We start from the raw sequence: 72089 nt of genomic DNA on the forward strand, positions 1-72089 counted from the left end.
TTGCGACGAGACCCTTGTGGTAGGGTCTCGTGGCCGCAAGCCCAAGAGAGCTTTCGGCTCAAACGGAGCCGAAAGCTCTCCCACTGACATGTCAGTGGGGCCGCCCCCAAACAGTAGGCGTTCTCATGGGAACGCCTCCGTCTGGGCAGCCACCCCTCCCCGGGCCGCCCACCAAAGGGGGCATGCTGTCACTCAACAACGACAGCACGCCCCCTTTGGTGTGAGACCCGGAGTGACGGATTGCCCGTCGCTATCCGGGTCTCGCGTATGCGCTAGACGGAGCCGGCTCCGTCGTGTGCGTGCGTTCTGGGCCACCATCGACCCGGTTGCGAGCGCTCAGCGCTCGCAACTGGGTCTGAATCAGGCCCTCTGTTGCAGTTGCGATCCTTAATGAATCAGGCCATAAAAGTGTTCATATAAAAGATGTGTCACCTCCAAGCCAGTAGGTGGGGCAGTTTTGTTTCTTTAGCCAGACCTCTGTAAAGGTAACCCAGGACGGGAGCGAAGGAAACTGTGATAATGAGATAGTACAGTACTGCGCAGTGTAGCCAGTCAGATGATCAATAGAACTGTAACGGCTGGTCACTGTCAGAGCTGTTCTGTGTCTGGAAGGGAGAGGACGCTGTCACTGTCTGTGATAAGGTAGTACAGTACAGTAGTGCAATCAGTAAGTGCCAGAGCTCAGATCAGCAGCTGGGTGGGAGCTGGTGTCAGAGCTGTACTGTGTCTGCAGCAGAGAAGACCCGGAGTGACCTGGAAGATGAGTTCCGCACAGGATCCAGTGGTGATTGTATCTGCTGCCCGTACTGCTATAGGTAACAGCACTTCTCCATGTATTGTATGTCTGCAATAATCCCATTATATGCATAGTGCACTATCTGTAGCATATGTTATAGGATGGAAGGACATTCACAGGTAATGTGTTTGCAGATGACTGGGAATATATTCTGCAATTAAAGGACATGAAGCTGATGGTTAGTTGATCTGCGTGGTTTAATGTTACTCATGTTAGACAGAGAGATGGTATGAGACTAGAGAGACAGGGATGAGAGATGCAGTCTGGTGCATGTAATTGCTGTGTGAACGAAAACTATGGCGAGTGCTACTTGGTGCACATGATCCAGGTGCAACAACCTGCTGCTTGGTGTGTGTGTGTGTGTGTGTGTGTGTGTGTACTGTAGTATCCGGGTTAATGAATATTCATGAGCTCCATGTGGAGTGAAGGAGGTGCCGCTGGAACAGATGTGGATCATCCTTCATGATGACTACAGCTGATTGGCTGGAAAGCGTAGAACCATATCAGCATCATCCTTCTGATTGGATGGTTATATGCCGAGTCCCTTCCTTGCCTTCTGATTGCCTGTCACTCAGTGTAGAACCATAATGTCACAGCCATGTTCTATATAGGAGGGGGAGGTAACTGGCTTCACTGACGCAACTGTAATATTATATTCACTGGCCAGTCCCTAGATAACCTTTTATTCTAGATATAGCATAGTCCAAACTACAACCTGCACAAGTTAAAATGTAGTCACATTTTGGAAAGAATCCAAAAGATAAGTATACCAAAATGCACTCTAACCATATTAAAAATAAAGGGTGTCTGTATGCAGAAAAGGTGTATAAGATCACTCACTATTGTCTGCAACAATTTGCCTAGTAATCTTTAATTTCTGTTACCAAGGTAGATGTAAATGATTTAATTAGGTCAGTGGTTCCCAAACTGTGTTCCGTGGCACCCTGGGGTGCCTTGGAACACTTACAGGGGTGCCTCAGGTTGGTGGTCCAGCACCAAATCAAATTATTTATGGTCAATGTAATGTAAATATGTGGACAAACAGAAGTGCAAACCTGTCCACCACCACATAACTGACCCTAAGGATGACAGGTAAGCACAATTTACTTAATCATTTTTTTCTCAATAAACCTTTGGCTTAGGGGTGCCGTGAAAACAATGCTGATACTCTAGGGTGCCGCGATTCAAGAAAAGTTTGGGAACCACTGTATTAGGTAAATCTTTTACTGTTCTTCCACAACATATGTTGTTAATATAGAGAAGCACCAGAACTAGATCCAAATTTTAGCCTGTTCAAAACTCCTGAAATATATGTGCCAATGACTAGTTAAATACTTGTAAAATTATTTTACATGAAAAATCAGATTATGAGAAAGTGTTCAGAATGCTTACATTTTTGTTATTATTTGTACAAACCACTGGTCCACAGCATTATACACCTAAAAATCTTATATAGCACCAAAACATAGAACACTGGGGCATATCCAATTGGCCACAAGGTTTTCCCCGTAAAAAAATTCACAGGCATCGCAACTAATTTTCTATTACCATGGGTATGCACGTTCCCAATACCTGTGGTATCCAATAGAAAAAAATCTGGCACAAAATATATATATAAATACCCACCTGAAAATTAGAAAAAAATGGAGCAATCAGCCTGTACCACCCAAAAAAAGAAACGTTTTTTTATATATAATTTAGTATGAATATGACAAAGAGGAAAAAAAACAACTACGAAAAGAAAGGTGATTTTGTGGTAATTTTAGGTCAACAAGAATAAAAAAAATAAAACTTAAAAAAAATAAGATAAACAAACTTTTTTATTAAAAAAAAATAATAATTAGTTGGGAGCAATATTAAGCCAATTTAAAAAAATATAAATCAATTTGTTATTATTTTTTTAAATACTTTAGTTACATGTGGGGTGCATAAATCAATGAAGAAGTAGAATTTGGGGTAATCTGATTCTGAAGTCATTATTGCTTTTAACAACCAATAATGACATGTAACTATTGGGCTAATTAAGTTAATCGGAAACTTCCAAATGTTTAATTAGTCATTGGGGGGGTGTTGAAATGAAATAAGTCCTGACAATTTTTACTAAAAATAATGATTTTAAAAAGTTTTAGACTTGCTCTGAAGGTGCTCCAAAAAGAAATTGCATGCCCCCCAAAAATGTAAAATCTTGCACCCAATTATACACACCAAAAATCTTGCATCTGCAGGAAAAACCACACAGCGCAAATTTTTGGAAAATTCGCTCACAATTGTATATGCCCAAAGCGCAACATTTTTTGAAAATTCACTCCCAATTATATATGCCCCTTTGTATAGTGCCAGGTTTGACCTCAACATTTTATAGCGACACTAATAATAAGTTCAAAGCCTGGCATGTTTTGCACTTAATTTTAGTGATGTTTTAAATTTTCAGGTCAAAGCCGCCGCTTCCTAATATACACATTTGTGCTAAAGAAGAGAAATGCAAGGGGCAGATTAAATTAGTGTGATGTGCCACCGAATACTGCAGTATTCAGCTGTGCATCTGCCATATACAGTACCCTGAAAATCACTAGTGTTCCTGCACACCTCTATGAGGTGTGAGGGAAAACTAGCGATGTTGCTGGCTGGAATGTGCTCATCGTGGCTATCCTGCTGAATTGATTTGCCCCCAAAGAGTTTATTGAGGCAATTTACAAATTTTTTACAGAGAATATTCGTGTTTTGTTTTTTTTGTAAACTAAAAAAGTGCTACAGCAGCATTTATTTTACATTTTCCAAGCAGGCAATGCCAAGGTGCAAAGATCCATTTCATCCACATGGTCACAGATGTAAGCTATGTAGGTGCCTGAGCTCCCACAGTATTTGTGTTTCTACTAACCATGTCTATATACAGATGTGTCCTCATACATCTAGTCTCAATACGCCACGTAGCGCGACTTGCCTGGTGTGAGTGAGCCGCTAAGTCCCGTGCTATTCTGCTACCGCTTGGTGTCTTTTTTGCCGAATATGCGTCTAAGTCGCAACTGGACGCACCCTGGGTAGTGCCTGGGAACACATCTTCCTGGCCTTGCAGGCTGACCCTGCCAGGCTGCAGCAAGCTTCAGCTACCGCAGTCTGACCAAAGGCTTGATCCCAGACTGAGACCACAGATGCAGCAAGGAGGTGTTATTGCACGACAGAATTGCAAAGCCAATGGTGTGCTGCTTTGCAAGTCTGTCCTCTCCGGAATCAGGCCCTCAGTTATGACAAACATTGAAGAACAATACTGGGGGACAGCAGCTGACAGATTGGACATGTATGAAAGCTTCTATAAAGTGGACAAATCAAAAAGTTGCCTATAGAAACCAATCAGCTGCTAACTAGCATATATCAAGTATATATATATGCTATATAAAATGATAGGTAGAAAGTAATTGGTTGCTATCAGTGGTGGATCCAGGAGGGGGGGCAGTTGCATAATAGAGAGACAGAGAGAGGAGACGGCAGCAGCCTCCCTGGAGAGCTGTTGTGTGGTGGGCTGAGGAGGGTCGAGGGAGGCTGCTCCTCTTTTTCCCTGCATGTTGTACTGCGTTTTTCCTGGGGGCACTGAGTCCCACCCCCTTCCCCTGGACCCATCCCTGGTTGCTAGGGTCAACTTGTCCACTTCCACATTCTTTAGAAGGTTTGATACATCTCCTCCACAGTCCGCACATACTACACAATCAGCTACAATTGTAAATACAATACATTCTGTATCAAGTGTACCTCACTTCATTTATGGATTGTAAACTCATTTAGGGCCCATTGATTAATAAATATTTGCGGCTTATTTCCTAAAAACACCCGATTTCGGGGGTGACCGCAAATATTTAGTATCCCCCGAATGTATGACAGAGAGACTGCAGCAGATATCTGATACCTGTTGCGATCCCTCCATTCCCAACGGCAGCTACAACCCCCATAGGTTTCTATGGGGAATGTGATGCTGCCATATTTACCAACTTCTGAAACGCAATGCATTCCGGTGATTGGCTACCGCCATCTGAATAGGCCTATGGGCTACACATCGTAAAAACTACTGGGAGAGGGTTCCATAGGAACCCTCCCCCAGCAATGGCTGCGGCGCATGCGTGGTCAGTAGACCGTCCATCCGCTGGAGTCCTGGCACAGGTGTGAAGAGATCATTGAGGCAGTCACTTCACTCCTGGCACATCGCAGGGACAGGTTCCTTTTCGGAGGCCCTGACCCTGCGTGTGCGTGTGCATGTTGTTACATCCCATCGTTATGATTGAATCCTGCAATGTGATCATGGGCGCTAATATCACGCTCGAATGCGATTATTAATTAATGGGCCCCTAAGACATTTACATTCTGTTTCCTTTTATTGTATATTATTTAGCACAATCATTATACCCTCACTGTACAGTGGTTTGAAGTATACTGGTATTTTTTAAATAAGTATAATAGTAATATACAACAAACATGAATAATGCATCTCATATGTAAAAGATCTGTTCACATTTGATGTCCCCTTCTAATTCCTAGTTCTATATTTATTAATTTTAAGTTTTGTGGGTTTTTTTTGTTTGTTTTTTTATATTAGGCTCATTCAATGGAGCGCTGTCTACTTTACCTGTTCATGCCCTGGGAACAGTGGTGATCCAGGAGGTGTTAAAGAGAGCTAACACCCAGCCAGATGAGGTCTCTGAAGTGATATTCGGCCATGTTTTGACTGCAGGTAGGCTATAGGATGTTCCAGGGACAGTGGCCCTCATTCAGAGGCGGTCGCAAGAAGCGAGCGCTCGCTCTGAATGAGGGTGGCCGCTTGCTTTTTCTAGTGCGGCCTCCCGGTCGCTAGCTAAGCTGTGGGTTACCACCCACAGCTTAGCGACCGACCAGGTTGATGGTCGCGATGGTCAAGACCATCGCGACCATCGGGGGTTGCGACGAGACCCTAAGGTTGGGTCTCGGCAACCGCAAGCCCCAGGGAGCTTCCTGCTCTGATTGAGGAGGAAGCTCCCCACTGACATCACTGCTGATGTCAGTGTGGCAGCCCAAAAAACGGTAGGCGTTCCTCAAGGAATGGCTCCGTTTGTGAAACCACCCCCCCCCCCCGCCCCGCCTACAACATGGGCCCGAGCTGTCGATCATCGATCATCAACATCGCAGTGTGATCAGCACGCGCAGTGTGGCCACTGCGCGTGCGCAGGACCAAAACATCGACCCGGGTGCGAGCGCGCAGCGCTTGCGACCGGGTCTGAATGAGGTCCATTATGCTGTAGCCAGTATGTGGCATTATCATAGTAAAGTCTAGGATGAAACATCGTTAGCCGAGAGCAACCAAAATGCACATAGTTAAGAAAAATAAAACTTCTTATGTGTTTGCATCATAGTATGTGCTTTTAAAGTGCCCCTATGATCTACACATAGTAGACACAATGTAGTCTGATCCTTACTGTATATTTACAGTGAGTCCTAAAAGAAAGATGGCAGCCAACAAAATGTAGTCACCTAAATGTGGTAATGATTTCAGATTTTCAACTGTAAAATTATCTCTAATTTGTTTATTTTCAACTGTTCTGTAGGTACTGGGCAGAACCCTGCTCGTCAAGCCAGTGTTGGCGCCGGGATTCCTTACTCTGTTCCAGCCTGGAGTTGCCAGATGATCTGTGGATCTGGCCTAAAGGCAGTAAGCCTAGGAGCCCAATCAATTCTTGCAGGAGAAGCGGACATTGTGGTAGCCGGTGGAATGGAGAACATGAGTAAGGTGAGGATGTTATGTGCATTAAAATGAACATCACAGTTTGAGTTTTGGTAAGATATAGGATAATGGGGTTGATTCTGAATTGGGAGCAAAGCAAAAAAGAGCAAGTAACTGAGCACCTCGGTAAAACCTTGTTCACTTCAGGTGGGGCAGATGTAAAACGTGCAGAGAGAGGGGTGTGTCCAAACGCTAGTCTGTCCAGTATTTTTTTCTCTACTTTCAAACTAGCCATCGCATCTCAACAATTACATAGTATAACCATTGCGATAGTTATATTACCTTGCACAAAGTGGGCGGAGTCTCACTACTTCCCGTCCATGTCACTGTGGGGGCGTGGCCAGCACTCCGAGGTGCTGGACTGCCCCAGGCTCCTCCCTACATTTTGAAAAGATGCCGACCGCATAACATTTATTCTCCCGCTGCATATTTGCTATGCGGTGTGTGCTCACCCTCCTACAGCCAGCCATCGGCTGGGCATCGGAAAGCTGCTTCCGATGGCTGGCAATCATCGAATTCCGGTATTCAATGGAAAAAGTATTTCCATGGAACCGGAAACATCGATGGTTACTAACCATCGACTTCCGATGTCCATCCCTACTCGGTTTTAGATAAGTGCCCGAGGGAGACAGGTGCTTATTAGGGCAGTCTCCAGCCTTTGTACTTTTTCTTTTATTTTGCTTTGAACTTCTATCAAGGCTACAGCAGGCAGTCTGCCTGCCCCGTGGGAGCCGCTGAGGAACCCGGCACAGCTTACTGCGTCTAATGTCCGGGTCCCCGACATGCTCATTCTTCTGACTTTGGGCGATTCGCCACATCTTACTACAACTTGTGTCCGAGTCCCTATGTGCCCGCTGCGTACGGATGGCTGAGCAGAGGTAAGTATGCCCATTCCTCTTGATTAGCAAGGGGGGTGGTTATTTGCTTTAAAAGACGCTGTTGCCCCCAGCTCTGTGCACCTCACACATAAGAGACACTAGTGGTTTAGGTCTCGCGCGCTGCTTGTGCCGCGCCTTACAGGAACACCCTATTGTAAAATATGCCACTCAATTATCAAGTTTTATGGGTGCCGGGTACAAGATTTGCGGGTGCCAGGGATGCCTCTGTCAGTACACTGACAGCGGCATCCCGAAGGTTCAAAACCCCACGCGTTTTGCTCTGTACCTGGAACTTTTTCAAGACCTAAATATTTGTTTTTATTGAGAGAAGCCTTGTTTTGGATATTCATTCACGGTCAAATAATATTATAATATATCTAGAATTATATTTATACAATTTTTCACACCAGTAACGCAGTCCAGTACATATACTATATTTGTGAGCTTTCCTGTTGTGGGGTCAGCTGGTACTGACCCATTGGACTTGCAGCAACACAGGTGGTCAAACCAAGCGCAAGGGCAATAGTTGTTCGGTTCCAACATACTAAACTTAGTTCAATTTTCCTATTGGTAACCTGCTGCATGTTTCACAGAAGGGGGAGCTACTGTTCAGTAGGTTCATTTTCTTCTTCGGGTTCCATAGGGTCCACAGAAATTACCTTGGGATGTAGCTGGAGTGATCCAGGCACCAAACAGTCAACAAGCTTTAGCTCCCAGGATGTACTGGTCCTCCTCCATACATACCCCGCCTCTGGCTACAGTAAAGCTGCATACACACATAAAGATTTTCTGTCCAACCATCCAACTAGTTGATTGGTTGGAATGAAAGTCTGGTAAGGTATGAAAGCAAATGATGATCAGCAATTTGCTCCTAAATGCCAAAAAAATGGTCGTTCAGATAAGTTTGTTAAATGTTTGATGTAAACAATTTGTTTAAACAACAGTTTTTGCCCATTTTCCGGCATTTGGGAGCAAATTGCTGATTGTCATTTGCTTTCATACGTTACCAGATTTTCATTCCAACCAATCGGAATCGGTATGATTTACCGCCGGACGCTTGCCCGGCGGTTGGAATCCCGACAGCGGCTGCCCGACATGGGTAAAAATCCTGCTCGTCCCTAAGGTAAGTATTCACTAACCTAATTCCCTCCCCTAACCCTCCTTGGGGGTGCCTAACCCTAATCCCCCCTCTAAGTGCCTAAACCTAACCCCCCCCCTTCCCCGCCGCCTAAACCTAAGTCCCCCGGAGGGGTGCCTAACCCTAAGTCCCCCCCAGGAGCCTAAACCTAACCCAACCCCCAAGGCAACCCCCCCCCTCGCGGAAACACTTTGAACGGAATGCAGGGCACCGGTCTCCCGGCGTCGGTAAAATGACAGGCGTCTAGATTTAGACGCCTGCCATTTAACCCTCGCCGGGATAAAGCAGTCGGGAAGCCGGCTGTCGGGATTAGGTCCGCCGGCTTCCCGACTGCATACCAACCAATCAACTAGTTGGATGGTTGGACAGAAAATCTTTACATGTTTATGCAGCTTTAGTCAGTTTTTTGCTGTTTGGTGCAGGAGCACCATGCGGTCAGTGGGGTCCCCACGTTTTTTTTCTTTTTTCTCCGAGTGGCAGCACGTGGCTGATGTAGGGGAGACCTGAAGCAGCTTAGCATCTATATAGACGCTCGTGCCGCTGCTCCGTCTTCCCCCGCTGGGCTACAACTCTAGCGTCAGGCTAGTACTTTCGGCGAGCCTAACCAGCCCAGGACTGCAACCGGAAAACATGGGGGACGGCAGGTAAGGGGTTTCCTGCGGTCACTGACGGGGCGACCGGGTGTGGCAGTCCATGTCTCTGGCGGTAGGAGATCCGCCGGAGGACGCTGTTGTGCAGAGCCATGTGAAAACTGTCTCCGGCACTAGACCACCGGGACATGAGGGATCCTCACAGCCAGGGGCTTGATGCTACACGGCATCTGGACTGCAGCCACACGGCCTTGTCAGTGTGCCCGTTGGATCCATATAGCATGAGGGGAGGTACGCTATCCCCTGGTGGCCCCTCCCCCGACCTTTATACTGGTTCAGTCGTGAGACTTCCCGCCTCCTGGTTTCTCCTCCCAGCCTCCCTCTATATGAGTCGGCCAGAGACCACTCTCAGGTGTTCTCGGTGGTTAGGTTCTCAGGAGGCTGCCTCAGTCTCCCTGTATGCCTCTCTCTACAGTGTTCAGGTTATACAGAGCTCAATGTACTACCAGGCCTGTGTTGGTGTCATGTATGGCTATATGGTAGTAGCTAAAAGAGCATGGTGCATATGGTTATAATATATATATCAAACTATGTATCCCCCTGGGCTTCCTTTTCCCAGATTACTGCACAGGTTGTGGAGAGATTGGCAGCCCTTGGGCCAGCTGCAATGATGGGGCCCTCTCAGCATTTGCACCCTGCTATGTTTTTCCCCACAATGCATCCGTCCAGGTTGGACATGTATGCTCATTCAAGTCAGAATGTGGCTTTGTGGTTAGCAGCCTAAACAGACGATTAGGCCGGTACAGCCAAAGTCCAGAAGGTGGTCTGCTTCACACACCATTCAGCCTTCAGATTCTGGTACATCTTCTGACGAGGGGGTGGGATACACAGGGTTCCTCTCAGGAATCACTCTCAGACGAGGAAGACCGTTTTCCAGCTGCAGATGTCCCTTATCTAATTAGAGCAGTCAAGGCCGTGCTAAACATTGACGAGGAGGAGTCACTGCAAAGAAAAACTCCAGGGTTTAAACGCCAGAGGGTTATAAAATTTTGAGTTTCCCAAGTCTGAGCACCTTTCGGATTTCATGGGGGAAGCATGGAGATTGCCAGATAGGAAGTTCCATATTACAAGGAAGGTGGAAGCCTTATACCTTTTTCCAGTGGATCAGTGCACTAAATGGGAGGTTCCTCCGTCAGTGGACGCACATGTGGCACATCTAGAGTATATACCTTCTGCTTCCTCGCTTAATTTGTCCCACAGATAGGAAACTTGAAGCATGTCTTAAAGCAATATTTTCTCTGTCAGGTGCGGTTACCCGACTGGCCGTGGCTACAGCTTGGGTCTCTTAAGCCATTGAGGAATGGATGAAGACACTGGAAATTTCTCTTCCAGAAGCTTCCAGGGAACAGCTGACAACCATCTCTTATGTTAAGGAAGCAGCGTCATACTTGGGAGAGGCAGCTTTTGATGCAGGGATATTATCCTCCAAAGCATTAGCGGTTTCAGTGGTGGCCCGGAGAGCCCTCTGGCTGAGGAATTGGAAGGCAGATACAGGGTCCAAGAGCGCTCTGGAATCCCTTCCGTTCTCAGGGGGCATTTTGTTTGGCACAGAGTTGGACAAAATTGTGGCTACAGTGGCAGCCTCTAAAACGGCTGGTCTACCTTCGGCATCCACTGTTAAACCTAAGCGGTCAGCCTTTCGGCCGCAAGGAAAAGCTAGAGGTCAGTCTTCCGCCAGAGCCAATGCTTATAGGAAGCCACATTCTAGGAAGTCCTGACCAAACAGACGTCCAGCTGTCAGGTCAGACGTCAAGCCTGCAGCTTGATGGGATGGGCCTCCCTCTAGGGGATCCCAGGGTGGGAGGCCGACTTCTTCAGTATTCAGACGCCTGGCATCTTACAAAAACGGATGCCTGGGTTTCGGGAGGTGGTCTTCCAGTGGTACGCCCTTACGTTCTGGCCTATTCTCAACCTAAAAGGTCAGAACACGTTGATCAGGGTGCCAAGGTTTCACATGAAAACTCTGTGGTCGATTGTGTTGGCCATGGAACCAGGGGATTTCATGGCATCCTTGGATATCCAAGATGCATACCTTCATGTGCCAATTGCACAATCCCACCTGCAATTCCTGCAGTTTGCAGTCTTTCAGGAGCATTTCCAATTTCAGGCACTGCCTTTTGGATTATCAACGGCCCCTCGGGTATTTACCAAAGTCATGGCAGTAATAGGGAATTAGGATTCTGCCGTATCTGGATGACCTACTGATATTGGCTCAGTCGTCACAAGAGTTGCAGCATCATCTCAGACTGACGGTAGCGTGTCTACACAGACATGGGTGGATTGTAAATTGGAAAGAGTCATCGCTTCTTCCAGTACAGCAGATGGTGCATCTAGGGGCAATTGTCGATTCTCTGGCACAAAGGATTTATCTGCCAGAAGACAAGATTGCGGCTCTTCAGCTGAAGATGCGCAAGCTGCTTCTCAGCCGATCAGTATCAATCCATGCAGCAATGCAAGTCCTAGGTTCCATGGTGTCGACTTTCGACATGGTGGAGTACGCTAAGTTCCACTCCAGACCATTGCAGAGGTTAATCCTTTCTCACTGGAGAGAGAAGTACCACCTAATAAAGGCACAGACAATCAGTCTCTCGCCAGAAGTGCGACTGTCCCTGTCTTGGTGGTTGCAGACGGGTTGTCTCAACAAGGTCGCCAATTCTGGATTCCAGATTGGGTTCTCCTCGCAACCGATGCCAGCCTTCGAGGTTGGGGTGCAGTGACAGGTCATCACACTTTTCAGGGAAAGTGGATGGCAAGAGAAAGTCTTTTGTCCTGGAACTAAGGGCGGTATTCAGAGCGCTGGTTCAGGCTCAGGAAATACTAAAGGGCAGGCCTGTCCAGGTACAATTGGACGCCATCGCAGTAGCCTACCTAAACCATCGGGGAGGCACGCGGAGCCAGGCTGCCATGTCAGAAGTGTCCTGGCAATATCGGCAGTGTAGGAGTCCTAAATTGGGAAGCCGACTTCCTAAGTCGGCAAGATATACATGCCGGAGAATGGGCTCTTCATCCTCAGTTATTTCAGAGCCTAGTGGACAGATGGGGTCTTCCAGAGGTAGACCGCATGGCCTCAAGGCACAACCACAGAGTTGCAAGCAAAAAATATGGTAGTTGCTCAATCAGCTTAATGACATACTACAGGTGCTTGTAAAGGGCGGGGTTTACACTGAACACTGAAAAAAGGAATTTGCCCTCCAGCACACTGCTTCTAAATCAAAGTTCCCAGGTACGGGTCCAGGACCAGGTATCCTGCGGCCGAATTTGTGGACGCTCTGGCAGTAAGGTGGAATTTCAGACTGACGTATCTGTTTCCCCCGTATTCCCAGGGTCATCAGCAAGGTCAAGCAGGAAAGCAGTACAGTTATGGAGCGTACACACGGTCAGATTTGTCAGACTTGTCAGATTTGTCAGATGAACGATTGAACGATTAAACGATCTGAACGATTTTACCAAAGTTTTGAACGATTTGAACGATTGAACGATTTTTGACTGCATTAAAATGAATGGAATCGTCCAAGTCTGACTGCAAACCCATCAGATGTCAGATATCGTTATCTGACAAACAGGAACGCGCATCGTTGATCGTCCATCGTTCAGGCATGTCAGATATGAACGATTTTCCTTCAGATATGAACGACTGAACGATTTTTAAATCGTTATCGTTCATATCTGAAGGAAAAATCTGATTGTGTGTATGCACCATTATACTGGTAGCTCTAACTTGGCCAGACGCCATTGGTTTACCGACCTGCAGAGTCTCTCCATAGACACGCCGTGGCCTTTTCCTCCAAGGCAGAACCTGTTAATACAGGGTCACTGCCTGTATCCAGACCTTCCTTGGCTGTCTTTGACGGCATGGCTCTTGAGGCCTCCGTCTTAAAGGCCGGTGTTTTTAAGTTTGCAGGTGGGTTTTAGAGGCAAATTTAAGACATTTAAAAGTGTCTTTAAATGATACATCTATATCAGTGATTCCCAACCTCGGTCCTCAAGGCACACTAACAGTCCTGGTTTTAGTGCTATCCATGATTATGCACAGATGGTTGAATCAAAATAACTGAGGTACTAATTAAGTCACTTGTGCTCAAGGATGGCTATCCTTAAAACCTGGACTGTTAGTGTGCCTTGAGGACCGTGTTTGGGAACCCCTGATCTATATACTTTTATTTTAATGCACGCCCAATTTAAGTAGAATATTTATTTTGCCAAAAACACCTGCTTTCTATCATTATTTTGCTGTTTTCAAAATATGCATATAACAGTCATTTGCCACAATTTAAGAACTCCAAATACTCTTTATTATGGCCACTAAAACACTTCTATATTGTTTTCCTTGTTCCCTTTCTAAGGGCCTCAAGGGATCAATACATTTTATCAAACGTAATGAGTGATTGTTGCGTATGATAATGGTGCTCCAGTTTCTTAAAGTGCGTACACACGGGTCGATTTTTTTTTGGACAACTGAACGATAACGATGTCATTATCGTTCAGTCGTCCAAAAAAATCGTACAGTTTCAGCCCCAAAACGATGAATGATAACTACCAATGCACGCTCCCGTTTGTAGTTGATAGTTACCCTTCATCACCCGAACCTCCCGTCCAACCTGATGATAATGTTAGGTTGAACATGTTCGGGTATGAGAGTGGGTGGCCGCCACTGAACGAAATTGTTCTTGATTTCGTTCAGTGTATCTGCTCAGTGTTATTAACGACACTGATCACACCCCTGCCGGGGACACACGTGACGATTTTGTTCATGGAGCGAATCGTCCCGCGTGTACGCACCTTAACTGTCATCTCTTTGAAATATGACAGTTGGGAGCTGATTGGCTGGAGCACCATTTATCATACTCAACAAGTTTGTATAGGCAGATTATCCCATTTGTACCTACAGCCATGGCCAAAAGTTTTGAGAATGACACAAGTATTGGTTTTCACAAAGTTTGCTGCTTCAGTTCTTATTATGGCAATTTGCATATACTCCAGAATGTCATGAAAAGTGATCAGATGAATTGCAATTAATTGCAAAGTCCCTCTCTGCCATGACAATGAACTTAGGGCCTGATTCAGACCCGGTCGCAAGCTCTGAGCGCTCGCAACTGGGTCGATGGTGGCCCAGAGCGCATGCGCACGACAGAGCCGGCTCCATTGTGCGAATGCGCGAGACCCGGATAGCGACGGGCAATCCGTCGCTTCGGGTCTCGCACCAAAGGGGCCGTGCTGTCGATGTTGAGTGACAGCATCCTGAGACCATTCATGCGTGGTGACGAACAATGCCTTTTCCAGCATGATGGAGCACCTTGCCATAAGGCAAAAGTGATAACTAATTGGTTCGGGGAACAAAACATCCAAATTTTGGTCCATGGCCAGGAATCTCCCCAGACCTTAATCCCATTGAGAACTTGTGGTCAATCCTCAAGAGGCAGGTGGATAAACAAAAACCCATAAATTCTGACAAGCACCAAGCATTGATTAGGCAAGAATGGGCGTCCATCAGTCAGTATGTGGCCCAGAAGTTAATTGACAGCATGCCAGGGCGAATTGCAGAGGTTTCAAAAAAGAAGGGTCAAAACTGCAAATATTGACTACTTGCCTAAACTTAATGAAATTGTCAATAAAAGCCTTTGGCACATACAAAATGCTTGTAATATTACTTCAGTATACCATAGTAACATCTGACAAAAGGTCTAAAACACTGAAGCAACAAGCTTTGTGAAAACCAATACTTGTCATTCTCAAAACTTTTGTGGCAAAACACACGAAAACTGTTTATGCAAATGCCGCTTTGTGACTTTTATAATAGAATTGTAAAAATAGCAAGATAGCCGCGATAAGCGGTAAAAATTTAGAGCACGTTAAATTATTGCTTTATCACGGCTAATTGAATTCCCACCTCTGTGTGCTTCTCCTTATGCCCCTTTATACATATGATCCCAGGAACTTACTTTCACATTTCAATGATGCCGTCTGAACTTGTCTGTGTTACAAAGTGCTGATTATTAGAGCGCTGATTGTCAATATTAAGGCTGTAAACCAGCTTCGCTGACAGAACTATGCAAGATGTTAGTTTTAAGTTTGCCGCCTGCAAAGATCTATGGCTCTAATGTGAACTACTGAGACACTTACTGGCAATATGGGTACAGTCACTCTGGCGAATAGAGAGAGGTGTCCTGGCTAAGGTAGCTGTACCCATCTTGTCAAAGCACAATCCCAGCGTGCCGATGTATGTGACGGACACTTCTGCAAATGTAATGGAGAGGTGTGACGCGTTTCTCGGCCAATATCAATGCCGTCTCATCACAAGCGGTGACACACCAGCCTTAGCTCTCTCTTTTTATACTTCAAACAACCAATCAAACGTATCCATATGTAAATAGTTGTTAACCCTATCCAGTCTAACATATTATATAACAATTCAACATAGATTCTAAGACAAACATTGATGGCTGTTAGCAGAATGTCGGAAATAAGTGTACAACGTAATTTACAGACATATATCAACTGCTCTGCAGCACAGCAGATAGCCGATATATCTGCAGATATAGTGGCGCCCATACACAAGTTGCAGGGACTGACAGCTCAACTGGGCGGGAAGATTCAAATACCCACCCAGTTGTGATGTCAGGGAACTCACATTGAGCGCCCACACGGTAAGTCTGTATAGCTTATCTGAACGGTTTCTGTGTCGGCGTATCCGCCCATCGGTGGACGATCGGCACAGTGTGTACCTATCTTAACTGGCTAATTCACACTGATTTATGCTTAGGAAGTTTAATGGTCAGACAGAAGGAGGTAAATTCAGTCTACATCTCATGTTTCACTGACTCGGTATTGCGTGTGTAGTGTGTGCTTGCATATTGTTACCATTATTTTACACCTGTATGTAAGATTCTATTCTAACACCTAATTAATCGTGTTCACTTGCAGGCTCCTCATTTAATCCACATGCGAGATGGTGTGAAAGCTGGGGATGTCTCCCTACAAGACAGTATACTTTGTGATGGTCTGAACGATGCATTTTACAAGTATCATATGGGAATAACTGGTGAGTTAATTTCCGCTAAAGAATTCCTATGAAATGATTAATTCTCTACTATAAAGCCCTAAATTTGAAATGTGACTTTATTATTATTCTGTATCTGTCCAGCTGAAAATGTGGCCAAGCAATGGAAGATCTCCAGAGGGGAACAGGACCAGCTCGCAGTCCAATCACAGAACAGAACTGAGGCTGCACAGAAAGCTGGCTATTTTGACAAAGAGATTGTACCCATTGAGGTACCTTCTAGGAAAGGTATATGATATTACAGGTTCATTTTCAGATGGCCCAATACATTTTTATATATTCTGCATGCGTTGTGTGATTTATTTTATAAACTTATATTATATTTTATTATTTTGTCATTGGTAATGGGTGAGATTAACAAATATAACAATATTGATCAGTATTATGTCAAATTTAGAATATAACTTACAAGTCACGTTAAACATAACGCGCAAGCGCCGTACAACTTGGAGGCGCCAAGCATCTTTTTACCTTCAAATGTGCCTTATTCGCAAAGTGATGCGACTGTAACACTGTAACGTAGCATTTCGCATGCACATATACCTGCGGTCACGCACAGAATATAGGCATGCCGCAGATTATTTTAATCAGCAGAAGCTGCTAGTGCGTCCTATTCACATAACTTTGCGAATAAGACACAATTGAAGGTAAAAAGACGCTTTGTGCTATTGAGTCACGGCACGACTAGAAGGGCTGTTTAACACGTAAGGAAGTAAGATGTATGTGGACACATCTGTACCTACCAGAGAGTGACAACTCTAACACTATACTATAGCTTTCTTCAGGGTCCATAGGGATCTAAAGGGATACCATGGGGATAATGTGGTTGGAGTCATCCAGGCACCATACAGTTTAGCTTTCAGCTCCCAGGATGCCCCTGGTCCTCCTCCACATATACCCCGGCCACAAGCATTCAGTTGTTCATTTGGCGCGGCAAGATTCAGACGCACCTAACAGGGACTGCTCATACAGTCCCAAGCTTTTATTTTATGATTTATTTCATTTTATATGTTTTTGAGTTAGCAGTGCTGAGCGTCTGAATTAAGGCCCTGATTCAGAGCCGGACGCTCTGACAGAGCGCTCGCTCTGAATCAGGGCCGTCCCTCTTACTTTTTGGAGCGGCCTCCTGGCCGCTCGCATAGCTGTGGATGACCACCCACAGCTATAGCGAGCGGCCAAAGTGATGGTCAAGACCATCGCGACCATCGGGCTTGCGACGAGACCCTTGTGGTAGGGTCTCGTCTGCCATAAGCCCTGGAGTGCTTTTGGCTCTATCGGAGCCAAAAGCACTACCACTGACATCACTAGTGATGTCAGTGGGGCCGGCCCCAGACGGTAGGCGTTCCCATGGGAACGCCTCAGTCTAGGCAGCCACGCCCCCAGCATGCCCACCAAAGGGGGCGTGCTATCAATCACCATCGACAGCACGCCCCCTTTGGTGCGAGACCCATAACGACGGCTTGGTCGTCGTTATTCGGGTCTTGCGCATGCACACTTGGGCAACATCGACCTGCTTGCGAGCGCTCAGCGCTCGCGAGCGGGTCTGAATCAGGCCCTAAGACTCCTGCACTACGACTCCATCTACCTCCGCCGGGCCACGACATCAGTAACGTCTCTGGTGATTTTGGAGGGTCACGACAGAGCTTGCTAGCAGCGATGCTGCGGCCTGGACTGCAGCTGGATGCACGGAGATGTCAGATAAGGCAATTCCTTGCTTACAGGGAATCACGTGTGGCAGTCCTTGCTTCCAGGCTAGAAACGCACCTGAAACCGCTGCAGTGAGGGCCCGGGACGCCCGCTCCCTCACTAGACCACCGGGGCCTTATCGTCTGACGCCGGGGATCGGCATACCCGGCCATTTGACACAGCTTAAGGGAGGTAAGCTCTCCCCCGGGAGCTTCTCCCCCGACCCAGACGCGAATCCATCAAAGATTTTTGCGCGTCTGGGTCGCTCCTCCTACCCTCCTCGTGTATGTGAGACGCTCACAGGCCACTATCAGTGCTCTGCTGAAGCGATTTGTTCTCGAGAGGTTTTGGGTCAGGCTCCCTGTATACCTCTCCGTCGGGTCAGGTGTATGGTGCTCTATATATCCTACCAAGCCTCGTGTTTGAGTAGTTGATTCAGAGTCCATTGTAATTAAATTACATATGCATTGTATGTGACTGTGTTAATGTGTTACAGCTGCTGTGTTAATACTGCCTTTTATTTCTGACTATCGGTTATAGCTATCACTGTTTTTTTCTCTTCATCCCTCTGGTACAAGTGGATGGGGTTTTTTCTGTGTACTTTATATTTACTAGTATTTGTGAAAGCTATCACATTGCATTGCATTATTACCTTTGTTGTTGAATATGTCAAAAGGGAAAGGGAAACAGGAGGTTGAGGCCCCTGTATACAGGATGGTTGATGTGCTGTCTGTTTTATAAAGAACCATATCACCAGTACAGTCTATTAGCCCCTGTACAGGAGCCATCTTGGGTGGCTTCTTGTCTCAGGTGATGACGCAGCTATTGGATCATTTGGCTACATAAACACTGCCTCCTTTTAATGGGATACTCACAGCATGTTTGTCCTTTCTACACATCCTTCCTGAATGTTTATACCGACTCAAGTCAGAGTATGGCTCAGTTGGCTGTTTCAAACAGACTAGTAGTCGCTAATTCGCCCTGAGCAGGCGGTAGTTTTAACAGTCTGCTCAGCATGTAGGTTCAGACGCATGATCGGAGGAATCAGATGATGCACCGGGTTCTTCTCCAGGGTCTTGCCCGGGAGAGGAGGACCATCCTTCTACAATGGATGTCTTTTTGGCGAGGGTGGTTAAATCAGTCCTAAGTATACGGGATGATGAGCCGGCTCCTAGAAAGAAGGCTCCAGTATTTAAACATCGAAAGGTGGTAAAAGCGGAGTTTTCTAAATTTGAAGGGGGCCCTCAGGAGATTCAAGTAGGAAGGCGGAACAGTAATACTATTGGCTCCTGCTTGGCCTAGACATCATTGGTTCACCGACATACAGAATCTATCGACAGATATTCAGTTTCTTCTTCCTTTATGGCCGGATCTGTTAGTGCAGGGCCCCTGCCTGCATCCGGACTTACCTCGTCTGTCCTTGACAGGGTAGCTCTTAAGGCTTCCACCATAAGAGCCAAAAGGTTTTCGCCAGCTCTGTAATTTAAACAATACTTAGGGCACAAAAGTCTTCCTCTGCCCGCATCCATTACAGAGTTTGGCATTCTGTGGGGTGTTCTCACAAGAAAGTATGACCCTAAGGCTTAGGGTTTCCCGGGTACTTATTTTTTCTAGGCTGGGCTAGACTTTGGTCTCAGTCTAGCCACCCTCGGAGTGCAGGTTTCTGCACTGTCAGTCTGGTTTAAGAAGAGAATTGCTTCTTTGCCAGAGGTTAGAATACTTTTTTTTTATTTTTTTCAGGCGGTTCTCAGAATTCAGCCACCTTTTGTCCCACCGGTAACACTGTGGGATTTGTTTTTGATTCTCAAGGGGCTACAAGCTCCCACATTTGAACCTCTGGGCTCTGTAAATTTGAAGAGGTTGACAGCTAAGACATTATTTCTCCTCGCTATCTCTTCTGCATGCAGAGTCTCTGATTTTGCAGCACTTATTGTTGCTTTCCATTTTTTTTTTTTTTCCACCAGGTTAGAGCTCTCCCCCGTACAGGGGAGGTTTAACTTTTCTAAGGTAATGTCCCAACTCATGTGAATGAAGAAATGGTGGTTCCAGCTCTTTCAGTCTTCAGATTTTTCTGTAGGTGAAGTCTTCCTGGATGGGGTTCATGCTCTATCTATGTGGAGCGTACAAACACTGGCCCTGATTCAGAGGCGGACGCTCTGAGAGAGCGCTCGCTCTGAATCAGGGCCGGTCTTTTTTTTTTTTTTTTTAGAATGGCCTCCTGGCCGCTCGCATAGCTGTGGGTGACCACCCACAGCTATAGCGAGCGGCCAGGAAGATGGTCGCGATGGTCGAGACCATCGCGACCATCGGGCTTGCGACGAGACCCTTGTGGTAGGGTCTCGTTGCCGCAAGTCCCAGACAGCTTTCGGCTCAAACAGAGCCGAAAGCTCTCTCACTGCCATTTTCATGGGAACGCCTCCGTCTGGGCAACCCCCCCCCCCCGGCCGCCCACCAAAGGGGGCATGCTGTCACTCAACATCGACAGCACGCCCCCTTTGGTACGAGACCCAGAGCGACGTCTTGCCCATCGCTATCCGGGTCTCTCGCATGCGCACGACTGAGCCGGCTCCGTTGTGCGCATGCGCACTGGGCCACCATCGACCCGGTTGCGAGCGCTCAGCACTTGCGACCGGGTCTGAATCAGGCCCTCTGTTAAAAAATCATTTTGTGTTATATGAGTTTTCACAAACGAGGTTGGCCAGCCAACAAGCAAACTGTGGCTCAATGGTTACATATGACTATTTCCCAGATTTACACTAAGGCTGATCTCCCTGTCCTTAATATAGCGACAGCACATTCTACTCTGTCTGTGGAACCATCATGGGCGTTTCATTGTGGTGCCTATGTAGAACGATTGTGCAAGGCAGCCACGTGATCTTTTGTCCACACTTAGGTTTTATGCCTTTGATACTTTTGTCTCTCAAGATGCTTACTTTGGGCGACGAGTTTTCCTTTACTGCCCAGGAGTGTCCTCCACCATTAGGGGAACTGCTTTAGGACAACCCCATGGTATCCCTGTGGATCCCTATGGACCCTTAATAAGAAAATAAGGGTTATGGTAGACTTACCATTGATAACTCTTTTTCTTCGAGGTCCATAGAGTCCACAGGGCACCCACCCTGACTCACCTCGCTTCATTGGGTAATTTTTCTTTCGGGCACGGATACCTTCATTTTCTGAGAGTGTTTCTGGTGTACGATTGTTCTTCCTTCTTCTGCCTTGAGCTTTTTTACAGAACTGATTGCCTGGGCCGGGGGTGGGGTATATGTGGAGGAGGACCAGGGGCATCCTGGGAGCTTAAAGCTTAACTGTTTGGTGCCTGGATCACTCCAACCACATTATCCCCATGGTATCCCTGTGGACCTGGAGAAAAAGAGTTATCAATGGTAAGTCTATCATAACTCTTATTTTCCTTTCTCTCACTAAAAGTAAATTGTTTAATTTCTTTGTCAAAATCTATTGTCTCTGTATAACAAAGGATCCTGCAGACAATACTGTAAATGAGAAGCTAGTCACAGAGTTCCGTGGTTTGCTGCCTCACTGTTTTGTATTGTTACAGAACTCCTCTGTGTTTGGGTTTGTGCACATAGGTGGTGTATAAGGTGCATTCCAATGTATATTTAGCGCCGTTTACAGAAAACAATAAAAATATTGATCCCCATGGAGATCATACCCCCAGCCAGCGCTGCATGGAGGAAAATGCTTACTGTAACACATTGTTCTGCTCATGACCCATCCACATTTTACCTGATTATCTACTAAAATATTCTCAAGTCCATTATTGACCAAATTTCTATATTTCCCATTTTCCCCAGCTCCTGTGACAGTGGTAGCTGATGAGTTTCCTCGACACGGAAGCAATTTAGAAACAATGGGAAAATTAAAACCTTATTTTCTCAAGGATGGGACCGGCACTGTAACTCCAGCTAATGCCTCCGGTCAGTGGATTGTTTGTTATATCAGTTGTTACATCAGTTTGTTACATCAGTGGGGCATTTAGAACAATTAATCAAGCAATATGTGTTGCAACTACTTATCTATAATGCAATTCTAATGCTGACCTCTTCTAGGTATTAATGACGGAGCCGCTGCAGTTATTCTTATGAAGAAATCAAAGGCACAACACAGACATCTCTCACCCATGGCAGAGATTGTCTGCACTGCTCAGGCTGGGTTGGATCCATCTGTTATGGGGGTTGGACCTATCCCAGCTATTAAAAAAGCTGTGAGTTTCACCATTTACTTATTCCCACAGATCAAATGAAGGATGTAAATACCTATGTAGTCACAAATTGGGTAAAAATGTAGTTAATTGTTATATTTTGGTAAACATGGGCCTTGCTTTGTACATAAACTACACTTGAGCTGCATTCACTTTGGCTTGAACAGCTATATTAAAGATAACAGTAGACTGCACCCTTTTAACCTCAGCGATGACTGCTCTGTAATTTTGAGCAATGGTAGGAATGGTGATGATCACCACTCCTACTGGCCAACGCAATTTATTGTTGAAGTCTTTTGAAAGAGAGTTTCCAGGCCTGTGACATCTACTGGCAATCCCAACAATTGCCACAGTTCAATAATCCACCACATATCTATGTGCAAACGAGAGCAGCACAGAGAGCCTAATTCAGAGATGGTTGTCACACAAGCGGCTGTTCAAATCCGTCCATTTCCGGACACCTCCTTGCTGCATTTGTGATCCCAGCGCTGCGACCGAGGTCTCAGCGCTGGGATTGTCGCGATAGTTGCTGCTATGGTCAGGCTGTGGGAGCTGAAGCTTCCCGTAGCTTGACCCAGTGCTGGTCACGTAAGAGGTCAGGAATCTATTTCCATTGACACAGACCCAGGCCTCATCCCTCCCCGAAAACGGGGGCGATTTGCCCCCGTTTCTGGAACGGTGACTAGGCATGTCAGTCATGCTGCAGCTTGGGGGGTCTGCAAGTGAGATCGCAGGACCCATTCTGCACATGCACAGAACGGGTTATGCACAGACGCAGACCCCTAACAATCGGAGACGTACGTTCATTGTCTGATGAACATTCATCTCTGGATCGGGCCCAGAGTACGATGTGAGGCTCTTGAAAAACAACGGTCCATGGTTTTAAATGAGATCAGTCTGCAAACCTATTTTAACCAAGTATTCAAGCTTGGATTTATGGAAAGGCCACATAGACCCAGGGTGGCAAACCACCCTTAATAGAATTATAGTTGAATATGTTTTTATTTTGTATAGATGATACACGGGGTCAGTTGGTGTTAGTGTATAGTGGAGATAGAGCAGAAAAAAACAGACTTAAGGGGAGCTAACTTTATATCCAGGCCTGCAAGAAATGGGAATGTAGTCAGTATCCCGACAGTCAGGATGTCATGGGTCACAATACCAACTGCAGCATCCCAACTGTCACAATCCCAACAGATTGTGGAGGGTAAGTATTAGGGTCAGGAGGAGACTTAAGGTGCATACACACTAGACGATATGCTCCCTGAGCGATATCGTCTAGTGTGTCCCTGGCAGGCTGTGCTCAATGTCGTTTATGACATTGAGCACAGCCGCTGAACGATATCATTAACGATATCGTTCAGCGCCGGGCTCTCTCCCCCATTCCCTGACATGCAGCAACCTGACGAGATCGTCCGGTTGGCCTGCATGTCAGCCCGATGAACGATGATGACGAACGACCCGCGGGAACGCGCGTCGTCATCATCGTTCATCTTTTTGGGCTTAAAAATGGACGATAAAGTGGACGACTGAACGATAACGATATCATTCAGTTGTCCACTTTATCGCCCAGTGTGTACGCACCATTAGCTCCCAACTGTCATTTTTCAAACACAGCCTTTGAGATGACAGTTGGGAGCTAATTGGCTGGCACCTTATCACTTTTCACTCTGTCTCCTAACACTGCTTAGTAAATATGGGGGAGGGTTAGGGCTAGGCACTAAGGGGAGGGTTAGGCTGCGGGACAGGAGGGTTAGAGCTAGGCACTAGGGGGAGGGTTAGGGATAGGAACTAGGGTTAGGCTGTGGGACAGGATGGTTAGGGACAGGCTATGGAAGGGGTGGGTTAGGGGGAGGGTTATAATACTTACAGAAATCTGTCGGCATCCTGACCGTCGGAATCCCGTAGCCAACCCAAGAAATGTTGTAAGAGATAATAAACCCTGTGTGAAATTACATCCTATTTCTCAGTGAACGTACTGTAATTTATAGATTTACTAGTCAGTCATTAGAGCCTGAGTAAGACTACTTGCAGCCCTAAGCAGGAGTATTTCGGGCTCCTAAGTACTAACTGGATAATAGGCAGGAGCCTAAATGTATAATCAGACTGGCGGTCATTCATGGATAATATTTGTGTATACAATATAATATAAGCATGTCTGTATTGTATACCTCTCACCAGCTGAAAATAAAAAAGGATTATACTCTGTCACACAGGTTGAAAAAGCCGGATGGAGCCTGGATGATGTGGACATTTTTGAAATTAATGAAGCTTTTGCAGCACAAGCCTTAGCCGTTGTTAAAGAGTTAGGACTGAACCCAGATAAGGTTGGTTGTATTAATGATAGATTTCATTATGGCAGTGTTTTCCAAACTCTGGGCCTGATTCAGGCCCGCTGGCGAGCACTTTGCACTCGCAAGCAGGTCGATGGTGGCCCAGTGCGCATGATGGAGTGACAGCACGCCCCCATTGGTGGGCGGGCCGGGGGAGTGGCTGCCCAAACGGAGGCGTTCCCATGTGATGTCAGTGGGAGAGATTTCGGCTCTGTTTGAGCCGAAATCTCTCTGGGGCTTGCGGCAACGAGACCCTACCACAAGGGTCTCGTCGCAAGCCCGATGGTCGCGATGGTCTTGACCATCGCGACCATCTTTCTGGCCGCTCGCTATAGCTGTGGGTGGTCACCCACAGCTGTGCGAGCGGCCAGGAGACTGCTCTAAAAAACAAGAAGGCCGGCTCTGATTCAGAGCAAGCACTCTGTCAGAGCGTCCGGCTCCGAATCAGGGCCTCTGTCCTCAGGACCCCACACAGTGCATGTTTTCCAGGTAACCCAGCAGGTGCACAGATGTGTTCATTAGTCACTGACACATATTAAAGATCCACAGGTAAAGCTAATTATTGTATTTGTGATTCTGTGAGGAAACCTGGAAAACATGCACTGTTTGGGGTCCCAAGGACCAAGTTTGAGGACCACTGCATTATGGTAAAGTGTATGCATGTACTGTGCCACCAAGCAACTTTAATCTGGAGACCTCACAGCAAGAAAGAGCCAAAAGCAGAATGTAAACCATGTAAAACATTGCTGCTCAGTGATAATGTACTACAAACATGATCAACAAGTGCTTCCTCTTAGGGCCGGATTCAGAGTTGGACGCTAATGCAGTGCGACTGCGTCTTTTTATGCTAATGCTGCAGCCAGTGGAATATATACAGAGACTCCAACCTGCTGCATTGATAATCCGCGCCATCGGGTGCAGCATCTGACATTAGAGCAACCCTATGGCTGATTAGAATGTCTGTCAGAATATGGCCACCGGTACCGGTGCAACTGAGGAAAAAGACAGACGTCGGCCGCGACACACCCACGTTTTTCTAGCCACCTCCGTTACTTCCCAGGAACGCCCACTGAAATTGTCTCCTTACGTCCCCCAATAGTAACCATTGGGAATGAAACATCTTCCGCTTCTGTCCGAAATAGACATGGGGCTTCCACCTCTAAATCCGGCACTTAGGCTAGTTACACATTAGACCATATATCATCTGATATACCGAGTTGAGGTGGATTGGAACGATATATCGGGCACATCTAATGTGTACCCACGATAGCGCGCTCATGCTTGTCGTCAGCTACATCGGATGTGGTGCAGTGCAAATTAATGAAGGACTGAACTAGTGATCGCTATGTCTTTCATTAAGTCTTCTAGTGTGTACCAGCAATCTTCCATGGTCCGGGGCGAAGGTAAATTGCTCCGACCATCGGCAGGATTGGCGGGTCATTTATTATGTACCTAGCCTTATTCACTGAGGAGCGCTATTGGGCAATTTAAAGGTTTTGGTTGACTTTTTAGTTCCATTTAGAGGTAAAAACCTTATCTAGAATTAATCTATAACCTCTTCAATTTATATCTTGACAAACATGTATCTCATTCGCAGGCATTAGACAGATTTCTTTCTCTTGGTTTACAGGTCAACATCCAGGGTGGCGCTATAGCCCTTGGACACCCTCTTGGAATGTCTGGCTGTCGCATTTTGGTCACCCTTCTGTACGCTCTGGAAAGAACGGGTGGGAAGAAAGGAGTCGCTGCTCTTTGTATAGGTGGTGGCATGGGAATAGCAATGTGCATTGAAAGAAAAAACTAAACTGAAATATTATTCACATAATAATACGGTTACAGGTTTATGTGAATTATCTACCTATAGGTGGGCATTTCAATAGGCGCCTGTTCCTATCTAAGGTACAAGTGACTGAAGAAGTCTCATTACGTTCCACAATGATCATCGCTTTCATCCTCAACTAATCCATGTAATATTAATTGTTTTTTAAGGTGTATGTTTTGTGAACAATATGTCACTATCAAATATACAGTTTTTTATTTGCAGGCATTATACAAACATTTAAAAGAATAGTATACTATTTTAATTACATTTTTATTAAAGATTAGTTTAACAATTTTGCAATGAGTCCTATCTTTGAAGCGAGATTGAAATCCTAATCAGTTCTCCAAATATAGAAAACAAAGCTTCTATGCATTTCAGAATCGTAAGTGGTTCATCAATAGTTGTTCAAAATATTTCTTCTTCCAAAAAGAGGCCTGTCCGGATCTCTTGTGTGATAGTTAAAGTCCAGCACTCTTACATCCCATTTCTGTGCATTGGGGTGCAGGACCTTGATCAGCCACTGCTACGACATAGTCCCAGTCCTGTGGCTGCAGCTATTGTGGCTGATATATTACACTATGTTACAGTAACACTTACACTCCTACCACTAGGCAGCTTTGTTATGTTCATGTTCATGTTTAGATGAAAACTACAGCCTTGTTTCTTTTTTTTTTTTTTCAATGAAAATCTGTATATAGTAGGGATATTCATCATGCGGCCCTCCGGCTACTATGGAACTAAACATCCCAGCATGCCCTGCCAGAAATTAAGCATGCTTTAATAGCAAGATATTTTTCCCAAGCGCCAGTGATGGTGTGTGATTAACTCCCCTCCTTATGTACAATGGCAGCACACCCACTGGAAGTATTGCCAACCTTCCAACAAAAACAGATTAAAAACAAGAATAGTAGGCGGCGCCCATGAACACAATTCAAGGATTGTAATATAAATTAATCTTTAATGTAAGCTCATATACCAGAGTTTAAAATAAACATGCAAAAACATGAATAAAACTCTCTGGAGTATAGAATTCTGTACACAGTATCTCTTAGGATCAAATGTTATAATGTAAAAAAATATAAACAAATACAATAAAATGATTAATTCTCCAGTATTGCTCAGCTTCTAAATATAGATCTCAGTTCCAATGCATCCACATGAACAAATGTTGAGCCTGGTATTGAAAATGCCCAATTAGCAACAATGTGTCTGAGAGCTGGGAGAAAGCTACTGCTGCAGCATTAGATGATTTGAATGAACGGCCCAGATAACTAAATGGCTGGCAGTGTTCCACAACGTGTTTCAGTATATGATCCAGATGCAGAGCTGTGTTAAGTAGCGCTATGAGGAACATGCACTGCTCCACTGTACTCACACTCCTTGTGTCCGTCCCGCCGCTCCAGCGGTATTCAATTGCTGATATGGGCAGCTCCGGCAAGATGAGCCTGATGATGGTGTTCGGCAAGGCTGTCCCCCCAATGGGAGCCCGGTTCGTAGCCCTCCTAGCGTGTCGCTGTCCAGGGGGCTGCGCAGGTCACATGGGGCATCAGCTGCTGTGAACATACAAGTCGGAGGAATATGTGGCAGTATGTCCAAGGGGTGTGAGTGGTGAGCGGCTAGGCTCAGCTCACAAAGAAAGTCTGTTTCCACAACGCGTTTCTCAGCACCAGAGCTGCATTTTTCAAGAGGCGGAAGTGCTTTAACAGCAAAACTGGCTGGGAATGCTGGGATGTATAGTTCCACAGCACTGCAGGGCTGCATGATAAATACCCCTGATCTATATTGAGATAGGTACAAACAGTGTAATAACAGTATAGACTAGATACACAATGCTTGGGGGGGGGGGGGGTTTGCCTTTATCCCTTTGAGAACAAAGGCAAATATGTGAGCAGATAAGTAAACAGTAAAGGAAGTTGGTTGGAAGAAACAAAATTGTTGTGTGTAAGGGGAAGGATGTCGCAGACGGAACACAACTGACATAGCGTCACTGAAAAAGGAGGAAGGATAGGTTAGGGGTTACAGGGAATATAATTAGACAGGGGACATGTCTTTTAGTCCCTCCTGAAAGAGCCGGGGTGGCCCAGACTTATACCATATAGGCCGTCTCCATGTTCACAGTGGAGTTCGAGGATCAGGACATCCTTTAATTTTCTGCCAATAGTAGACCATGGCCCAATCACATTCATGCCTACAGTGAAGCTCTGATGTATGTAAGAGCATATTGTTAAAATCAAACCCGGCACAGGGGTGTGTGCAAGCAAAGTATTTCAAAGGGAAGGAGTGGACAATAAATGACCAGGCACAGGGGTGTGCGCAAGCGAAGTATTTCACAGGTAAGGAGTGGACGATAAATGACCCGGCACGGGGGTGTGTGCAAGCAAAGTATTTCACAGGGAAGGAGTGGACGATAAATGACCAGGCACAGAGGTGTGCGTAAGCGAAGAATTTCATAGGTAAGGAGTGGACGATAAATGACCAGGCACAGGGGTGTGCGCAAGCAAAGTATTTCACAGGGAAGGAGTGGACGATAAATGACCCGGAAGAGGGGTGTGCGCAAGCAAAGTATTTCACAGGGAAGGAGTGGACGATAAATGACCCGCCACGGGTGTGTGCAAGCAAAGTATTTCACAGGGAAGGAGTGGACGATGAATGACCAGGCATGGGTGTGTGCAAGCAAAGTATTTCACAGGGAAGGAGTGGACGATAAATGACCAGGCACAGGGGTGTGCGTAAGCGAAGTATTTCACAGGGAAGGAGTGGACGAGAAATGAGCCGGAAGAGGGGTGTGCGCAAGCAAAGTATTTCACAGGGAAGGAGTGGACGATAAATGACCAGGCACAGGGGTGTGTGCAAGCAAAGTATTTCAAAGGGAAGGAGTGGACGATAAATGACCCGGAAGAGGGGTGTGCGCAAGCAAAGTATTTCAAAGGGAAGGAGTGGACAATAAATGACCAGGCACAGGGGTGTGCGCAAGCAAAGTATTTCAAAGTGAAGGAGTGGATGATAAATGAATCGGAAGAGGAGTGTGCGCAAGCAAAGTATTTCACAGGGAAGGAGTGGACAATAAATGACCAGGCACAGGGGTGTGCGCAAGCAAAGTATTTCACAGGGAAGGAGTGGACAATAAATGACCAGGCACAGGGGTGTGCGCAAGCAAAGTATTTCACAGGGAAGGAGTGGACGATAAATGACCAGGCACAGTGGTGTGTGCAAAGTATTTCACAGGGAAGGAGTGGACGATAAATGACCCGGAAGAGGGGTGTGCGCAAGCAAAGTATTTCACAGGGAAGGAGTGGACAATAAATGACCAGGCACAGGGGTGTGCGCAAGCAAAGTATTTCACAGGGAAGGAGTGGACAATAAATGACCAGGCACAGGGGTGTGCGCAAGCAAAGTATTTCACAGGGAAGGAGTGGACGATAAATGACCCGGAAGAGTGGTGTGTGCAAAGTATTTCACAGGGAAGGAGTGGACGATAAATGACCCGGAAGAGTGGTGTGTGCAAAGTATTTCACAGGGAAGGAGTGGACGATAAATGACCCGGAAGAGGGGTGCGCGCAAGCAAAGTATTTCACAGGGAAGGAGTGGACGATAAATGACCCGCCACAGGGGTGTGTGCAAGCAAAGTATCTCACAGGGAAGGAGTGGACGATGAATGACCAGGCACGGGTGTGTGCAAGCAAAGTATTTCACAGGGAAGGAGTGGACGATAAATGACCAGGCACAGGGGTGTGCGTAAGCGAAGTATTTCACAGGGAAGGAGTGGACGATAAATGACCAGGCACAGGGGTGTGCGCAAGCAAAGTATTTCACAGGGAAGGAGTGGACGATAAATGACCAGGCACAGGGGTGTGCGCAAGCAAAGTATTTCACAGGGAAGGAGTGGACGATAAATGATGCGGAAGAGGGGTGTGCGCAAGCAAAGTATTTCAAAGGGAAGGAGTGGACAATAAATGACCAGGCACAGGGGTGTGTGCAAGCTAAGTATTTCACAGGGAAGGAGTGGACAATAAATGACCAGGCACAGGGGTGTGCAAGCAAAGTATTTCACAGGAAAGGAGTGGACGATGAATGACCAGGCACGGGTGTGTGCAAGCAAAGTATTTCACAGGGAAGGAGTGGACGATAAATGACCCGGAAGAGGGGTGTGCGCAAGCAAAGTATTTCAAAGGGAAGGAGTGGACAATAAATGACCAGGCACAGGGGTATGCGCAAACAAGGAATGAACGATAAATGACCCGGCAGATGGGTGTGCGCAAGCAAAGTATTTCACAGGGAAGGAGTGAACGATAAATGACCCGGCACAGTGGTGTGTGCAAAGTATTTCACAGGGAAGGAGTGGACGATAAATGACCCGGAACAGGGGTGTGTGCAAAGTATTTCACAGGGAAGGGGTGGACGATAAATTACCCGGAAGAGGGGTGTGCGCAAGCAAAGTATTTCACAGGGAAGGAGTGGACGATAAATGACCAGGCACAGGGGTGTGTGCAAGCAAAGTATTTCACAGGGAAGGAGTGGACGATGAATGACCAGGCACAGGGGTGTGTGCAAGCAAAGTATTTCACAGGGAAGGAGTGGACGATAAATGACCAGGCACAGGGGTGTGTGCAAGCAAAGTATTTCACAGGGAAGGAGTGGACGATAAATGACCCGCACAGGGGTGTGTGCAAAGTATTTCACAGGGAAGGAGTGGACGATGAATGACCAGGCACAGGGGTGTGCGCAAGCAAAGTATTTCACAGGGAAGGAGTGGACGATGAATGACCAGGCACAGGGGTGTGTGCAAGCAAAGTATTTCACAGGGAAGGAGTGGACGATAAATGACCCGCACAGGGGTGTGTGCAAAGTATTTCACAGGGAAGGAGTGGGCGATAAATGACCCGGAAGAGGGGTGTGCGCAAGCAAAGTATTTCACAGGGAAGGAGTGGACGATAAATGACCAGGCACAGGGGTGTGTGCAAGCAAAGTATTTCACAGGGAAGGAGTGGACGATGAATGACCAGGCACAGGGGTGTGTGCAAGCAAAGTATTTCACAGGGAAGGAGTGGACGATAAATGACCAGGCACAGGGGTGTGTGCAAGCAAAGTATTTCACAGGGAAGGAGTGGACAATGAATTACCAGGCACAGGGGTGTGCGCAAGCAAAGTATTTCACAGGGAAGGAGTGGACGATGAATGACTAGGCACAGGGGTGTGCGCAAGCAAAGTATTTCACAGGGAAGGAGTGGACGATGAATGACCAGGCACAGGGGTGTGCGCAAGCAAAGTATTTCACAGGGAAGGAGTGGACGATGAATTACCAGGCACAGGGGTGTGCGCAAGCAAAGTATTTCACAGGGAAGGAGTGGACGATAAATGACCAGGCACAGGGGTGTGTGCAAGCAAAGTATTTCACAGGGAAGGAGTGGACGATGAATGACCAGGCACGGGTGTGCGCAAGCAAAGTATTTCACAGGGAAGGAGTGGACGATGAATGACCAGGCACAGGGGTGTGCGCAAGCAAAGTATTTCACAGGGAAGGAGTGGACGATGAATGACCAGGCACAGGGGTGTGCGCAAGCAAAGTATTTCAAAGGGAAGGAGTGAACGATGAATGACCAGGCACAGGGGTGTGCGCAAGCAAAGTATTTCACAGGGAAGGAGTGGACGATGAATGACCAGGCACAGGGGTGTGCGCAAGCAAAGTATTTCACAGGGAAGGAGTGGACGATAAATGACCAGGCACAGGGGTGTGCGCAAGCAAAGTATTTCACAGGGAAGGAGTGGACGATGAATGACCAGGCACAGGGGTGTGTGCAAGCAAAGTATTTCACAGGGAAGGAGTGGACGATAAATGACCAGGCACAGGGGTGTGTGCAAGCAAAGTATTTCACAGGGAAGGAGTGGACGATAAATGACCCGCACGGGGGTTTGTGCAAAGTATTTCACAGAGAAGGAGTGGACGATGAATGACCAGGCACAGGGGTGTGCGCAAGCAAAGTATTTCACAGGGAAGGAGTGGACGATGAATGACCAGGCACAGGGGTGTGTGCAAGCAAAGTATTTCACAGGGAAGGAGTGGACGATAAATGACCCGCACAGGGGTGTGTGCAAAGTATTTCACAGGGAAGGAGTGGGCGATAAATGACCCGGAAGAGGAGTGTGCGCAAGCAAAGTATTTCACAGGGAAGGAGTGGACGATAAATGACCAGGCACAGGGGTGTGTGCAAGCAAAGTATTTCACAGGGAAGGAGTGGACGATGAATGACCAGGCACAGGGGTGTGTGCAAGCAAAGTATTTCACAGGGAAGGAGTGGACGATAAATGACCAGGCACAGGGGTGTGTGCAAGCAAAGTATTTCACAGGGAAGGAGTGGACGATGAATTACCAGGCACAGGGGTGTGCGCAAGCAAAGTATTTCACAGGGAAGGAGTGGACGATGAATGACCAGGCACAGGGGTGTGCGCAAGCAAAGTATTTCACATGGAAGGAGTGGACGATAAATGACCCGGCAGAGGGGTGTGCGCAAGCAAAGTATTTCACAGGGAAGGAGTGGACGATAAATGACCAGGCACAGGGGTGTGTGCAAGCTAAGTATTTCACAGGGAAGGAGTGGACGATAAATGACCAGGCACAGGGGTGTGTGCAAGCAAAGTATTTCACAGGGAAGGAGTGGACGATAAATGACCCGGCACGGGTGTGTGCAAGCAAAGTATTTCACAGGGAAGGAGTGGACGATAAATGACCAGGCACAGGGGTGTGTGCAAGCAAAGTATTTCACAGGAAAGGAGTGGACGATGAATGACCAGGCACGGGTGTGTGCAAGCAAAGTATTTCACAGGGAAGGAGTGGACGATAAATGACCAGGCACAGGGGTGTGTGCAAGCAAAGTATTTCACAGGGAAGGAGTGGACGATAAATGACCCGCACGGGGGTTTGTGCAAAGTATTTCACAGAGAAGGAGTGGACGATGAATGACCAGGCACAGGGGTGTGCGCAAGCAAAGTATTTCACAGGGAAGGAGTGGACGATGAATGACCAGGCACAGGGGTGTGTGCAAGCAAAGTATTTCACAGGGAAGGAGTGGACGATAAATGACCCGCACAGGGGTGTGTGCAAAGTATTTCACAGGGAAGGAGTGGGCGATAAATGACCCGGAAGAGGAGTGTGCGCAAGCAAAGTATTTCACAGGGAAGGAGTGGACGATAAATGACCAGGCACAGGGGTGTGTGCAAGCAAAGTATTTCACAGGGAAGGAGTGGACGATGAATGACCAGGCACAGGGGTGTGTGCAAGCAAAGTATTTCACAGGGAAGGAGTGGACGATAAATGACCAGGCACAGGGGTGTGTGCAAGCAAAGTATTTCACAGGGAAGGAGTGGACGATGAATTACCAGGCACAGGGGTGTGCGCAAGCAAAGTATTTCACAGGGAAGGAGTGGACGATGAATGACCAGGCACAGGGGTGTGCGCAAGCAAAGTATTTCACATGGAAGGAGTGGACGATAAATGACCCGGCAGAGGGGTGTGCGCAAGCAAAGTATTTCACAGGGAAGGAGTGGACGATAAATGACCAGGCACAGGGGTGTGTGCAAGCTAAGTATTTCACAGGGAAGGAGTGGACGATAAATGACCAGGCACAGGGGTGTGTGCAAGCAAAGTATTTCACAGGGAAGGAGTGGACGATAAATGACCCGGCACGGGTGTGTGCAAGCAAAGTATTTCACAGGGAAGGAGTGGACGATAAATGACCAGGCACAGGGGTGTGTGCAAGCAAAGTATTTCACAGGAAAGGAGTGGACGATGAATGACCAGGCACGGGTGTGTGCAAGCAAAGTATTTCACAGGGAAGGAGTGGACGATAAATGACCAGGCACAGGGGTGTGCGCAAGCAAAGTATTTCACAGGGAAGGAGTGGACGATAAATGACCCGGAAGAGGGGTGTTCGCAAGCAAAGTATTTCAAAGGGAAGGAGTGGACAATAAATGACCAGGCACAGGGGTGTGCGCAAACAAGGAATGAACGATAAATGACCCGGCAGATGGGTGTGCGCAAGCAAAGTATTTTATAGGGAAGGAGTGGACGATAAATGACCCGGCAGAGGGGTGTGCGCAAGCAAAGTATTTCACAGGGAAGGAGTGAACGATAAATGACCCGGCAGATGGGTGTGCGCAAGCAAAGTATTTCAAAGGGAAGGAGTGGACGATAAATGACCCAGCAGAGGGGTGTGCGCAAGCGAAGTATTGGACGATAAAGGACCCGGCAGAGGGGTGTTCGCAAGCGAAATATTGGACGATAAATGACCCGGCAGAGGGGTGTGCGCAAGCAAAGTATTTTAAAGGGAAGGAGTGGACGGTAAATGACGGGGAGGTTTAATTGGTAAAAAGTCTAACATGGAAATATTCATAGAGACATAGCAGTATATACTGAACCAAAGCTCCAACTACCCAGAAGAGCGCCCGGACGGAATTTGGGGTAATAGGGGATATGGCAGTTGAGAGATGACATTTAGGTGAACATAAGCCCCACACATTTGCAGAGAATTGAAAATTGGGTAGCAGGTTGAGGTTAAAATGTTTACATCATTTGGAAAGTCCCTGAAGTAAGCAGAGAAAGTGATGGCTAAAGCTTTAGTTTCAATATCCAAGTGATCAGTTATTTGATTCTTGGGTTCTTCCCATTCCATACAAATTTAGAAAATGATATTTGTAAATCACTGAACAGTGTGGGACTGCATTTGGCAGAGTTTGGAAGAGGTATAATAATTTAGGGAGGTTATTCATTTTAACGGCAATGATCCTACCCAGCCTTGACAGTATCAGGCCAATACAGGAATTTACATTGGTGCTTGAAAGTTTGTTAACCCTTCAGAATTTTCTATATTTCCACTGAAATTTGACCTAAACCTACCTCAGATTTTCACACATGTCCTAAAAGTAGATAAAGGGAACCAAATCAAACAAATGAGACAAAAAAAATTAGACATACTCATTTTTGTTTGGGGAAAATAATCCGATATCACATATCTGTGAGTGTCAAAAGTATGTGAACCTTTAGGCTTAGCAGATATTTTGAAGGTGAAATTGCATCCCAGGTGAATATGAAGGTGAAATTAGTCAGGTATTTTGAATCTATGGGATGACAATCAGGTGTGAGTGGACAACCTGTCTTTTTAAAAGAACAGGGATGTCAAAGTCTGATGTTCACAACACATGTTTGTAGAAGTGCATCATGCCACGAACAAAGGAGATTTCTGAGGACCTCAGAAGAAGAGTTGTTGATGCTCATCAGGCTGGAAAAGGTTACAAAACCATCTCTAAAGAGTTTGGATTCTGCCAATCAACAGTCAGACAGATTGTGTACAAATGCAGGATATTCCAGACCATTATTACCCGTGTGGTCGACCAACAAAGATCACACCAAGAGTAAGACGTCTAATGGTTACCAAGGTCACAAGAAACCCAAGGTAACCTCTAAGCTACTGAAGGCTCTTCTCACATTAGCTAATGTTAATGTTCATGAGTCCACCATCAAGAGAACACTGAACTACAATGGTGTGCATGGCAGGATTGCAAGGAGAAAGCCACTGCTCTCCAAAAATGAACATTGCTGCCCGGCTGCAGTTTGCTAAAGATCACCTGGACAAGCTAGACGATGTTTGGAACAATGTTTAGTGGACAGATGAGTCCAAAATAGATCTTTTTGGCATAAATAAGAAGATTTATGTTTGAAAAAAGAAGAACACTGCATTCCAGCATAAAAACCTCATACCATCTGTGAACCACTGTGGTGGTATCATGGTTTGCACCTGTTTTGCTACATCTGGCCCAGGACGACTTACCATCATTGATGGGCCAATGAATTCTGAATTATATCAGAATATTCTAAAGGAAAATGTCAGGACATCTATCCATGAGCTGCATCTCAAGAGAACGTGGGTCATGCAGCAAGGCAACGACCCAAAGCACACAAGTATTTCGACCAAAGAATGGTTAAAGAATAATACATTTAAAGTTGTGGAATGGCCAAGTCAAAGTCATGACCTTAATCCAATCGAAATGTTGTGGAAGGACCTGAAACGAGCAGTTCATGGGAGGAAACCCACTAACATAACAGAGTTGAAGCTGGTTTGTACGAAGGAATGGGGTAAACTTCCTCCAAGCCGATGTTCAGGACTAATCAACAATTACTGGAAACGTTTAGAAGCAGTTATTGCTGCACAAGGAGGTAATACCAGATACTGAAAGCAAAGGTTCACATACTTTTGCCACTCAGATATGTGATATTGGATCATTTCCTCAGTAAAAAAATTAGCTTGTCTAATTTTGTTTGTCTCATTTGCTTGATTTGGTTCTCTTTATCTACTTTTGTGAAAGTCTCAGGCAGTTTTAGGACAAATTTCAACAGAAATATAGAAAATTCTGAAGGGTTCACAAACTTTCAAACACCACTGTAAGGAAAATTTTAGGTAATCATAACTAAATATTATGAAAATTCCCAGATATTCAATTTTTTTAGGCTGCCATTTCAGTGTGAATGATGAGACTAGGAAGAATTTGTCCTGCAAAGGAACATGAAGTGTCAAGGCTTCAGACTTAGGGCCTGATTCAGCAAGGATCGCAATAGCAAGGGGAGGTTGGGGAAACGCAGGCATGTCAGTACATTTTAACTAGAGATGAGCGGTTCGGACTCTGTGGAATCCGAACCGCTCCGAACATTGAGGATCCGAGTCCACCTGAACCCTGTTCGGGTGTTCACCGCCTGACTCGGATCCTCGTTTGGGGCCGAACGGAGGCCGCTGATGTCGGATTCTCACTAGAGAATCCGACATCAGGGCTCCTATTGTGTAGGGCAGAGCGCTGTGATAGCGGTCTGCCCTACACAGACACAAACACACAGCCGCCAGCGGCAGCTGTGTGTTTGTTACAGCAGCCAATGAGAGTCACACAGACTCTCATTGGCTGCTGCACGGAGGGAGCCGGCTGGAGCTCACACATGAGCTCCGTCTTCCGGCTCCCTCCTCAGCGTGTGACAGCAGAGCAGACGGCGCGGGAGCGGGGATTCAGGTAAGTATTTTTTTTTTTTTACTTGTGCAAGGGCCGGGGGCGCTACTGGGGGGGGGTCTGCTACTGGGGGGGTCTGCTACTGGGGGTGCGGGGGGGCCATACTACTGGGCGGGCCTGCTACTGGGGTGGGCTATACTACTGGGGGGGTCTGCTACTGGGGGGGGGCTATACTACTGAGGGGGTCTGCTACTGGGGGGGCCATACTACTGAGGGGCCTGCTACTGGGGGGGGCTATACTACTGGGGGGGGTCTGCTACTGGGGGGGCCATACTACTGAGAGGCCTGCTACTGGGGGGCCATACTACTGGGGGGGCTTACTACTACTGGGGGGGCCTGCTACTGGGGCAGCCTACTACTGGGGGGGCCATACTACAGGGGGGGCTACTACTGGGGCAGCCTACTACTGGGGGGGCCTGCTACTGGGGCAGCCTACTACTGGGGGGCCATACTACTGGGGGGGCTGCTAATGGGGGGCATACTACTGGGGTGGCCTGCTAATGGGGGGCATACTACTGGGTGGCATGCTAATGGGGGGCATACTACTGGGGGGGCCTGCTAATGGGGAGCATACTACTGGGGGGCATTCTACTGGGGGCACTGCATAGGGGACCCTACTACTAAGGGAACTGCATAGGGGACACCGCTACAGTGGGCATTGTGTAAAAGGGGCACTACTGTGGGCATTGTGTAAAAGGGTCACTACTGTGGGCATTGTGTAAAAGGGGCACTACTGTGTGTCGTAACATAAATAAGAGACACTACTTTATGGTGTAATGTGAATCAGGCCCTATGTGCGGTGTAATGTGAATAAGATTGTGCACTGTGACTCCTTGGGCCATAGCCCACTATGTAAACAAGTACTGTGATTCTGCTGGCCGTACCCCACTGGGTGGGTGCACTACTTCTCATTTCTGCCACTGCTGTGTGGCAATGTGTCATAGATGTGCTTTATACTGTGGTGTCTGTGTCGTTGTGCCGCTGCTTTGTCGCTTAGTAACCAGTCAGCTCACTGCAACCTTTGGCCAATAATGTTGAAAACAATATTATAAGCTGTGATATGGTCTAAATTGACTGGAAATTAATGTTATTGAGGTTAATAATACTCTAGGAAGAAAAAAAAGACCAATTTATGTGATTTTAGCTTTTTTTGTCAATTTTTGTAAAAAAATCCAAATCCAAAGCCAGTCACCGCGGTTTGGCAAATCCAAATCCAAAGCCGGACGACGAATTAGAACCAAATCCAAATCAGGCAAAAATGGTCCGGCACACATCCCTAATTTTAACGCCGTTACAGGGGCGTGCATAAATAAGTCACTGCGATGGCATACGCAGCTTGAGCTCTCACTGTGTGCGATAAGGTTAGCAAATTCTGAGTAGGGTCAGACCTGTTGTAATTGTGCGTGAGGCTCCGATGGTACTTGTTGTTGCCAATGGTTTCGCAGACTTGCAAAGTATTACGGATGTGAGCAGGGGCCGATTGGGGTTTTAAAGTGGCCCTGGAAAAAAGTGTAAAAGAGGCCCTCGGAAAAGTGGGTGTGGCCTTGTGACAGGGGGTGTGGACTAATGTGAACAGCCATGCCTGCAAGCCACTCCCCCCATTTTCGTCATGCTGGGGGCATGCCCACAGCTCCAGGAGCTGATAGCCATGCCCACAGTCCCTCTCTCTAGTGAATAAGCCTGCAAGCCACTCCCCCCATTTTTGTCATGCTGGGGGCATGCCCACAGCTCCAGGAGCTGATAGCCATGCCCACAGTCCCTCTGTCTAGTGAATAAGCACAGCAATCATGTGAATGATTATTTTCTTACCTATATGATTTCTCTGCAACGAGGGAACCTCTGAAGAAATTGATCCTTCCAGGACAGGCAGTGTCTTGAGCAATGGTGTAACTATGGTTTTTGGAGCCCAGGGCAAGTTTAAGAATGGCGCCCCCCACACACAAACACACAAAAAAAGTGCGCGCTATAGGCGCGTGGAAAAAAATGGGTGTGGCCACATGCAGAAGGGGCGTGGTCACATACCGAATGGGCGTGGCCACATGCCGAATGTGGTGTGCCGACATGACACACCACCCATTTCTAGTCACTCTGGGAACATTCCTTTCCATTCCATATGCACCTTACCTATGCGGTGGTTTCTCACAATGTGGTACCTCTGAAGAGATGTATCCTCCCTGGGACGACGGCGTCTTCAGTCGGTATTCAATATTCATGTACTGTAGGTCACATCGTCTGGAAGATGCCTGTTTGTGTAAGAATATTAACAAGGTCATCATCATACAACAGCGGTTCAACGAGACTCCTTCCCCCTGTGTAACTTCCTTCCCCCTGCGTCTCCCAGCCACACAATCTCCCCCTTTTGTCGTCTCTCAGCCACACCATCACCTCCCTCCCTGCATCGTCTCAGTCAGCCACAACATCACCTCCCTCCCTGCATCGTCTCTCAGCACACCATCGACTCCCCTGTGTCATCTCTCAGCACGCCATCACCTCCCCCTGCGTAGTCTCTCAGCAACACCACCTCCTACCCCCCTGCGTCATCTCTCAGCACACCATCTCCCCCCCTGCATCGTCTCACAGGCATACCATCACCTCCTCCCTCTGTCATCTCTCAGCCATACCATCCCTCCCCTCCGTGTCGTCTCTCAGCACATCATCACAGATACACACACACACTGACAGACACACACTGACACAGATACACATACACACTGACACAGGCACACACTGTGACACAGACACATACACTGACAGATACACACACACACACTGGTACAGATACACACACAGTGACACGCACACTGACACACATACACACTGATACAGATACACAGTGACACGCATACTGACACACACACACTGATATAGATACCCACAGTGACACGCACACTGACACACATACACACACACTGACACAGATACACACACAGTGACACGCACACTGACACACATACACACACACTGACACAGATACACAAACACAGTGACACGCACGCTGACACACATACACACACAGATACTGACACACATACACACACACTGACACAGACACAGAGTGACACGCACACTGACACACACTGACACAGATACACAGTGACACACACACACACTGACACAGACACACAGTGACACACACACACACTGATACAGATACACACAGTGACACATATACACTGACACAGACACACAGTGACACGCACACTGACACATACACTGACACAGTGACACACAGACAGGGCCGCCATCGGGGGGCACTGCCGGGACTGGAGTCCCGGGCCCGTACACTCAGACAGTGAGGAAGAGCCCGCCGTCCGCTCCTACACCTTCCCTCTGTGCCGGGCCCCTCAGTTATCTGCCATGCTGCAACAGACACAGGCTGTCTCTCACTGCCTGGTCCGATACAAACATGCTCCGTTTGGGCAGTGTTTAGCCAATTTGAGCATCTGCACATAAGCAGGGCTGTAGCGAGGATGCTTCAGCCCAGCTTCTCTGCCCATCCAACTGCCTTCAGGTGCCGGGCGAATTACAAATATATGACTGACCGCCGGCACCTGGCTGTTCCTGTTGGCCTCCTTCCTCCGGTGATGATGACAGCGCCGCACCACCTTGGGACCCCAAGAAGACAACGGGCCAGAAGTAGGCTAGCTGCAGGAGCTCAGCTGCCCAAGTAGCAATGTTGGGGCCCGGGAGGACTGAGCAGAACCCAGACCACCCATTAGTGTAGGTGCTATAAATCATTATATATATTATTTAAGGAGTGGGGTGAGGGGGGAGAAACTAATGCAACATATTTTATAACGGGAGGGGGTGAGGGGGAGAGAAACATTACACCTATAAGGGGTGGGGGTGAACTGTGGTTCGGACAGGGAAGAGGCTATATGTGTGTGTGTCTGCATATATATATATATATATATATATTATACAACGAAAACAGCGGCACTCCAGGGTTTTGCAAAAGTCAACAGCATGTATTTAGAACATCCAACGTTTCGGGGCCGTGTCGCCCCTTTGTCAAGGTATACAATGCAAATACAAAAGTTAGCTTACCTTAAGAAGGTTCAGAAGCCCGCGAAAAGGTGCACAAAGACTGTCCCGTTACCCAAGTCGCTCAGTGATGACGTCGCGGCGTCGGAGGTTCCATGGTCACGGTGTCCTAGGTAACCAAACGGCGTCGCGAGGGTACACTGAGCGTGGAAAATAGAAAACAAATAGAAGGTGATATTTAGAAAAGGCTACCACCCACAGACAGCAACTTGTAATCAGGATTGCAATAAATCAAAACTTATACAAACGCTCTTGCAAATAAAAGTGTGTGCATGTTCCAGACAAACTAACTCACCGTTCAGTCATGTTACCAATACTAAAACACAGCCTTATTAAATATATATGGTTCCATAAACCTACACGCTGAGATATATACAACCTACATCCACAATGGGAAAATCCCCTATCTTTGAAAGTACAATACAGTGCTCTAATATTACCGTCCTGGTTGACAAGAGGAATAATCCTATTTATCCAAAGGTTTTACGCACATGTCAATGGACAGGTGCACGTACACTTCTCTTTAACAAAATACATTCCATGCGAATTTTTCGTTTAGTCCATTGGGGTTCACCGTATTCAATTTAAAGATCCATCGTGCCTCTGCCTGTAGTAGTTTCTTAGCCCTATCACCACCCCTGATAGACTTGGGTATGTGGTCAATGGCCATGTGGCGTAGGGAAGATAATGGATGTTTCGCTTCCCCAAAGTGGCGAGCCACTGGTTGCTCTGACTGTTTACCAGACAAGGCTGCTTTTATTGCAGAACTATGAAGGGCCATCCGTTCCCTCATCGTTCTGGTTGTCTTACCGATATAGTACTTGTTGCAGGGACAAACTATCAAATACACGATGAATGTGGAGGTACAGGAGAGAATGTGCCTAATTTTAAACTCACGGTCGCCATGAGGATGTTTAAATAAAGAGCCAGTGACCATAAAGTTGCATGTTGTACAATGAAGGCATTTGTAGCAACCCGGTCCTTTAGACAAAAAAGAGACACTCTGAGCTTGAAGATTGGAAAATTTCGTTATATCGTATGGACTATAATGTCCCTAAGGTTGCGCCCTCGGGTGAAACATGCCATGGGATGTTTATGTTTAAAACAAGGTAGATTTTTGTCCGAAGACACCAAAGGCCACAGAGCACGTGATGCTCTAGGTAAAATGGCACTTGCAACATTAAACTTACTCACCCAAGGGATAGTGTCCTCGGTGTTTCTCGTGGTGGGACTGAGTAAACGATGCCTAGGAATGGTCATTACCTCATTTTTAATTTTGGTGAGGTGATTCATTTTGTACCCTCTGTTGCAAAACTTATGAACTACCTTGTCTAGTTCAGCCTCTAGAGAATCATTCTCGCTGGTAATGCGGGCTACTCTTATCATCTGAGATTTTGGCAAACCGTTTTTTAAAGAACGTGGATGATGGCTGTTTGCCCTTAACAACGTGTTCTTGTCAGTGGGTTTAGAATACACATTAGTTACAACCCTGTTTCCCCTGATCGTAATCTGTACATCCAAGAAATTGAGTTCAGTAGTACTCGTTTGAAAAGTCAATTTGATGGAGGAATCTCTGGAATTGATGTAATTCATCAGTTGTAGAAATTTCGTTTCCCCACCTGTCCAACACATGAACAGATCGTCAATATAGCGGGCGTAAATCAGGATGCTAGAAGAAATATCGGAATCCTGAAAAAACATAATGTTCTCTTATTTGAACATAAAAATGTTCGCAAACGAAGGGGAGACGTTGCTCCCCATCGCGCAGCCGTTAAGCTGTACTATACCTATATATATATATATATATATATATATATATATATATATATATACACACACAGGATTAACCACGCTTTGGTTGCCCGGCTCAATTAGGGAGTTTCCCTTCCCCTCCTCAGACACCGCCCCTCAACACACCCACCCCCATATTAGGGCTGCTTTCAGAAATTTCCCCAGGGGAGGGGGGGGCGCTGTCTATTACATCAGTCCCGGGCCCCACACTTTCTAATGGCAGCCCTGCACACAGATACACACATACAGTGACACAGATACAAACACACAGTGACACATACACACACACACACAGTGACACACACATGCTGACACACATAGTGACACACATACAGTGACACAGACACACACACACACTGACACACATAGTGACACACATACACTGACACAGTGACACACACACACACATGCTGACACACTGACAGATACACACACACAGTGACACTCACACACACACACACAGTGACACACATACACTGACACAGTGACACACACACGCACACATGCTGACACACTGACAGATACACACACACAGTGACACACATCTTTCACACAGAATAGATGCAGCCAGCCAAGTAAAAACAAGGCTGACATCAATTGAAAGTTACCCTTCCCCCCACTGGCAGCCCGACCCCACCAGCAAAAAAATATTAATACTTACTTACCTGGCTGCAGTGGCTGGTCCGGAGCAGAGACAGTGCTGGGGAAGGAGATTCATCCTGGCCTCCAGCGTCAGCCCTGAATAGCAACTCTGCCTGGGAGGGGCTGCACACTTCTGCTGCAGCTCCCCCTACAGTTCCCAGCAGCAACAGCAGGCAGTGCTCTTCACAGTAATAAAGTCGTCCGGGACCTGGTGCAATGGTGGCGGGGGGGGCGGTGCGGGTATGATGTCCTGGCTGGCGGCGCCCCCCTCTGCTGGGCCTGCCACGGCGCCCAGGGCACGTACCCCGCTCGCCCTGCCCTAGTTACGCCACTGGTCTTGAGTCGGTATTTATTATTCATGCAGGAGATCACATGGTCTGGAAGCCACCTGTTTGTGTTGTAATAAAGCCAATGTCATCATTATGCAACAGAGATTCAACCAGATAGTAACAGAAGATTTGGGGGAGGACAAATGTGACTATGATAGAGGTAACAGGGCTAGGACAGAGGTTACAGGCACAGGATAGTGGGGATAGGACAGCAGTGACAGGGCCAGGATAGAATTGACAGGTGTAGTATGTTTTACCCAACAGCGGAAGCCCGGCAGGGGTGAAGATCCCGATCACTGCTAAGGTAAGTATAACTAACCCTATTTTCCCCCCTAACCTTCCCTTAGGGGTGCCTAACCCTAACCTCCCCCCTAGTGCCTAGCCCCCTCTAAGTGCCTAAACCTAACCCCCCCACCGTTCCCGCAGCCTAAGTCTCCCGGGTGGGGGGGTGCCTAACCCTCCCCCCATGGCTGTCCGCGCCCGGCTTACCTTCGTTCGGTATGCCGGGTGTTGGGTTCCCGGCGTAGGTCTAATGACAGGCATCGGGTTTTCGACGCCTGTCATTAGTACCACGCCGGGATTTGACAGTCGGGAAGTCGGTGGTTGGCATTTAGACCGTCTGCTTTCTGACTACATCCCGAATTGACAGGTCCAGGACAGAAGGGAAAGGGCCAGGATAGAGGTGATAGGGACAGGACCAGGACAGAGGGGCTAGGATAGAGGTGACAGGGCAAGGAAAAAGGAAACACAGATGACAGGGCCAAGACAGAACAGAGGGGGCAGGAGAGAGGGGTGACAGGGCCAGGATAGAGGTGACAGGACAAGCAAAGATGAGACAGGAGTGACAGGGCCAAGACAGAATAGTGGGGACAGCAGAGATGGGTGACAAGGACAGTGCAGAGGTGACAGGACCAGGACAGAAGTGACAGGGCAGGACATAGGGCAGGGTAGGACAGAGGTGACAGCACCAGGACAGAGGAGACAAAACCGGGACAGAGGGGACAGGACAATGCCAGGACAAAACTAGGGTATTTCAGAGAAAGATCATAATTCATTAAGATTGACAAAAGTGCACTGGTAAAGAGATTATACAGGAAAGAGAAGTGAAACAATGACACCTCTACTGAATGCTGTTTAGCATTATTTTTACTACTGTACTACAGTACTAGTCAAACACAGGCAAATTGCTACAGTATTAACATTCAAAATTAGTACAAAAGAGTCAATATGGAACTAAAGTATATGTGAGAGCTTCTATGGGAGTATATGGGAACACCTCTATTGGAGTATATGGGAGAGCCTGCTAAGCACTGATGCCCTAGGGGTAACTCTCCACTCACTGCCAATGGCGGCACTCCAACAGCCGAGTCCCGCCGATGCCTGTGGACCCTGGCTCGGCCCAGTGTCTAATGTCAAGGCTCAAAGCCCGTTCCATTGATCCAGGAGTGGTCAGGTGGAGCGCAGCACGGCAGCAGGGAGAATAGAGGGGAGGGGGAACAGCAAGGGGTGAGACTGAACAGCCGCTCTTCTCTGCTGCAGGCTGCCGCTATCTGTCATACAGTGTGATAAGCAGCAGCAACAACTTACTCAGCAGTAGCTGCAAGGAGAGTGCAGGATATGCTGACAGAGTTGTGCTGGCCCTGGCTGGCTGCTTGGCCGGCAAGGAACTTACCCCACCTGCCCCCGCCGTCGGCCACAGACCAGCGCCTGAGCACTCTTTCCCCAAGGTCACGTGCTGACATGCGGCATCTGACAGAGCTCCCTTCTGCAAAGTGGGCTGCAAGGAGTTGACAGCCGAGGGCTGGCTGTGACAGGAGGCAGAAGGCAGGCTGTGACAGGTAGGGGTCAGAGGCAGGCCGTCACAGGTAGGGGGCAGGGGACAGGCTGTGACAGGTAGGGTGCAGAGGGTAGGCTATGACAGGTAGGAGGCAGAATGTGACAGGTAGGGAGCAGAGGACAGGCTGTGACAAGTAGGGAGCAGAGAACAGGCTGTGACAGGTAGGGTGCAGAGGGTAGGCTATGACAGGTAGAAGGCAGAATGTGACAGGTAGGGAGCAGAGGACAGGCTGTGACAAGTAGGGAGCAGAGGACAGGCTGTGACAGGTAGGGTGCAGAGGGTAGGCTATGACAGGTAGGAGGCAGGCTTTAACAGGTAGGAGGCAGAGGGGAGGCTGTGACAGGTAGGGAGCAGAGGGGAGGCTGTGACAGGTAGGGAGCAGAGGGCAGGCTGCTCCGAGTCTTCCAGTGCCCAGCCAACAGCTCAGCGGGTTCTATGACGGAGGTGGGTGAGGACGAGGCACAAAAGGAGAATCGTTGGTGCCACAATTTTGGGGGGTGCTGCAAGGAGGGGAGACGAACAAAGGGCAGGGGAGCTGAGGGGAAGATGGAGGAGCCAGCCCACAGTAACTAGTCACACACACTGGTTGGAGCTAGGTGCAGGGAGTGGAGGAGGGCTCCGTAGGTGGACTGAGAAGATCTATGGGGAGGGAGTACTGTATATTAACTGGCACCTCTTTAAAGTGTTGAGGGACCCTTTTCTCCAGTTTGTCGTCACTTAGTGGAGAATAATCTTCGATTCGCTCTTCTTTTCCCGGCAAGACTTCGAGTTGACATAGATGGTCAAACAAGGTTTTTCACGGATCCAGATAGAGCTAAGGCTCACTGTTTGCGTCATCCTACAACCCACCCCCCACCCCCCCACCCCCCCGCGGTCACCTGCTCACCACCCTGAAGTTTAATCTTGTTTATTATTACTCGGTATGATATCATATATTGATTTATGATTGTATTTGTATTAGAATTCTGGAGGTTGGGGACCTGGAGTGTTCCCACTTCATGTTCTATACGCTGGCTTTAACTAGTGTGTCAATACTTCGTAGATTTAATGCTTTCTTGTTATTAACATTGTTAATTTTAATTTCTTTCTCTATATTCGAAAGAGACATTTCAATTTTTTTTTTGCTTGGAAAAATAGAAAATTGCTTTTTTCAGAGACATGTCCATTTTATTGCTTATGTAGTATTTATTTTGTGGATTCAACATATGGTATTATTGTTCGATTTTTTTATATGGAATCCTAATGTTATGAAGGTGAAGCGTTGTGTAGGCCCTATGTCATGGCTGAATCTCCTCGTAGGCTGGGACGGGGAGAGGCCTTACCATACACTATTAATCTTTGATAGCTATTTCCCCTCTCGAGGTATAGGATGACTTCCTGTTCTTTGGTGCGGGATCCGGTGTCTCTGCCTCAGAGCTCGGGCCTTGATATAGTCTCGTGGAACGTGGGAGGACTTAACTCACCTATTAAAAGGAAAAGAATTGCCACACATTTAAAGCGTTGTAAGGCACAGATAGTATTTTTGCAGGAAACTCACTGGAGGGCTGGAGATGACTCCGTTCTAAAGGATGGATGGATCCAGGAATGTATTTCTGCCCCCTTTCGCACCAAAGCTAGGGGAGTTGCAATATTATTAAGTCGTTCATTACAATACCAAATATTACACCGATTTTTGGACCCAGAGGGCAGATTTATCCTTTTGGACATACTTATTTATGGGGTCAAATATACTTTATTGAATGTTTATGATCCCAATAATCCTGCAGCATTTTTGTTAGATCTGTCCCAATTTTTAGCTCAGCGAGACACCCCAGGTCTGGTGGTGGGGGGTGACTTTAATACGGTGACAGATCCACTTATTGATAAATCTCCGCCCCCTACCTCTTTGCGAAGCTCTGCCTGGCAACATTTAACTAGGTTTATGACATTGTGAGACTTGGTCGATCCTTGGCGTATCCTTAATCCCACCGATCATTCTTACACCCACCTCTCTGCTGTCCATCGCTCCTTATCACGGATTGACTGTATATTAGTAGGAGAATCCTTATTTTCTTATGTACAAAATGCGACCATAGAAGATATCGTAATTTCAGACCATGCCCCTATAAGCGTATCTTTATGTTACCCCTCCCCCATGTTGTCCTCACACCTTTGGAAATTCCCTTCCTATTTATCAAACTCAGAAGCCTTTAGAAACTACCTCACCTGTAAGTGGAACGACTATTTAGACGATAATATCGGTCACTGGGATACCCCAATTCTGTTTTGGGAAACGTCCAAAGCAGTGATGCGGGGCCATATTATCAGCTACCTTGCTAAAAAACGACGAGAAGAAAGAGCTCGCTATGCTTCTTTGCACAGAACTATGGCCTCGGCTTTTCAGGCGTATGTGGATGGGCCTAGTGATGAAACGTTCTTATCATATAAACAAGCCCGTCATCTCTTAGAGTCTTACCTTTTGTCCCAATCCAAGTCTAAATTAGACTTTGTTAAAAATAAGTATTTTAGGTGGGGAAACAAGCCGGGTAAATTACTCGCAAATTTGGCCAGGCCTAAACAAAGAAAAACTTTTATTCATTCTCTTAGAGATCAATCAACAGGATCCTACTTTACTCGTCTCACGACATTACCTAACATTTTTACTCTTATTATGAACAATTATATAGTTTTGAAAGTGTAGATATTGCTAGGCAAGACAGTTTACTAAATAGTGCTTGTCGTCCCAAGTTGTCCCGGGATCAGGTGGATTGTTTGGAGGAGGATATATCGATGGAGGAACTTTTGGACACCATTTCAGGTCTAGGCTCTCATAAAGCTCCAGGTCCATAGGGCGGTAGAGAAATTTGAGTTTTTATCTTGTTTTCCCTTTGCTTATTACCAAACACAACATTATATAAAGCAAGTCATTAAATACTTTTCAGAAAAAGATTGGGTCAATAACTTGGACGCCTTACTGTCAGTCCCTCCACCTTCATGTAAAGCGATATCCCACCATTACTTATTTTTGAGAGATAGCTTAGATTACAACACTCTTCAAACTGGTTTGCCCTTATGGTTGCGCCAATTCCCCCAACTCACACCTGATATTTTACTTAAAAATTTATATGACTCTTGTCGAATTATCTCTGCTAGCTCTTATCAAGAATTATTTTTAAATGTCTACCAGAGAACATATATTAGCCCACATCGTAGCTTCCTGATGGGATCCTCGACTTCACACGCATGTCGACGTTGTGGAGAGGACAACGCGGATATTTTTCATTGTCTGTGGTCTTGCCCTCTGATCAGAATATTTTGGCTGAGAGTTCGCAAATATACTATGGATAATTTAGTTAATTTTGTGCCATTTGACCCCTTATGGGCAGTATTGGGTATTTTTCCCCAAGATCAACATATAACAAAAGGTTGTCGCAGACTGCTGTTGGCGGTTAGCGTGGCAGCTAAGAAAACCATTTTACAGGTGTGGAATCAGCCAGGTACACCCCCCTTTTCACTATTTAAAGAGAAGTTATATTATTCCAAATGGATTGGGTGGAGGCTTCTTTGGACAAAGAGTCTAGGGTGGAAATTTTTTTTTAAATATGGGAGAGCTATATTTCTACACTCCCAATAACCACTCAACAACTTCTCATTAAATGTTTTTCTTCTTCTTCGTGGTACCTTTTACGTCTGCTTGACAACGATCCTCCAGTGGCTCCATAGTGATATCCCACATGACGCACCCTTCACCTATATTATTTACAGTATTTATAATAATTTTATTTTCAATACACTGTTATCTATGTATTGTATCGTATATGTATATATATATATATATATATATATATATCTGATATTTTGATTATATCAAATTGAAAATGTCTGTTAATTTATATCCACAAATTTGTCTTCTTTCTGACTTAATGTTGACTTGAATCATTTGTCTATATGTCTCTGATTCAATAAAAATAATTAAAAAAAAAAAATGTTGAGGGCCCCCTTGCCCCCCCTTTATTCCGGCGCCTATTATTATTACCTTAAAGGTTGCACAATTTTCATATTTAAAGGACCATACACTCACATACTTTGCCATAATAACAGGCATGGGCACCGAGATGGCAGTGGAGCGGGTACTAATTACCTGGGCCCAAGCTAGTTGGCAGGGCCCAGCGGGTGCCCCGGTCTGAAGCCACCCTCCTCCCTCTTACCTGTATGCAGCGGCAGTAGGAGCAGGGAGACTGCTGCCACTGAGCAGCAGCAGTCTCCTCTTCTCTGCCTGTGGGAGGGGGGTTGCGATCACACTGATTTCAAGGATTTGCGCTGGCCTGAGGGGTTTTCACGGTGCTGCAAATAGGGTTTATACTTAAGGGGGCATGGCCATGCAGGCAGGGCCGGATTAAGGGGGGGCACTGCGGGCATGTACCCCTGGGCCCCCCTCTCGGAGAGGGCCCCCTGCCACCAGGCCCGGCGACGGGGGGACTAGGGGCACACCTGTGCTGGGCCCTGAAGTTCAGAGGGGCCCCGAGTGCTCAGGGCACCAAACACCTTTCTGCCGCGGTTCCGCGGATTGTGTAAACACCCCCCAGGCCAGGCTCCAAGCGGAGACTCTGCATCGCCTCCACCGCCGGCCCTGGCCCCCGTCTTTCTTACTTGAACGGGCTGTGGGCGCCGCCGGCGGAGGTCAGGTGCTTGCGCTGTGCATACGTTATGCGCGGCGCCGAGTCAGCGTCATGAACTCATTCCCATCTCATGACGCTGCGCGACTGCCTGTGTCGGTCCTCCACCCTGGCCTCTGTTCTTATTCACCACTGAGGAGCGGGCGCTGGGCTCAACAATTAGCCAATTAGTCACCGACGACACCCGGCAACCTCCACCTGTTTGTCTGGGCTGCACCATCCTGGTCTGTGCACTGTCTGTCCCAGTGTTAGGGTAAGTCAGTGACAGACCTTATTCATTTAGGCAGCTCAATTTTTCTTATATAGATTTATATATATATATATATATATATCTATGTGTGTGTATGTATATATATATATGTATAGAGAGAGAGAGAGATCTATATATAGATTTATATGTATATGATATATATATATCTATATCATATACATATAAATCTATATATAGATCTCTCTCCATATATATATATCTATAGATCTATATATATATATATATATATATATAACTACATATAAATATAGACCTATATATATATATATATATATACACATACAGTATATGCACATGTGTGTGTGTGTGTATATATTAGGGATGTGCGCCGGACCATTTTTGCCGGATTTGGATTTGGATTTGGTTCTAATTCGTCGTCCGGCTTTGGATTTGGATTTGGATTTGCCAAACTGCGGTGACTGGCTTTGGATTTGGATTTGGATTTGGATTTGGATTTTTTTACAAAAATTGACAAAAAAAAGCTAAAATCACATAAATTGGTCTTTTTTTTCTTCCTAGAGTATTATTAACCTCAATAACATTAATTTCCAGTCAATTTAGACCATATCACAGCTTATAATATTGTTTTCAACATTATTGGCCAAAGGTTGCAGTGAGCTGACTGGTTACTAAGCGACAAAGCAGCGGCACAACGACACAGACACCACAGTATAAAGCACATCTATGACACATTGCCACACAGCAGTGGCAGAAATGAAAAGTAGTGCACCCACCCAGTGGGGTACGGCCAGCAGAGTCACAGTACTTGTTTACAAAGTGGGCTACGGCCCTAGGAGTCACAGTGCACAATCTTATTAGCATTACACCGCACATAGGGCCTGATTCACATTACACCATAAAGTAGTATCTCTTATTTATGTTACGACACACAGTAGTGCCCCTTTTACACAATGCCCACAGTAGTGACCCTTTTACACAATGCCCACAGTAGCGGTGTCCCTTACACAATGTCCCCCAGCAGTGGTGCCCCCTATGCAGTCCCCTTAGTAGTAGGGTCCACTATGCAGTGCCCCCAGTAGAATGCCCCCCAGTAGTATGCCCCCCATTAGCAGGCCCCCCCAGTAGTATGCCCCCCATTAGCAGGCCCCCCCAGTAGTATGCCCCCCATTAGCATGCCACCCAGTAGTATGCCCCCCCAGTAGTATGGCTCCCCCATAAGTAGGCTGCCCCAGTAGCAGGCCCCCCCAGTAGTAGGCTGCCCCAGTAGTAGCCCCCCCTGTAGTATGGGCCCCCCCTGTAGTATGGCCCCCCCTGTAGTAGGCTGCCCCAGTAGCAGCCCCCCCCAGTAGTAGTAAGCCCCCCCAGTAGTATGGCCCCCCCCAGTAGCAGGCCCCTCAGTAGCAGACCCCCCCAGTAGTATAGCCCCCCCAGTAGCAGGCCCCTCTGTAGTATGGCCCCCCCAGTAGTATAGCCCCGCCCAGTAGCAGACCCCCCCCAGTAGTGCAGACCCCCCCAGTAGTATAGCCCCCCCCCCAGTAGCAGGCCCCTCTGTAGTATGGCCCCCCAATAGTGCAGATCCCCCCCAGTAGTATGGCCCCCCAGTAGCAGACCCCCCCAGTAGTATATCCCCCCCCAGTAGCAGGCCCCTCTGTAGTATGGCCCCCCCAGTAGTATTGCCCCCCCCAGTAGCAGACCCCCCCCAGTAGTGCAGACCCCCCCCAGTAGTAGACCCCCCCAGTAGCAGGCCCCTCTGTAGTATGGCCCCCCCAGTAGTATAGCCCCCCCCAGTAGCAGACCCCCCCAGTAGTGCAGACCCCCCCCCCCAGTAGCGCCCCCGGACCTTTGACAAGTAAAAAAATAAAAAAAATAAAACTTACCTGATTCCCCGCTCCCGCGCCGTCCGCTCTGTCACACGCTGAGGAGGGAGCCGGAAGACGGAGCTCATGTGTGAGCTCCAGCCGACTCCCTCCGTGCAGCAGCCAATGAGAGTCTGTGACTCTCATTGGCTGCTGTAACAAACACACAGCTGCCGCTGGCGGCTGTGTGTCTGTGTCTGTGTAGGGCAGAGCGCTATCACTGCGCTCTGCCCTACACGCGAGGAGACCTGATGTTGGATTCTCTAGTGAGAATCCGACATCAGGCGGCCGCCGTTCGGCCCCGAACGGGGATCCGAGTCAGGCGGTGAACACCCGAACAGGGTTCGGGTTGACTCGGATCCCCAATGTTCGGAGCGGTTCGGATTCCACAGAATCCGAACCGCTCATCTCTAGTATATATATATATATTTATTATTTATTACCAGTTATTTATATAGCGCACACATATTCCGTAGCACTTTTACAGAGAATATTCGGCCATTCACATCAGTCCCTGCCCCAGTGGAGCTTACAATCTATATTCCCTACCACATGCACACGCACATACACACACTAGGGGTAATTTTTTGTTAGGAGCCAATTAACCTACCAGTATATTTTTGGAGTGTGGGAGGAAACCGGAGTACCCTGAGGAAACCCACGCAAGCACAGGGAGAATATACAAACTCCACACAGTTAGGGCCGTAGTGGGTATTGAACCAACGACCTCAGTGCTGTGAGGCAGTAATGCTACCATTACACCATCTGTGCTGCCCAAAAGTCTAAAATTATATATATAAAATGTATCTGGTATAGCTAGAAGTGATATGCTTGTACTTTAACACAATAATTGGAGATGGGGTTGTGTGTCCCTATGGCCAAGTCCCTATATTATTTTACCCCCTGGACAAGATAGTCTGAGATATCTGCCTGGATTATACAGGTTTTTTTGAGTGCTTATCCCTGCTTCTTTATACCGAGATTGTGTATTTATCTTGTTGCATAGCAACTCTCTTTTGAAGCGCCCATTGGTTAACACACATTGGTCACGTGCGCAGGGGTTTGCGTGCCGCGGGTGGAACGCATCGCTTTTCAGCACGCAGCAACCGCGTTGTGTTATACAATGCCTATGATGCGACAAAAGTGATGTGCCATCAGTTGGCTAAATGAGTTGGAGATGTAGGTTATCGGTAAGTCACGTTTTTTTTAAACGTGAAGTTTGGCACTCTGGAAAAGAAACAGTATGCCAGAGTGCACTCCTACTTTAGTAGACGCAAATAGGTACAGTATCCTGTAGAAAGAAAGAAGCATCACTCCACATACTTTCAAATTAATGTAAATATGTACCCTGAGGAAAAGATTCATAGAGGTCTTGAAATATCGGTAACTATTTAAACAAATTTGAACTATTTTAAAAGTCTGTGGAGTGCAGCTTTTTCCTTTCTACAGGATACCTATAGCTATATATAATATTAATATTTACCACCGAATTGTACCGTAATTCTCTCTCTAGTGATTGATGACGAATGATTTTAATTTTAGACTTTAGGGCCCCCCTGTCTTAAGTGCCCCGGGCCCCCCAAAGCCTTAATCCAGCTCTGCATGCAGGCACAATTAAGGCACACCCCCTCAATAGTAATGGGCTGGCCCGGCTCACTACGGCCCTGATAACAGGCTATTTCGAGGAAAAGGAATTGTTATAGACATATATTTCCTATATCTGATGTCCTACCTATTTTCAAATGCCCTATTTGTGCTGTTTATGAATTGCATATTTTAGCTATTTTAAATTTAATTACATGTTATTTATTATTATTTGTTGTCTTTAAGCATTTTTTCTGCAAATTTTTTCCCATGGTTTTGGATTCAACACACTCATATTGGTGTGATGGTCTGGTGTCCAAACAGTTTTGGCCATGAAGCGGATGAGGTTTATATACAACTTCCTGAATAGAACCTTGTTCTGAAAAAAGGGCTATAACAGTGTACAGTGGGCCTGATTCAGAGCCGGACGCTCTGAAAGAGCGCTCGCTCTGAATCAGGGCAGTTTTTATTTTTTTTTGGTGCGTCCTCCGGGCTGCTCGCATAGCTGTGGGTGACCACCCACAGCTATTGCGAGCGGCCAGGTGATGGTCGCGATGGCCTCGACCATCGGGGCGTGTGATGAGACCATTGCGGTAGGGTCTCGTTCCCGCAAGCCCCAGTGAGCTTCCGGCTCTTAATAGAGCCGGAAGCTCACCACTGACATCACTCGTAATGTCAGTGGGGCTGCCCCCAAAAGGCCTCCGTTTGGCCAGCCACCCCCCCTGCCTGCCTCCAAAACGGTGCGAGCTGTCGATCAAAATCGACAGCAGCCCCCTTTTGGTGCGAGACCCTGAGCGACGGAGAGCCCGTCGCTAGCCGGGTCTCGCGCATGCGCACCATTGGAACCGGCACCGACGTGCGCATGCGCAGAGGCCAAACATCGACCCGCTCGTGAGCACATAGCGCTTGCGAGCGGGTCTGAATTAGGCCCAGTGTACACTGTTGTTATAATCCTCTGTTTAGAACAAGGTTCTATTCAGGAAGTCCTGCGTTTGCCCCTGCATTTGCTGTAATGCAGGGGCACATGCAGGATTTTTCCAGGGGGATTTCCACACACACACACATATATACATATACATACATACATGTATACACACACGCACACAGATATATATATATCTATATATATATATACATATATATATATACACACATACATTACACTTACCTTGCATCAGCTGCAGGGATGGGACCTGGCAGGCTGGCACCATGTCATTAGGCTCTTTCCCCTGTTAGCAAAATGCAGTGATTCACGGGTCAATCAAGAGGAGGCAGAGCCAAATTACGCGATTCTAATAGAATCGTGTCATATTGGCTCTGCCTCCTCCTTATTAATCCGCGTATCGCAGCATTTTACCGCAAGGGAGAGGGGTTTAGTAACATGGTGTCTGCTCTCGAGGCTATCAGGGGGATTTCCTGGATACTCAGAACCCCCCCTGTGTGCGCTACTGTAATGGAAGAAAGATTTTTATTTCTTGTTGCGAGATGGCCCTCATCAGATCTATGAAAATTAGTGTGCTAGAGCTGTACTTATATAACATAAATAATTTATAACTTAAATAATACATACAAGTGAGAGCAATGCCGAAAGCAATAAATCAGAAATGGCTGTTAAAGTCTATAGGATATTGAGATTTTATAAATTATAACAAAGCATGAAAATTACAAAAAATAAACCATGTTTAAAAAAAGTACTAATTCTAGATAGAAAAATGTAAAATAAAATACAGAAAAGTAATCCTATAATGCACATTAAGATACTGGAAATTGATAGATGCACAAAACGGATAGGTATTCAGCCGTGACATTAAAACCACTGACAGGTGAAGTGAATAACAATGATTATCTCATTACAAGGGCACCTGAAAAGGGGTGAGATATACTAGACAGACAGTGAACAGTCAGCTCTTAAAGTTGATGTGTTGGAAGCAGGAAAACTGGACAAGAATAGGACCTGAGCAGCTTTGACAAGGGCCAAATTGTGACAGCGAGACAATTGGGTCAAAACATCTCCAAAACGGCAGGTCTTGTGGGTTGTTCCCCGGTGTAGTATTTAGTACCTACCAAAAGTGCACCAAGGAAGGACTACTGGTGAACTTGCGACATGATCATTAGCACCCAAGGCTCATTGATGCGCGTGGGGAATGAAGATAGCTTGTCTGGTCCGAAAAGCTACTGTAGCATAAACTGCTGTTAAAATGTAATGCTGGCTATGATAGAAAGGTGTCAGAACACACAGTGCATTGCAGATTGTTCCACATGCGGCTGCATAGCTGCAGACCAGTTAGGGTGCCCATGCTGACCCTGTCCACCATCGAAAGCACCTACAATGCACATGTGAGCGTCATATCTAGAGCATAAAGTAATGGAAGGAGATGGCCTGGTCCGATGAATCATGTTTTCTTTTAAATCATGTTGATGGCCGGAGGCATCATTTACTTGGGGAAGAAATGGCACCAGGATGTTATATGAGAAATCAAGCAAGTGGAGGCAGTGTGATGCTCTGAGCAATTTTCTGCTGAGAAACTTTGGCTCCTGGCATTCATGTGGATGACATATAACATCTACCTAAACATTGCTGCAGAGCAAGTACCCCACTTCATGGCAATGGTACTCCCTGATGGCAGTGGCCACTTTCAGCAGGAAGATCGGTCCTGCCACACTGCAAAAATTGTTCAGGAATGGTTTTGGTGGCACGAGGGGGACCTACACAATATTAGGCAGATGGCAGATGGTTCTACTATATGTATATTAGGGGTGTGCACCGGACACTTTTCGTGTTTTGTGTTTTGGTTTTGGATCTGGATCTTTCTTCGTGTTTTGGATCTGGATTGGTTTTGCCAAAACCACCCTTCCGTGTTTTGGGTTCTGGGTTTTGTGTTTTGGATCTGGATTTTTTCTTAAAAAATAAAAAAAAAACGCTAAAATCACATAAATGGGCCTTTTTTTGTTCCTACGCTATTAATAACCCCAATAACATTAATTTCCACTCATTTCCACTCTATTCTGAACACCTCACACCTCACAATATTGTTTTTAGGCCAAAAGGTTGTACCGAGGAAGCTGGATGACTATGCTAAGCGACACAAGGGGGCGGCACAAACACGTGGCCCATCTAGGAGTGGCACTGCAGTGGCAGACAGGAAGCCAATCAGCGTTATGGTGCCCATTTGCATGTAGCACGAACCCGGGAGATCCGTGCTACATGCATCTGTGTGATTGGCACAGAGCAATGACAGGTCCGTGAGACCCGTCTGTGCTGCTGTGGTAAAAAAAAAAAAAAAAACCTGTGTAAAAAAAGAAAAAAATGGCGTGCACCCCCCCAAAAAAGAGCAACCAGCCCCGGGCATTAGTAACCCAGTGCTGGGTGTGCTTAAATACAGGGGACAAACGACGTAGGGGTCCCCTGTACTTAAGCACAACCAGCACCGGGCTAGTCAGAACCAGCGCTGGTTGCCAAAATACGGGGGACAAACGACGTAGGGGTCCCCTGTATTCTGCGCAACCAGCTCTGGGCTCTGATCCGGTCCTGGTTCTGGAAATATAGGGGACAAAAAATGAGTAGGGTTCCCCTGTATGTTCCAGAACCAGCACTGGACTTTTTCTAGCGGGGGGCTGATGCCACAGCCAGGGGAGCCCTTTCACCGGGCCCCCCAGCCGCAGCATCAACCCTGACCGCTAGTCAGCCCAGGCCGGGGATCCCTGGAGAGCTGGGGACCCCCCCAATAAAGGGGTCACCCTCTCCAGGGCACCCCAGGCCCAGGCTGATAGCCCGGGGCTATCCCCGCCACCCCTGGTGGCGGTGGGTGGCGGGTTGATTGTGTGGTGTGGTGTAAATAAAGAATATCAAACATTGTCTTTACAAGTAGAACTGCAAGTCCCAGCTAGCCTGCCCCGCATGCTGGTACTTGGAGAACCACAAGTACCAGCATGCAGGGCATTAAGGGCCCACTAGTACCTGTAGTTCACCTGTAAAAAAAATGTTTAAAAAAACACAGGACACACACACCGTGACAGTATAAGTTTATTAAACATACATACACACACACACACACACACACACACATGTACACATACTCACCTATGTAACCTGTAGCATCGGTCCACTTGTCCGGTAAAGTATCCCTAGGGGACCTGTGAAAAAAAACATACTCACCATCTCCTATGCGAGGTTCTGTCCTCTTCGTTCCAAAGTAGGCATCCCCGGACTTGGCAAAAAAAAAAAACGAAAACGCGATCCACGAACTTAGTACCGTTCTATAGAACGGTACTTCCCGAATGAGAGCTTAGCGGCGGGGTATCACCATGGAAACCCCGCTGCTAAGCGTTCATTGGCTGAGAGAGGTCATCTCCCGTCTCTCAGCCAATGAACGGCTCCCTCCATTGTAGTCAATGGTGGGAACCGCAGGGTAAACTTTAATAACCTTGCGGCTCCCAGCATTGACTACAATGGAGGGAGCCGTTCATTGGCTGAGAGACGGGAGATGACCTCTCTCAGCCAATGAACGCTTAGCAGCGGGGTTTCCATGGTGATACCCCGCCGCTAAGCTCTCATTCGGGAAGTACCGTTCTATAGAACGGTACTAAGTTCGTGGATCGCGTTTTCGTTTTTTTTTTTTTGCCAAGTCCGGGGATGCCTACTTTGGAACGAAGAGGACAGAACCTCGCATAGGAGATGGTGAGTATGTTTTTTTTCACAGGTCCCCTATGGATACTTTACCGGACAAGTGGACCGATGCTACAGGGTTACATAGGTGAGTATGTGTACATGTGTGTGTGTGTATGTATGTTTAATAAACTTATACTGTCACGGTGTGTGTGTCCTGTGTTTTTTTTAAACATTTTTTTACAGGTGAACTACAGGTACTAGTGGGCCCTTAATGCCCTGCATGCTGGTACTTGTGGTTCTCCAAGTACCAGCATGCGGGGCAGGCTTGCTGGGACTTGCAGTTCTACTTGTAAAGACAATGTTTGATATTCTTTATTTACACCACACCACACAATCAACCCGCCACCCACCGCCACCAGGGGTGGCGGGGATAGCCCCGGGCTATCAGCCTGGGCCTGGGGTGCCCTGGAGAGGGTGACCCCTTTATTGGGGGGGTCCCCAGCTCTCCAGGGATCCCCGGCCTGGGCTGACTAGCGGTCAGGGCTGATGCTGCGGCTGGGGGGCCCGGTGAAAGGGCTCCCCTGGCTGTGGCATCAGCCCCCCGCTAGAAAAAGTCCAGTGCTGGTTCTGGAACATACAGGGGAACCCTACTCATTTTTTTCCCCTGTATTTCCAGAACCAGGACCGGATCAGAGCCCAGAGCTGGTTGCGCAGAATACGGGGGACCCCTACGTCGTTTGTCCCCCGTATTTTGGCAACCAGCTCTGGTTCTGACTAGCCCGGTGCTGGTTGTGTTTAAGTACAGGGGACCCCTATGTCGTTTGTCCCCTGTATTTAAGCACACCCAGCACTGGGTCACTAATGCCCGGGGCTGGTTGCTCTTTTTTTGGGGGGGGGGCACGCCATTTTTTTCTCTTTTTACACAGGTTTTTTTTTTTTTATTTACCACAGCAGCACAGACGGGTCTCACGGACCCGTTAGTGCTCTGTGTCAATGACACAGATGCAAGTAGCACGGATCTCCTGGTCCGTGCGTGCATCTGTGTCATTGAAATACACAGCAGCACAGACGGGTCTCACTGACCCATCTGTGCTCTGTGTCACTGTCAATCACACAGATGCATGTAGCACGGATCTCACGAGTCCGTGCTACATGCAAATGAGCACCATAATGCTGATTGGCTGAGAGCCGTGACAGACGGCTCTGTCAGCCAATCAGCACTTTGCCCATTAAAGGCAAAGGCATTTTTTTTTAAATGGCCGCTCGAGGCAAAACCTCGAGATCCGACAGCAGATCTCGAGGTTTTGCCTCGGGAGAGGGATCCGGGGCAGACAGGGAGATCCGAGCTTGGGCTCGGATCGCCCCGGATCCCCGAAGTTCGGGTGGGTTCGGTTCTCAGGGAACCGAACCCGCTCATCCCTAATGTATATATATATATATATATATATATATATATATATATATATATATAGAATTTCTTTTTTTATACAAAAATGCATTTTTAAACATGGATATTGTTTAATATCTCACAGGGAACAAAGGCAATATTCAGCATTTGGTAAAAATGCATTTGTTTACCAAACTCCAATTAATATCCACTTTGCTTTTGTGAAGCTACACAATTAAAGGGTTGTGTACAGGATCACAGCAGTCAGAAATCTGACAGCGGCATCCCTACAGTCAGAATCATGATGCCCAAAGGTAAGTACCCCTACACTAACTCCTAACCCTCCCCCTAACCCAAGCCCGCCTTTCCTGCAGCCTAACTCTCCCCCCTAGTTCCTATCCCTAACAGTACTACTTACCTGCTGGGATCGTAGGTGCCGCGATGTTCGTGCCGGCATTCTCACCACTGTCAGAATCCCGGCACCGTGAAGCTCAGCACCAGCATTCTGTGCGCCTGAATCCCAACTACATACCCAATTAATTTTATTTTTAATTATTATATTATTTTGCTTTAATAAAGTGAACAATTTTTTAGCTATAGTTGTCCTTTAGGTTTCTATGTGCCCTCCTGCAACATTAGGGTATGTCAACTTCTTGAATGTGCTTTTTGTGAATGACAAGATTATATTTGTTACCTATTTTGATTCTGACATATGAATCTTTTTAAATATAATACATATCTATCAACATGGCACTCTAACACCACTAATCATTTTACTTCAGTATAATATACTGAGATGCATACCTTGGAACAGGGGAAAGTGGCTGTAACTTTAAACAACGAAGATCCCAATTCTTGTACATCTGAGCATCAAACCAACTTTCACTGCCTTCTGCTAGATTCTGATAAGAGCACATATACTTATCAAACATACAGTAGATCATAAAGAGATACTTTAAATCAGGGCTGTAACTAGGGTAGGGCACTGGGCACTGCAGGGCAGGGGGCACTGTTTGGGCCTGTCAGTTTTCCTGTTTATTATCATTCTCACTTGTAGCTTCCTCTTATTTTATCCCCAGCATCTCCTGGCATCCCCTATCTCTTCCCTGGCCCTTCCCCATGAGGCCATGGTGCTTTTTCAGGTGCACTATCTTATGTCCTTATTAAACCTAGTAACGCCTGAGGTGTGTAGTGGGTGTGTGATCATCATACGGGATGCAGTCAGAAAGCCGACGGTCGAAATGCCGACCGCCAGCTTCCCGACTATGCAATCCCGACAGGGGACTAATGACAGGCGTCAAAATCCAGACGCCTGTCATTATACCTATGCTGGGAGCCCGACGCCCGGCATACCGAACTAAGGTAAGCCGGATGCAGACAGCCGCGTGGGAGGAGGGTTAGGTTAAGGGCTCCCGGGGGGGACTTAGGGTTAGGCACCCCCCTGCCCCCCCCCCCCCCGGGAGGGTTAGGGTTAGGCTAGGAGAAGGGGAGGTTAGGGTTAGGCACCCCCGGGGGCAGGTTAGGTCTAGGCACCTCCCCGTGAGACTTAGGTTTAGACTGCAGGGAAGGGGGGGTTAGGTTTAGGCACTTACAGGGGGTTATGCACCCCTAAGGGAGGGTTAGGGAATAGGGTTAATAAACTCACCTGTCGGGATCTTCTCTTGCCGGTCTTCCGGCGTCGGGATTTCATACCGATCCCCATCATACATAACCAAAACTTATCTAAAATAAACACAGGGAGACAGTAAATGGATTTAAAACAGGTCAGCTATTTATTTGAAAAATTTAATTTTAATTTTAAAATATTGTTTGGTGGCTAGAAAGGAAGGCCCCTACACAGAGCAGCCCAACAATGCAAACCAAACAACCAAACACTGCATTGCGGGCGGTGTCCGCCCAGTGGATGCAAAAACCAAACACTAGGGTACTAAACACAAACCTTCAACAATCCCATCCGGAGATGGCCATACTGCCCCCAAAAAAGGTGGTACAGTATTCTTCCACAATTACTAGAAGGTGAGTGCACCCAATACACCAACTGCACCCGGGCTGATGATGAGCCGCACTTTAACGCCCAAAACAATACACTGTACAAGGCACATTTAAGCAAATACAGTAGCTAACAACAACCACTAGGGAAGGACGGGCAGGCAAATTTTCAGGAAAGAGGCCTAAAGCCTGCAACCCAACACTTAAATAAACTCTTTAACAGCCACACCCCTAAACTGTGGAATAGGTTAACTGACTGCATGCGATCATCACCCAAGCCAGCCCCCAGCCTTCTGGTTTAAGCCACTCCAAGCTCATTCGAGCCCTTCGTTATTCTTAAAAAATGGGAGGGGGGGGCAATGCTCTCTCTGGCACAGGGCACCAAAAAGTCTAGTTACGACTCTGCTTTAAATTAATTAATGTACTTATTTTTGTTGGCACTGACCTCCAGTCTTCGGGCTGCTGCTAGTGGTCCTACAGCTTGGCCAGCTAATCCATCACTGTTCAGAGCCACCTAAATAAAAAACACAAAGTCAGATGGAACAGCCTGTGGGCACTAAAAATTTGATGATTCTCTGTATCACACCTTCAGATAAACATGTGGTTCTTAAAAGGCACACATTACATTTTCCCTTTGCATGTGCCCTTTGTAGATATTAAGAGGCAATTGTATAAATGATATTTTTGTTGTAACTTTTTATTTAGCTTCTAGAGAAGGTGACTTTAACAAAGCTCTTCAAAATAGAAAGACATTAGGCCAGAATTCAGAGTTGCACCAAACCCATTTGTTTACATACAACGCCGATGTTTGGCGATCTGCACATGTGCAGATCTGTGTCTGCAGCGACAATCACAGTCCCCCCCTAAGCCACAGGATGACTGACATGCTGTGTCGGAGCACCTTCCCGTCACTGCTCCTCTCGGAGCAGTGACGGGACTGCGCATGCGTGACCCATTAGGTGACGCATGTGCACAAGAGCCCCGATGTCCGGCGGAAGGAGCCGGACAGGGGCAGAGGGATCCTAAAGGATACCTCATCGCAACCGGAACCTCCTTCCCGTAGGGAAGGCGCGGTGTCGAAGCTGAATAATTGGCTGAGACAAGTTCAATTTAAAATGTAATCGCGACGACGTCATTTTGCGACTGGCCTCAAAACACCATCTTGTGAATGGCAGCAAGACTCCATTTTAGAAAAGAAAGCTTACACAAGCGCCATTTTGTCAAAAATACATAGTACACAATCCACAGTGCAAAATTGCTAAAAGTAGCAATTTTGCTACTCACAACGCAAAGTTGCTAAAAAGTAGCACGAACAGCTTTTTTACAATCTTCCCCAAACACCTACCGACGGTGTTTAGCAGACATAAAATAACTGCAACACATTAAAATCATCACAGACTTATATTTGAAAAGTAGCAAAGTTGCTAAAAAGTAGCACGAACAGCTTTTTCACAATCTTCCCCAAACACCTACCGACGGTGTTTAGCAGACATAAAATAACTTTGCAACACATTAAAATCACCACAAACATATTTGAGCAGTAGCAAAGTAGTGGTGTTTTCCCCTGCATTCACTAACACATACGCGATGTAGCAAAAAGTAGCAAATTAGTGGTGTTTTCCCTGCACTTCATGTTAAACATAGGACAACGCAAAATAGCTATTTAGACGCACAGCCAGCTTTTTAGTGATCTTTCCCAAACCCATACTGGCATGCTCACACACATACACAGAAGCCTTTCCAACTTAGTGCTGGTCGCTAAGTGCCCCTCAGACCCTCAAACGCACAACACAATTTAATGTCATTTCTCCCCGCATACACATTTAAAAGCAATGGTCCCGCAGCACGAAAGGAATGATTATTATTTGGTTTAATCGCAATGTCAGCATATGAAGAAATGAATGTTTTCTGTAACTATGGTTTAGTAAATGGCAAATGGACCGTGATTGGTGCCGTACTGATCTACTCTTTTCCCACAGCGTTCCGGTGGCATCGGTGAGGAGATCAGAACATGCGGCAATGAAATATGAATGATAGAGAGAATAACTTCTTGAAATGTTGTATGCCATAGTTAAGACTAGATTTATTATGCAGCGGAAAAGTGGACACAATCAGGCTGTTAGAGGCTGGTTTGAGTCTTTGCACTGACCTATGAATTGTACCGTAACGGAAGAAGCAAGAAGAGGAACCAATGAGAACCTGCCAACGTATTCTATTGTATTGCTTATCCCAGTACGGGTATATATGCGAGTGCTCTGAAATGAGATGCCAGTCTGCGGTGGTCCTGTTATGCTGTTTTGACGAAGGTTTCATTACTGATGCCGGTATCTGGTCCCAGAGCGCACGCGTATTTATTGACAGTACCTTATGACCTAAATGTTTGTACAATTTAGTTTGCGCTCATTGTTAGATCATAGCGTGGTAACAACTGTACTTTTACCTGAATAATAATCTTTAGCGCGTTGGACCGCTATTCCACTGTCTTAGAGTCTTGTTAATGGTATATTAAAAACACAGCGCTAATTAGTGACACCTTATGGTTTTAGGAGGTATAGGCAGGTTTTGTCTTAGAGGTTCTAGGCAGGTGAATCTTAGAGGTTTATAGGCAGGAATGTACTAAAGGTTCAGTTGCACGATTCAACAGTTGGGGGCTCGTAGGTTTATTATGTTATCTGATACACAGTAACACTCGGTCAGTTCCCTCTAAGCAAAAGTGTGGAGGCGCCTTTTGAGAGACGCATTAGTCTTTCATTACCACAGTGTTGCTGAGAGCGTACTGCCGGTTATTGTGTAGAGGAAGCGCTGATCAGAATCCAGGGACAAGGAGAGAAAAGTTATTTTCTCTCGTTGATAAAAGTTTAGAGGGAGTAGCATAATAGCGTTAAGGTAATAACACATGGGTCTGGTCGCATCACTGTGTATGCGAATAGTCGCACAATTGTGTACACGTACTTCCGGTTGTGCTGCCACGTGTTTGAACAAATCCATTGAGGTTTAAATATTTTTTTTCTATTACCAATATCTGGGTTAAACGTGTATTTTTCTGCGCAGGAAAAAAGTGTGTAACAGTGAATATTTGTTGAACAAAGTTAAGGGTATCGTATGATCCTTAAGGGCTAGGTGCAAGGGTTAGCCTAGTCGCTCGGTAAGCAGCTTTACCGTTCTATACACAGTAGCAGGTGTACATGTTGTCTTTTGTTGTATAGAGGTGCGTGAGAGTGGCCGACATATAAACTCTCATAGGCTTGGAAGTTGCCTTACTAAATCTTATCCAGGTGTGGAAGTTGCCTTTTTCAAATCTTATCCAGGTGTGGAAGTTGCCTTACTAAATCTTATCCAGGTGTGTGGGCGCCGCCGACTTAAATCGTCCGCAGGTAAGTGAAAGTATCTTAATTGTCTTTCACCGGTTTAAATTTTTATTGGAAAGCGTAGGAGTTGTCCCAGAATGGGAGCCATGCAAACAGTAGAAATGTTAGGCAATGATGTGCTGCTAATGGAGGCGCTGATCGGATCGGCCCGTCGTATCATGCATACCAAATACGGTACTTATGCAATAAGGTATTGTGATTTATGGTTTAATATGACGAGGAAGAGTGTCAGACCGTTTCCCAGAATTGGTAGTTTTGATAAAAATGTGTTAGATAATGTCCGGGATCACATCAGTTTGATGCGATCCCGAGAGAAAAAGATTAAATATTTTGAATGTTTAAAACTGTGGCAGCACGAGGGGGAAATGTGGCTGAAGGAGGTACCCGCGACGCAAGCAGGCGTCGCGGGCACAGTCTCGGGCAATGCGCCGGTGACGCTAAATAGCGCCACAGACGCATCGCTTGATAGCGCGCACGCACTGCAAGGTAGCGTCACAGAAGGTAGTACAGATGGTTCACGCGCACCACCACCACCCTATGCGGATGGGGGTGTAGGTGCAGTCAATGAAAAAAAAAAACATAAAAATGTAACAAACAAATTGTACCCTCTCTTAAGTAACCATAAAGAAAATGTTTATGATGTGGATGATGAGCCTATTGTAATGTCTGCCATTTCCCATGCTGTGCAAATGATAGATGCTGCATCACCACAATCACGGGTGGTGCCGCCATCTCCATCGGTAACAGCAAGGGAAGTGTTAACACACTCTGCACCCATAGAGGAAGTTGTTAATACCATACGTAGCAGCAGCAGATTAAACTCCCAGCCAGGTAACCAGGTCAAAGGTAGCAGCGCTACCGGTCTGCATCCCATTCGGACAATAACTGTTCCAAATGGAAATGCAGACGCAAACGGTATAGTGCCCACGAGGGAAGTAGTAATGCATTGTCCTTGGACAAGAGCAGAACTAAATTCCATCATAAATGATTTCCCCGATCCCAAAAAGGAATTAGCCAAATGTCAAAGATTTTTGAGAAATTTGGGTAGTTCACATGAGCCCACTAATAAAGATTGGCGTGTGGTGTTAAGGGCCTGTCTGCCACGCAATACCGACGTGACAAAATTTATCACGGATTGTGTATTGGATGGTGACGTTCCCTTAACAGATCAAGTAAACCAAGGTAACATTTCCCGCATAGTAACTCAATTGGGTATATATTTTCCAGTAGTAGTTAACTGGAACAAAATTTTCACAATTAAACAGAAAGAGAGTGAGACTGCAGAAGATTACTGCGATCGGGCTCTGCAGGCTATCACCCAGTACACTGGGATAGAGGATATTAAAGATAGCACTCACCACCGGAAAATGATAGTCACAGTACTTGTGGACGGTCTGAAAGAGAGTTTGAAAACTCGGGTACAGACCTCACAGCCTGGCTGGCGGGGACTTACAATAGATACCCTCATAGAAACCGCCATTGAACATGATAAGAACATCTCCAAAAAGAGAGAAGCCCAGAGCGAGAAACTGATGGCTGTCAGTATACAAGCTCTGGAGGGAATGACGGTAACATCACAGCCAACAGACACGCTTGCACTTGCACACACACCCACTCTCACTAACCCCACTCAACAACAAACGCAACTCTATCCCACTAACCCGATGCAACCACAGGTCCCAAGCTATCCACCAACTTCTTATCCCCCACAATACCCTTACCCTCCCTATCCTTACCCATATCCACCACCTTTACCCTCTGCGCAAACCTCACAACACCACATGTCTTCACCCGAAACACGAACATGCTTTAACTGTAAACAAACAGGACACTTAAGTAGAAACTGCACAGTAAAAGGAGTAGGAATCCCACATCAAGGAAAATTTAGATATCCCCATAAAGGATATGCACAAAGGCCAGCAAATGTTCAACAGGCACCAGCTCCAATTGTAGCCGTAAATGCTTTATTGGAGAACGGTAGCCAACGCTAGGGGTCAGGTCATACCTGTAGTCTACAGATAGTCAGGTTAACGGGAAGTACTAGGGAAGAACCGGTCATGATGGTTGATGTAGCTGGTACTGAATATCCTTTTCTTGTAGACACAGGGGCGACCAGGTCAGTGATGAAATCTCACGTTAATTTACAGGTGACCAATGAGACAGTACCAACAATGGGTGTAACAGGTAAAGTGGAACGTTATCCTTTAACAAAGTCCACAGAGGTTACTATTGGGCCGTTGCATACCAGACATTCGTTCCTTCTGGCTGCTGCGGCTCCTACTAACCTACTGGACAGAGACTTGTTATGTAAGATGGGATGTGTTATATATTGCACCCCTGATGGGGTATATTTAGATATCCCAGAGAGAATGGTATACGAGGTGCGGGATATGTTAGACACTCCTCAAAGGATAATGTATCACTCTACAGTTGTAAATGAAACCCCATCACAAGTAGACGAAATGTTGTCCCTAATTCCAGATTCCCTTTGGACTAAGGATGGACAGGACACTGGATTAATGGCAAATGTAAGCCCTGTAATGGTAAACTTAAAAAACGGTAGGCAAGCTCCAAAAATTCCCCAGTACCCACTAAAACAAGAGGTAGAATTAGGGGTGTTTCCAATAATTGAGCGATTGTTACAACAAGGAATTTTAGTCCGTACAGCTAGTGTAGCCAACAGTCCCATCTTTCCAGTGAAGAAGAGTGGTGGGAGGGGCTATAGGCTGGTACAAGACCTTAGAGGTGTTAATAAGGTAGTAGAGAGCCAATTCCCCGTAGTGCCAAATCCAGCTGTCATTTTGATGCAGATCCCACCAAATGCAACCCATTTCACTGTCATTGACCTCTGTTCTGCTTTCTTCTCTGTGCCTCTCCATCCTGACTGTCAGTATCTATTCGCATTTACATACAGATGTTTACAATACACATGGACACGATTACCCCAAGGTTTCATAGACAGCCCCAGTATCTTCTCCCAGGCATTGCACGACTGTTTACAATCTTTTCAACCTGCCAATGGATCTGTTCTAATTCAATATGTGGACGATTTATTGCTATGTTCTGACTCGTTTATGTCATGTTTGAATGAAACTAAACTTCATCTCTCACAAACAGGACACAGGGTGGCTAAGGACAAACTACAGCCATGCCAATCCAGAGTAAAATATTTGGGACACTGCCTAACCCAGGGGTTATGACACCTTACAACAGATAGAATACAGGCCATACAAAACATGACACTGCCGCAGAATCAACAGCAAATTCGTACCTTCTTAGGAATGTGTGGATATTGCCGAATGTGGATCCCAGGTTTTTCTATTTTGGCCTTACCTTTACAGGAATTAGTCTCTTCCTCAAAGCCCGATCGTGTCATACACACAGAGGAATCAGAACAGGCTTTCCTTAATCTTAAGGATAGTCTGACAAGAGCTCCTGCATTGGGAATACCTGATTATGAAAAACCTTTTGATTTGTATTGTACGGAAGCCGATGGTTGTGCTGCAGGTGTCCTTACACAAAAACATGGTGATGCCAGTAGGCCCGTAGCATACTACAGTGCCCAATTGGACACGGTAGCAAGATCACTCCCCACTTGTTTGAGAAGTGTAGCAGCTACCGCTCTATTGGTGAGTAAAAGTGAGGACATAGTATTGGGCCATGATATGATTGTCTACACTCCCCATGCTGTATCTGCTCTGTTGAACTCAGCTCAAACCAGACACGTCTCCTTAGCTAGGTTCACCAAATGGGAACTAGCCCTAATCGCTCCTGCAAATGTTACTGTTAAACGTTGCAGTACGCTGAATCCAGCAACATACCTACCATATGTACAACATGATGTACAAAGGGTGGAAGGAGAAGAGTTGCTGGCGGGAGGTGAGTTCGGCAGACATAATGATACGCACGATTGTATGACATATCTGAATCAGACCTTTACTGCTAGACCTGACATACATGACACACCTTTAGAGAATGTGGATGTAACTTTTTATACGGATGGGAGTTGTCATAGACAAACAGACACAGGTGAGTTATGTACAGGTTATGCTGTTGTAAATGACACAGACATCATGGAAGCTAAACCTCTCGGTCCTCCTCACTCGGCCCAGGTGGCAGAGTTAGTAGCACTGACTAGAGCATGTGAACTGGCAGCAGGCAAATCTGCTAACATTTACACTGATTCGAGGTACGCGTTCGGGGTAGTGCATGATTTTGGGGCTCTATGGCGTCTGAGAAATTTTATGACAGCAACAGGCACACCAGTTGCACACTCCCGACACATAAAACATCTCTTAGAAGCAATCCAACTGCCCAAGGCAGTGGCAGTAATTAAATGTAAAGCCCACACATGTGAGGATGACCCGGTGTCACTGGGCAACAACAGAGCCGATGAAGCTGCAAAATGGGCAGCAGGATTAAAAATGTTTTCTCCAACTGAAACAATTATGTCATTCCAAACCGTTGACATGCTAAAATTAATTGAGATGCAAAATTTGTGTTCAATTCAGGAAAAATCCATTTGGAAGTCCAAGGGGTGTGGGCAAGAGTCCTCTGGGCTCTGGAGGGACGGACATGGTAAACCAGTAGCCCCCAAGGCATATTACCCCAGCATGGCTGAGGCAGCACACGGTCTGACTCACCTGGGTAAACAGGGTATGTGCAAGTTGGTGAGGGCATACTGGTGCGCACCAGGTTTTTCTTCACAAGCAGAGAAGATAGCAATGTCCTGTCTGACCTGCTTGAGAAAGAACATAGGGAAAGCGATCCCTACCGAACAGTCCCACATTCCACCGACTGATGGACCTTTCCAGGTGATACAAATTGATTTCATCCAATTACCACCCTGCAGGAACCTTAAGTATGTATTAGTGTGCACAGACATATTTTCTAACTGGGTTGAGGCCTACCCAGCGGCCACTAATACTGCTGCATTTACTGCCAAGAAAATAGTTCAGGAATTTGTATGCAGGTATGGTATCCCTAGAATCATCGAGAGTGATAGGGGTACCCATTTCACAGGTGATGTTTTCCAAAATATGTGTAAGCTGATTGGTATTAATAGCCGACTTCACACCCCCTACCGACCGCAAGCCAGTGCCAAGGTAGAGAGGATGAACGGGACTATTAAAAATAAGCTAAGTAAAATCATGGCAGAAACTGGACTAGGATGGCCAGAAGCATTACCCTTGGTCCTACATAGCATAAGGACCACTCCTAGACCTCCTCTGAATCTGTCCCCATTTGAAATATTGTTCGGTAGACAACCTCATTTGATTATAAGTCCACAGGAAGATCTAAAGGGTAACAACGAGGTAACTGTAAAGTATCTTATATCAATGAGTAGGCAGTTAAAGCAACAGCAGCAGAAACTGAAATTGTTGTCTAATGATATGCCTGAAACTAACTGTCATGATGTTGAACCAGGAGAATATGTAATGATCAGAAATTTCTTGCGTTCACGTTGTTTGACTGACCGGTGGGAAGGTCCATACCAGGTGCTGCTGATGAGTACTACATCTTTGAAGGTGGCCGAGAGAGATACCTGGGTCCATTCGACTCACTGCAAAAAGGTCAATCAACCGGTGGAGAAACAAGTCGGAAACAAGGCTGATAGTGTGGACCTGTCACATGCGAGCTTGTTCCGGGAGGATTGAAAAGGTCGTAGTGAGATACTTGAACCGAGAGAAATTTTGCAGGACTTGTTGTTAAAATGGACAGGCCTGCTGTGTTCATTTTCATATTCTCTTTTAGAGTGTTCACCATTCTGGTCAGTCCAGGGATATCCAGTGTCTGTGATGGGGGACCGATTGAGGAAACGGGAGCTGATGGCAGTGCCGATGGAGTGGAGACAGGAGGAGTGCAATGCCAATCAGGGGAGTGTCTTTCCAATCTTAGTACTGTTATTGTTAAAAGAGCTATCATTCCGGATACTCGGGGAAGGTGTGGAGGGTTATCGTCTGAGGATTCCTGTATTTGTGAGCTTTGTGGGTCCCTAGTTGATGAGAACTGTATCCAACGGTGCCAACCAAAATATAATCCGTACTGGGGAGGGTATCCTTTAGAGGATTATCATAGCATGGTAGGCAAAGTGTTAAATCAAACCGATTGCTGGGTGTGTTCACATGTGCCACAGGGACAGCATAATGTAGGGTTGGTGCCATTTCCGCTGAATATCATGGAAATTTTAGAATTGCAAAAAGGGAAAACATTGGATGGAAAATTCCTCTCATCCAAACCACCTCATTTCAAACTCTATCAATTCCAAGTAGATAGATCACTTTTGTGTTTGAACATAACCAACCCCAATAAACCCGGAGGTTGGGAAGTGACGGGGAATAATCAGACGATGACCTTCTCACAAAGAGCTGATAATGAGTCCATAAACTATGATCTGCTAC

At 46.6% G+C, this 72089-nt stretch overlaps 1 protein-coding gene across 1 annotated transcript; it reads left to right on the forward strand.

Moving 5' to 3' along the window:
- The first annotated feature begins 462 nt into the window (after positions 1-462).
- Positions 463-27381, forward strand: ACAT2 (acetyl-CoA acetyltransferase 2). The gene is made up of 9 exons (XM_088474482.1): positions 463-815; positions 5379-5513; positions 6361-6542; positions 16124-16241; positions 16344-16487; positions 21761-21883; positions 22016-22170; positions 24384-24494; positions 26131-27381. Exons 1-9 carry the CDS (start codon positions 761-763, stop codon positions 26302-26304), a joined length of 1197 nt encoding a protein of 398 aa, XP_088330608.1. The 5' UTR covers positions 463-760; the 3' UTR covers positions 26305-27381.
- Positions 27382-72089: the final 44708 nt, after the last annotated feature.

Source organism: Taudactylus pleione, unplaced genomic scaffold (assembly GCF_031769625.1).
Source record: "Taudactylus pleione unplaced genomic scaffold, aTauple2 ptg000154l, whole genome shotgun sequence".
Taxonomy (NCBI): Eukaryota; Metazoa; Chordata; class Amphibia; order Anura; family Myobatrachidae; genus Taudactylus; species Taudactylus pleione.

What these genes read in the sequence shown, in the direction of transcription:
- ACAT2 (XM_088474482.1), top strand. Translation starts at nt 761, where the DNA reads ATGAGTTCCGCACAGGATCCAGTGGTGATTGTATCTGCTGCCCGTACT. An exon ending in CGGCCATGTTTTGACTGCAG is followed by an intron (nt 5,514 to 6,360) that starts GTAGGCTATAGG and finishes ACTGTTCTGTAG; the next exon opens with GTACTGGGCAGAACCCTGCT. An exon ending in AACTCCAGCTAATGCCTCCG is followed by an intron (nt 21,884 to 22,015) that starts GTCAGTGGATTG and finishes GACCTCTTCTAG; the next exon opens with GTATTAATGACGGAGCCGCT.